The 72,089-nt window shown below is 35.8% G+C and overlaps 2 protein-coding genes and 1 pseudogene across 3 annotated transcripts; 1 reads left to right on the plus strand and 2 right to left on the minus strand.

The window, feature by feature from the left end:
* Positions 1-8,468: 8,468 nt before the first annotated feature.
* Positions 8,469-57,422, minus strand: LOC120081864 (DEAD/DEAH box RNA helicase family protein). Of its 2 annotated transcripts, none has more exons than XM_039037040.2 (15): positions 57,121-57,422; positions 53,879-54,424; positions 53,649-53,761; positions 50,234-50,465; positions 48,906-49,069; positions 36,593-36,674; positions 35,584-35,673; positions 25,609-25,842; positions 24,487-24,558; positions 24,174-24,326; positions 23,949-24,092; positions 22,935-23,093; positions 10,626-10,709; positions 9,604-10,176; positions 8,469-8,721 (listed from the first exon to the last, which is right to left on the minus strand). In XM_039037040.2, the coding sequence occupies exons 1-15, from the start codon at positions 57,361-57,363 to the stop codon at positions 8,629-8,631; spliced, it is 2,982 nt and encodes a 993-aa protein (XP_038892968.1). In that variant the 5' UTR covers positions 57,364-57,422; the 3' UTR covers positions 8,469-8,628. The 2 variants fall into 2 exon arrangements, with proteins under 2 accessions (XP_038892968.1, XP_038892967.1); XM_039037039.2 differs by having other exon boundaries at positions 35,584-35,676.
* On the plus strand, positions 33,200-34,350 carry LOC150035041 (uncharacterized; annotated as a pseudogene).
* An 8,778-nt stretch (positions 57,423-66,200) lies between the features above and the next one.
* Positions 66,201-68,496, minus strand: LOC120081865 (MLP-like protein 31). The gene is made up of 2 exons (XM_039037041.2): positions 68,227-68,496; positions 66,201-66,667 (listed from the first exon to the last, which is right to left on the minus strand). Exons 1-2 carry the CDS (start codon positions 68,411-68,413, stop codon positions 66,396-66,398), a joined length of 459 nt encoding a protein of 152 aa, XP_038892969.1. The 5' UTR covers positions 68,414-68,496; the 3' UTR covers positions 66,201-66,395.
* Positions 68,497-72,089: the final 3,593 nt, after the last annotated feature.

Below are 72,089 nucleotides of genomic sequence, written 5' to 3' on the forward strand. Positions count from 1 at the left end.
GGCTGCCTTCTTCTCTTTCAGATACCGAGGACAGTTCCTCTTCCAGTGTCCATCTTGGTTGCAATTAAAAAATTTTCCTTTAGCAACTTATGGACGCCTCCTTAGGGCGACAGGCGGTGGGTTAGCAGGTGCCTTCTCTTTACCCTTACCACCCTTCTTCTTCTTCCCCTTTACAGAGTTAGAAGTAGAAGGTGCAGGCTTCGTTCCTGAGGTCAAACCTCTATGGAACGTCCTGGAGGAAGAAACAACATTTGCCTCACTCTTCTTCTTCTCCTTACTTTTTCAGTAAAAATTCGTATGTCAACAACTCGTTATGGAGAGTTGTAAGGTTATACTTCTCTTTGTTAAGAATAACATTACTAACAAAGTGCAGGAAGCTCTTCGGTAAAGAATGCAGGATTATGCTAACCTGGCTGCCCTCATCGACAGTAGACCCATTCAACTCCGCCATATTGAAGTGGACCATCATGTTTAGCACATGTTCACGAACAGAGGTGCCTTCTTGCATTTTGGAGTTGAATATGTATTTAAAAGTCTCATGCATAAGCTGTTCACACGGTTGTCCAAACATCCCCCGCAGGGATTCCATGACCTCACGCGCTAAGACCATAGGCTCATGTTTCTTGGCCAAGACTTCAAAAAGACTTACCAAGATGTAGGCTCGGGCCTTCTCATTTGTCCTTGTCCATTTCTCGTATGCCTCCCGAAAATTTCGAGTGGCATTTGGAGCTGGAATAGAAGGACAAGCCTCCGTGAGAGCGAACATGAGATCTTCGTTGATTAGGATCGTCGTGATCATGTGTTTTCATGTTGAAAAATTATCGCTTGTGAGTTTTTCGGCACTTAACAACGATAACGTGGTTGTTGCCATTTGAAAATGTTGCTGAAAATTACAAACAAAACTTTATTAGATTTTTCTAAACCACTTTTAAACCAATCAGTTTTGCAAAACAGTTTCAAGTACCCTAAGTTATAGACTTCTATTTTGCAATGATGCCCCAGTGAAGCAAGACAAATGCCACCGGTGGGGTGATCAGTTGCCCCTTTCCTGGGATGAGAGATTCTCAACCATTAGGCAAAACCAACCCTTGGAACTGAACCTAACAACCACCACTTTTCGGTCCAGAATCGTTAACCTTTAACTATTTTGCATAAGTGTAACCTCTCACTTTTTGTGCCAGAGTCGCACCCCAATGCGCTTATCGTAAGGAAAAGACAGATTAAGACAAGAGACTAAGTTACCTTATCCTCTTAAAGGAGAACAAATAAAGAAATGCGCAATGCCATCCTTTAGAGGGACACTCCCAGGGTGTCTCGAGGCGATGCGCAGTAACTTTATTCAACCTAATGAGGGAGGCCGAGGGATATGTTGTCACACTTCCCACTCCCACTTACTATGAACATTCTCTCCATCCACCTTGATATTGACCTACCCAAACACCATCCGTTGGGGGGACACGCCAAAGGTGCCGCGAGGCCGAGGATAGATCTCACGGTGTGGACTATTTAGGAGAAAAGTGAAAGGTTTAAGTGAAGCATCTCATGTCCCAAGTACCTCCCACTGAATGTTCTACCTAGGGATTCATTAACCTAGACAATCCGGCTACTGATTTTAGTCTAAGCCATCTTTCTAAACTCTGCTCATAAACAACGTTTTTCTATGAAATATGTACAAGTTCAAGTAGTCGCATTTAAACACTTTAATGGACTGTCCTTAACTTGCATGCATGCATCAAATCTATCTAATTCACATTTCCAGGTAAGTTCCCAAGTAAGGGTGTTACGTTTTCGTTAACTTAAATACCCCAGCCTAGAAAGAACCCGCCTTAGACAAAAGATCCCTTATAGATAGATTTGCTATACTTTAACTTTTTATTAGCCAATTTAATCCTATTAAACTGATTAAAAGATTAAAGCCTTAGGGTTGCTAATCGTATTAGAACCGTGATCTTAGGTCTATTTGATCCAAGTTTTAAACATTTTAAAATCATGAATTAAACCTAAGTGAGTATGCATGTCTTTCTTATTTATTTTAGTTCTAATTTCTCTTTAACTTTTAAAAAGAAATAACTAAAACTATTGCGCACAACGAGGCGTTTATAACATTTATAAAATTAACCTATGTGTCATGCTTCATGCAATGTCCGGTCATTACTATATATAACTTTTATATAACGCGTAACAACCAAGAAAACATGCTATCATTCACCCTTATACTATAACAATTATAATATAAAGATGATGCATATCAATGCTTTTTATGCATGCATAAATATAACTATTATATTATATGATGCATGAGCATGCTCTTACATAATTAAATCATGCTTCTCTAAATTATAACAATTACAATAAAGAGATGATGCATGACCAATGCATAACCTAAGGTGGGATTACTATATGTGCATACAATATGACATATAATAAACATACATCGCATGTAATAAACAAAGGATTAATGGATCGGGATGAGCCTTTACAAAACCAGAATGAAAAAATCCTATCTATTACATTTTTCATCGAGGAAACCGGTTCACAGGTGAACCGGGTCTTGAATTGCCAGAAGGTCTTCATCGTGTAGCAAACTCCAGTAGGTAGACGATCGTTCAGTGCACACTAGACGATAGGAACATAAGTAAACGATTGTGTAGACGACGACGAGGCTGCAAAACCTGACTGCCCATGCGATCGTGTAGCGCAATGACAGGTAAACAATTTACCTTACGTTACTAAGCGATCGTTTAGTCAGTTACTAAGCGATGAAGCTTGCTGACCAAACGATCGTCTAGCGGGCGTGCTTTAAACGATACGTGAGCGTCTCATCGTCTAAACGATGCGTGCAACTAGGTAAACAATTTACCTTGCAATACTAAGCGATCTTTTAGTCAGTTACTAAGCAATGAAGCTTGCTGACCTAAACGCTCGTCTAGTGCACCCGCGAGAATCTCATCATCTACACAATGCGATACTCAACGATCACGTACTCGATCGTCAACCCGATACGATCAACTCTTGATCGCATACCGCATCGTTTAACCGATGCGTTCATCGGCGATCGCGTACTACTTCATATTTATGATGCGATCAACAGCAATCGCTTAGAACTTCTTCTGCACGATGCGATCAACCCTAGATCGCCTCCTTCCTCGAAGAGCTGCAATGCTTGCCCAGAACATCGACGAATGACTCAAAACTTCAAACAAACTTTAAATACAGACTCAATAACGATTATTAATGCCCAGAAATGTAGGGGCCTTTACAAATAACCGCAAATGTAAAAGGATCTAAATCAAACCGAGACTAATCATCCCGAAAACATCCATTAATCCGGCACATCCATAGCAGATTTAACAATTAAATAGCGTAGAAATGCACCCACCTTGAATGTAAAAGTCATTTCGTTGCAACAGATGAATTCGAAGTATCAGAACCTGGCTCTGATACCAATTGAAGGATCTCATACCGGGAGTTCCATGAGCGTGTTTGGATCGCTCCGATCTCACCGTGACTGAAATATAACAATATACATTCAACACATACAGTTATGCAAATAAACCTAATTATCGGCATGCTCAGAACAAGATAATTAATAGGGAAAGGGTTCCATACCAGTTGAAGACTATCTTTGAACTTCAGAACCTCAACGCAGCGGATCCCTCCAACAGATCTACCAACGCCCGTTGGGAACGTCAACTGCAGCAACACGATCAATTATAACACGAACGCCGCAACGGGGACGACACCACCACTAATGAGCCTTGGGTATTCTCGGAGTGAAAACCCAAAGGGTGGGCTTTGGTGAATTTAGTAGAGGACGGAGGAAGAACGAGTCGTGTAGGCGATAAATAAGTGGGAGAGACAACAGTGTTATCGTATAGCAGCAGAAGTTTTTATCGCATAAAGGAGCTACACGATCGTGTATGAAATGCTGAACGATCGTTTAGTTAAATCGCGAGGTGAACGATCATTTAGACGGAGAAGCAACTAACATATAGGTTCTCGAGCGATCGTTTCACAAAATCTTTTTGGGCAGAATAATGAATATCGATTGCAATATTCAAAATAAAAACTTTTTTCATTTTTAACCCATCGATTACCATAACCAACGCTGCCCACTACCCACGTCCAAACGTGGAAAAATGATTAATTATCATATAATTAATCAATTAATTAATAAATGAATATAATCATATTATATTTATACCCTATAGTTTGATATCACATATCTACTATAGTATTTTCTCCTCTACATGATATAAATCATATTTATATCTAATTTCCTCCAAAATAATGTATCTCATACATTTAGCCAATTATATCATATATAATTAACCAGTCCAATTATATCATGTATAATCGAACTTCCTCTTGTCAATTTGAACATTTCAAATTAACCCAAATACTGGTTGTCGACTTTTATCCAACCTGCCCAGGGAACCTAATGGACCTTTGGCTCGAAGCTCCAACGGTAAGTGATTAGCTAACTAAACTCTTTAGCCACGAGATCCACCATCCGTTAACTGTCAATGATTCTACTAAAGACCAACAGTTGAACACTTCTTACCATAGATATATTTCTATGTCCATCAGATATAACCAATCATGAATACGATGACCCTTCACAGATGCTCGTAAGTACAGCTGGGCCAATTTACCGTTTTACCCCTATAGTTACATCTCACTCTTTAAGTACCACCGATTCCTCTAATGAACAATACAACATAGTCCAACTATGTGTGAACACCTCTCGGGCCAAGAGAAGGTGTGGCGCACATTGTTCAAGTCCCGGAATCAGCCTTTAAGGTAGATATCTATCTACTTACCCCTACCTCGGGGAAGAAGTGAATTCCAAATTGTGTAGCTGAGTTCCTAGCTCCCAAAATTAGAAGAATCCCTAAAATGGTAGGTTTGAATTGGCGACCTGGCCACTCGCACCCATACAAATCAGAGGACTGCCCTCAATGGCAGGAGTTCCCAACTCACTCAGGATTGAGGTCATGTTACCTAGGGTCATCCTAGTGAAGTGAAGTCTCTGTCATGAACGATGTTATATAACGAGATGTTAACATGTCGTGGTCAGGTCTTATACAAACTCTCTGTATAGGACGCCCCTGCTCGCATGTCCCTAACACGAATGATCAGGATCAGACCATCCGTGCCAAGTCATAACACTTGTGACCATTCCACAAAGTGGGTCGTGTCCATACGTTACCAGGATAAGGTTTCCCTCCTATATCCATATACTACAGACCATTTTGGTTATCACTCAAGACATGATCCACTTATATGTCACCACATATATGCTTGAGTCACATACAGATAACTAGGGATTTTATGTTTATTGGTTTGTAGTAAAGAAAATAAAACAAGTAAATGAGTAATATACAGATGTGAAGTAAATATCATATATTAACAATACAAGCGTTCGTACATACTGTTTATAAACTACAAAACACGAGACTTTAGAGCATCAACCCCAAAAACTACATCATAGGAAAGGCAACAAGATATATTTTTCCTAAAGCTAAGCATATCTAAAAGGAAATTTTGGATTACATCCACTCTAATATTTAAGGACTCTCTCACACACCCTCCATTAATGATTCAAGATACTTTCTTTCATTCATAGATGACTTTTCAAGAAAAACTTAGGTCTACTTTCTACAAACAAAAGATATGGCTCTAGATAGGTTTAAGGAGTGGAAAGTAATGGTTAAAAAACAAACCAATAAACAAGTTAAATACCTTAGGACAGACAATGGATTGGAATTTTTTGGAGAGAGCTTTAATCAATTTTGTAGACAAGAAGGCATCATAAGACACAGGACCATTTGTTATACACCACAACAAAATAGAGGGGCAAAGAGGCTTAACTAAACTATTATTGAAATAGTCAAAGCCCAGATGTCTGGTGGACTTATCCCTGAGAGGTTTTACATAGAGGTTTTTTCATACACAATCTATACACTTAACAGATGCCCACATACCTCAATAAATTGCCTTACCTCATAAGAGAGATGGACAAAGCACCCTCTTAACTTAGACAAGGCAAACTAAAGCCAAAAGTTGTGAAGTTTATGTTCATCGGTTTCACTAAAGGTGTAAAAGGATATAGACTATGGCATCCGATTGAGAAGAGATGTGTTAACATCCGAGATGTGGTATTTAGAGAATTGGAAATGTATATTTTAATTGAGAAAGAATATACGGCTAGTTAGAATTCCAAGGAAACAAACATTGAGGTGGAGTTTCCTAAAGAGTTAGTGAGAATCCATCTTCCCCTAAGCCTAACATTAAAGAAACTGATGAAAATGTTAAAGCAGAATCAATGGAAGGTGAAAGCTCCCAACAAGCTACTAATCTCATAAATTATTCTTTGGCTCATGACAAGTAAAGGAGAACAATTGTTCCTCCAATAAGATTTGGTGAAGCAGATAGCATCGGTGTTGCTCTAAATGTAGTAGGTTGTTTGATCAAATCAAGAACCATCCACCTTCATGGAAGCAACAACTAGTCCTAATGCTGAAAAATGGATTGAAGCCATGAATGAAGAGATGGATTTTCTCACCAAAACATGAAACATGGAATCTAGTACCTTTATCAAAAAGAGCAAGAGTTATATCTTGCAAAAGGGTCTATGAACTCAAAGAAGGTATTCCAGGGGTACAAGATACAAGGTATAAGGCCAGACTTATGGCAAAAAGATTCACTCAAAGAGCAGGGATTGATTACATCGAAATTTTCTCCCCTACAGTGAAGCAAACCTCCATTTGGATGTTGTTATCAATGATAGTCCAAAATAATTTTGAGTTGGATCAGCTAGATGTGAAAACAGCCTTATTACATGGGCAACTAACAGAGACCATTTACATGGAACAACCATAAGGATATGAGGAAAAGGGAAAAGAATATCATGTATGTCTCCTCAAGAAGTCCTTATATGGACTCAAACAATCTCCTAGATGCTGGTGTCAAAAGTTTGATGAATATATGAAGAAGAATAGTTTTGAAAGGAGATCATATGACAGTTGTGTGTATGTGAATCCAAATAAATGCTCATCTACTATCTTCTTACTACTATATATGGATGGCATGCTCCAAGCCGGCAAGTCTAAAGCAAATTTTCAAAAGGTCAAAACTTTATTAAAGAAAAAGTTTGAAATGAAAGATCTTGCCAAGACAAAGAGAATCTTGGGCATTGAAATCACCAGACAAAGAACCAAAGGAGTTCTCAACATAAGCCAACTCTGTATTGAAGCAAAATCTTAATGAAATTTCAGATGGATAAAGCAAAATCTGTAACCACTCCTTTAGCACAACATTTTAAACTATCCTCTGAAAATTCACCACAACCTAATTCCTTATACTCAACCTTGACCTGATTTTCAAATTGCATCAAGATATATAAATAAAGCTCTCATTTGAAGTTTTCATAATTTCGACCATTGTGTACATTCGTTTTCTTTTTTCTTCTTCTATCCATGCATTTCAAACTGATTCACCCAGACATATCGAAGTAGCCTCGACTGTGGTGGGTATTTCGATTTCCCATTGTAATATTCATCAGATTTAAATGTTTGACAAAGATTACAATGAAAAATCAAAATATCCACCATAGTAGAGAGAGATCCACAGTCGAGGTTACTTCAAGATGCTTGGTGAATCGATCTAAAACACATTGGAAGAAAGAAGAAAGAAAACAAATATGTACAATAGTCTAAATTATGAAAACTTCGAATGGTAGTTTAATTTATATATTGTGATGCAATTTAAAAGTTGAGAAAAAGTTGAGTAAAAAGAATCGGACTGGAATTCACATCACTAACCTAATGGGTTAATGGGCATATGTTACATCATAATGGGTTTTAATAATCGAGCTAGGGCCGATGAAAAGGAATCAAGCTGGCATGCACATCCCTAATGCAAGTGGCGTTGGATGGAAAAAATGTGAAAAATGGAGTGTTGCAATGGCCAAAGTGATCGCATCAGGAGTTTGCAACCGTCAAATTGAACATGTCATCTCTACTATGATGGCAATAAAAACTACGCTATAACATAAGCATAAAGTTAGTAAACATAAGTTTCTAAGGGTTAAGTTAAAAAACATAAGCACTCCCAAGACCGGATGAGGTGTACAATAAAACTCCTTTGAAGCATTCTTAAAGTTTTTTAAGACATGGATATGCAATCACTATTTTGCAAGTTTAAAAAAGTATGCTTTCATCAGCCAAAAGCTCTTTTGAGACCAGTAAAACCATTTTCAAATGCCATCTACAATCTATTCTAATTTTAGTTTAAATCTCATTTTGGTCGTCTGTAAATTTGTAATTTATGACTTATTTAATTTTAATTCTTATACTTTTGGTATTCAATTTTAGTCTAGTGACTAATATTAAAAGTACAAGGGTCAAAATTGAACATTTGAGTCTAAAGACTAAAATTGAACTTCCAAACTATAGAGACCAAAATGGTATTTTAACTTAATATTTTATTCACATCATCAAAATGATTGGTCAAACAGTTCAAACTAGTAAATGCATAAATATATTTACCGATGCTTGGATACAAATTAACTGACTGATACACAAATCTGTACATATGCAAATATATGTTAGTTTTCAAAGAAACCTAATCACCAAGTAGACAAAGTGGCTGCCTCATGCCAAGCTCAATCTTCAGGGCAGGAAACTGCTCCAAATCAGGAGAGATGCTTAAAATTTTCTGCATGTGAGAGAAAATCAGTGTCTGAGTTATACTTCTGAACCAATGTAATTCCAATATCTATGCAAATTTTAAGTTGGTATAAAAAATTGGTTCCCAAACCTGTAAGATTAAGACTCTGCTTAATCCCTCTACTTGAAAAACTTTTTCATAAGTCTCCCAACTTTCAGAATTTGTATCTGATAGGTGCACATACTTCAAAAGGCTTCTAATAGGTTTTTGAATTTTTAATTTTGTGCTTAACATGTCCCTACCATTAACCCTACCAGTTGAATACTTATGTAGTATACTGATCACATTGTTTAAAGATTGTGTGGCAGACGAGTTGGGGTATGCTTTGACATTTAGTGGCATAAGTATTCCATCAATGAAGTTGACAAGAATTTTTCTTGCAGATAAAGTTGAAAGTATGATGACCTATTAGAAATTTCTTAAGATTAAGAATCAGCATGTCATGTACGTATTCAATTGACAAAATTAACCATGGAGACCTATTATACACAAAACTTAAAGTTTAGAAACTTGTCAAACACTTTTTGAAGTATAAGAACCAAATGGACATTACTCTAAAACTTCCGAGTCCTATCACAAACTTTATATAATATAAGAGGACTAACTAGGTAAACATAATCATGAAGAATGCAGGGACCATACTCATAATTTAACCAAATTTTTACTTCTAATATGTACATGTTTTTTTATATCCACAAGTGTCTAGGCCAACTTATGTGTAACTTGACTAATCTCACGGAACAATCCGTCTGACCCTACAACATTTGGTGTCAAGACCAATATTGTACATAATTCAAAGCTAGAAATAAAGTTTGTATTCTATGCTTGATCAATCATGCAAATAAAAATAGGAGCTAAATGAAAACTTACCAAAGCGGCAAGATGTGCATCTTCCAAAATATTACCATCTACCTCCAATCTTGCAATTGGAAATTCTGGAAGATGTCCCGACTGTTTTTTACCAAGCAAATCACCAGGTCCACGTAAAAGAAGATCAATTTCTGCCAAATGAAAACCATCTGACGAATTCTCCAACACCTTCAAGCGACTTAAGCTGCTAGCAGTAGACGCCACCAAAATGCATTTAGACTTCTTCATTCCACGTCCAACTCGTCCTCTTAGTTGATGGAGCTGAGCAATTCCAAACGTCTCAGCATTCATAACAACCATCATTGATGCATCAGGAACGTCTACTCCAATCTCAATCACTTGGGTAGAAAGTAGTATCTGTGTCTGTCCATTTCGAAATCTCCGTAAAGCTACCTCTTTCTCATCACTCTTCATTTTCCCGTGCAACAACCCACAGTTATAGTCCTGAAACCTGTAAGAAATGGATCGAAGACTTTCTGAAGCGGCACGAAGCTGAGGTAGCTGTTCGGAATGCTCAATCACTGGATACACGAGATACACCTTCCCTCCTTTTTCTAACTCATCCAGCATCATCTATCATATGTAAACCATTTTCATCAAACAAGAAGCTGAGTATCGAAAATAAATTAACGAAAGCCCCACCTTTTCAAGAATGAATTTATATTGAAAATACTTCCACATAACTTAGAAGCATCCAATTCACTAAATAAATATAAGATAATGATGTTTCTACAGATTTACACTCAAAGTACGTTTCAACTACCAATCTTGTTTCCATTTCTAACAAAATGAACAATTTATGAAAATTTTATAGGTTAAAGCATACATCGTTAAAAGGAAATCAGGGTTTATTACTAATTACTATTTTCCATTATTATTTTCCTTTTTGCGTCTTTTCCATTTATGTATTTCCCTTTAGTGGTTTATTGATGTCTATTTATTCAATAATATACAAAATTAACATACATGACCAAGTATTTTTATAAAATGTAATCATCTCAAATGTAAGGACAAGAATAGACCTCATAAACCTTCTCGAAGCCTTCATCGTCTCCCACAATTGAATATGTTTTGACTGGTACCCGTCCAGGAGGCAAATCAGTTATCTGTGTCAAGAATCAAAAAGTTCCTGATGATATCAATGGAACACTTCCGTAAATAATTGAAGGAACAGCCAATATACAAAGAAACAGCTGGGCCTGGGGGCTAGCAAAAAGAACAAAAACCACAAAATCAATGGAACATTATTTCTGGTCACGTTGCAACCCATCCATCTCACGAAACAAACTTCAAGTCTCTGTTAGCTGTGTCACAGTATCTGAAAGAGAGAGGTTTTTCTTCCTAGCTAATAGGCTACACCTTGAGAAGTTACCTATCTTTTCCGCTTTCTTCTTTTTCCTCCTTCCAGGAGCTGAGTGCTTTTGTTTCAAGATTTTACTTCCTTAGTTTATGTCCTTAATATTTTGTAATTGTGTCTAGAATATGTTTGTAGTCGTTATTTATCAAGAAAATTATAACATACCTGCATAAGTAAGAATTTTGTCCTCTCTATAAATTAAAATGTTGAAACTGGTACTTTCTTAAGCTAACAATTGAAGCAAATTAGACTTCTTATATTAAAAGCCTGGAGAACATATTCTTCCAAACAGAATGAAGGTTGGAGATGATTTTAAACTACAGTGAACCATCCAGCATGCAGTAGCACGACCATGAAAGCAAAAGAAAAGAATTAACAGCTCTCTCGTGTTAATCAGTATTCGGATCACTGCTGATATGTTTTAGTGGAAGGTTTTTCTAAGGTGGCAATGCTTTCAAGTAATTTTACACAAGAAAGGGAAAATTTAAGGCTATGAAGAACATAAACCAATTGGTCTAGCTGGGTCGTGTAGGATATGTAGAGAACTTATAATGATGGTATGCTTGGTAGACTATATGGAACCAAACTTCCTTCTGTTCAATGCCATTGAAACTAGATAGACAGATGACAGATAGTTGGACCTGTTAAACTTAGCAGCTGGAGTGGAAGCAGAATGGTGCAGGCAAAAATAAAAGTAGAATAAGAGGTTGGCAGTATGGAAACAACGCAAACTAAAGAAGTAATGGGAAAGGAGAGAACCATGGTCCGCATCCACTGGTCATCTAAAAGCAGAAAGATGAAAAATATACAGCTTTTTCTTTTGAAAAATTCCATTACAATTCATGGATTGTGCACTTCTACTTCATGGCTATGTTTTCAATTGTTATTAAGAACTGACATTCTTCTTAAGTCCAGAGCTAAACTAAAAACTACTAATATGAAGATAATTGTAAAAGATAATCTAAGAAAGTTTTCTGCATTAAACACAAAATTTCCTCTCAAGTTGAGAACAATTATTTAACACAATTCAGAAACATTATTGATCGTAGTTTTTTTCTTTTCCACTATTAGAGAAAAATTGCATCCCTAAAGTTCCGTTTGATAATCATTTAGACCCCATGTAGTATAATACCTCAGGCCCAAGATTCGGAATCCGAATTCAGCACCTGGACATGAGGCGTTACAGATGGTATTAGAGCGGAACCTCTCCCAATAGATTCGGAATCCGAATTCAACACCTGGACCTGGGGCGTTACAGATGGTATTAGAGCAAAACCTCTCCCAATAGAATATGATTCAAGGACGAACCAAGCAAAAGCTGGTGGACATGTAATGTCCCGGGTTTGGGAGGGGGGACAAGGATGAACCGAGATCATATCCGAATGAGAGGGATCTTGAGCATACAAAATTATGGTTAAGAAAAGCTTAAAAGAATTGAAAATTACTACTTATACTTACAAGGTCCCTTTCCTTTTTGGTGGCTCAATCATAGTAACTTAAGGCAATTGTACAACAGTTGTCCCGCCCTTGAACAAGTCAACCAATTCAAATCCGAATAGTTAATGGCACAATGGGCGTTTCTCGCAACCTCTACCCACATTCTTGAGAAAATGTTTTAGAAAACAGGTTTAGAGAAAAAGGTTTTCACAAGCGTTTGAAAGCTGAGCAAGAAAATTAGTCGTACAACTAGAAAGCAATGCAAGGGACAACAACAATAGTTAATAGCATACAACTCTCGGATGTGAAGATAGGACAACTAGTCATACCCCCACATAGTACATTCTGAACAAAAAGACATCCGCCACCCTTGCACAAGAAAAAGTACATGGAAAGTAAATTAATTAACAAAATGGAATACATAGGATGAAAGCATGGTAAAAAGAGGTGGAGATGGAGGCGGACATGCGGCCATGGGTAACACGCCCTAGACAAGCATGACTATGATATCCTCCCCCACTCAATTGGTTGACGTCCTCATCAACTAACTTTGATCGAACTCAGTAATTTGTTGGGTAGTTGCCTTGAGGTCTTTTGTGTGCTCCTAAGTAATTTCTCTGTTTTAAAGGCTTTTCCACCACTCCAAGAACTCTTCTAGGCCTTGTCCTGGTCTTCTAACTCTGTCGCTTCTTCCAGCAAGTCTCTCATCAACTTCTTCCTCTATCATTCTCTTCGTCATGGCAAGCGGATATGTCACAACACTACATTGCCCATCAACATGGTCGGGGTGATAGGGCTTCAAATTACTTACGTGGATGACAGGATGGATCTCCATCCACGACGGTAATTGCACCCAATAAGAGGCTTTTCCAACCTTATCGATGACCTCCACTAGTCCTTTATAGCTCCTCACGAGGCGCCATTCTCTTTGGTCTTGCAATTGAAAATGTTCTGGGCACAATCTTACCCGCACTTCGTCCCCTGGTAGAAACTCTCAACATCTGTGCTCTCTTTTCCTCCACCTATTTGTGTGCTTTGATTCGTTCCCTGCGTAAGCATGAGCAATGTCGGAAGACTGTATATGGTGTGTGACACGAATGTACCACGTATAATCTCTTAATCAATCCTCCTTTGTGGAGGCAGGGACTTGTGTAAGCTGTCTGGCTCGACATTGCGACACTTTTCCAAGACACAGAATATCTTGACGGGTTTTCTCTTCCATGGTTTCAACTGATTCATGGGTAAGGTCCCTCTTCAACTGAAGGGTTGTGTAAGATTCTCTCACAAACTCGTTCGTTCTTCTCACCTGCAAAGCTTGATAAACAGAACACCAAAAACAGAGCAACAAAGAAGAAAGAAAAAAGCAAAAAGAAGAAGACAGATGGATGAATATTCTGCCCTTTCCTTGCTATTATTTATATAAAGTTTCTTCCATACAAACATTCCCTCTTCATCTCTGACACTCCCCCAAAAATAGAGCAACCCCCCCTCGAAATACTCTCCCCTGCCTTGCCAAAAGAAGAAAACTATAACAAGGAAAATTTCCCAACACTTTTAGAACCAAAAATAGAGCTAGCTTTCTCTCATCCTAAAAGTTCACTCACTTTTAGATAATTCTTCTCCTATTTCTTCCATCTGATCCCTTGCCCCTTTTGTAACCAATTCATGGTCCCCTCTTTCTTCTCTCGCATCCCAGCTCGTGGTCCCCTCCACCTTTTCTCCCACTTTCTTTCCTTGCTCTCCATTGGCTGCTTTGACATTTCCCTTTTTATCCCTTCTTTTGTAGGTGTAAATTATTTAAGGTCTTACAATACTCCCCTTCTCGAAATGAACCTTGTCCTCAAGGTTGAAATGAGGAAACTGTTGATTGAGTACACTCACATCTTCCCAGGTTGCTTCATTCTCAAACATCCCCTTCCATTTTACTAACCATTCATATGTTGCCATGATTCCATTCCATCTGACCCCAGGACAGTCTCAGGTTCAGTTTGTAATTCGAACTCTCCAGTTAGCCTTGGAGGGTGTTGTTGGACCTACTGATCTTGTCCCAGCTTCTTGAGTTGAGAGATATGAAAAACATTATGTATTTCAGCCTCTGATGGCAAACTCAATCTATAAGCTACTTCTCCTATTCGGTCAATTATCTTATATGGCCCCTAAAACCTTGGAGCTAGCTTTTCGCTTCTTTTCTTAGCCAATGTCTTCTGTCGGTAAGGTATTAGCTTCAAATACACCTCTTCTCCTACCTCAAATTTCAGTTCTCTCCGATGTTTATCTACTTGCTTTTTCATTCTATTCTGGGCTGTGGCTAAATTCTCCTTCAAAGCATCGAGTGCTAGATCCCTCCCTTGTAGTTGTTGTTCCACAGTATTATTGAATGTTTTCCTATCTCCATAGCTGACTAAGGGTGGTGGTGGTCTCCCGTAGACTGCCTAGAAGGGGGTGGTTTTAATGGAGATATGAAAGGTGGTATTGTACCACAATTCTGCCCAAGCCATCTATTTATTCCACTCCTTGGTTGCTCATTGCAGAAACAACGCAAATAGATCTCCAAACATCGGTTCACCCTCTCTGTTTGTCCATCAATTTATGGATGGAATGTTGTACTTCTTTTAAGTTTCATCCCCATTGTTGAAAACATCTCCTTCCAAAAGTTGCTCACAAAGATTTTGTCTCGATCAGTTGAAATGGATAGAGGTACTCCATGGTGTTTTACAACTTCCTTAATGAATATATCAGCAACTTGCTTTGCTGAAAAAGGGTGTTTGAGAGGGGTGAAGTGAGCATACTTACTCAATCGGTCTACCACCACCATTATCGCATCATATCCTTCAGCTTTTGGTAACCCTTCCACGAAGTCCATGCTCCAATCTTCCAATATCATGTTAGGGATCGGGAGAGGTTAAAGTAAGCCTGCTAGTGTGAGTGTCTCAAACTTGTTCCTTTGACAAATTTCGCAACCTTCCACGTAGTTCTTTACATCTGTCTTCATTCCCGGCAGTATAGTTCACCACTCATCCTTTTATACGTTCTCAAGAACCCCGAATGTCCTCCTAACACCGAATCATGAACAGTATGCAGCAGTGCAGGGATTAAACTAGATGTTTTAGATAGAACTAATCTGTCCTTGTAGGTTAGGCGATCGTGCTGCCACTTATACTTTGGCATTCTCTCCGGGTCTTCCTTCAAGGTGATGATGATTTTCTGTAATTCCTCATCCTCCTCGACTTCTTTCAAAACCACTTCAACATCGATAATAGTAGGTGCTGATAGAGTGCACAATTCCCCTTGTTCTCTCACTCTCGATAGGGCATCTGCAACTTTATTTTGCAACCCAGGTTGGTATAGAATCTCAAAATTGTAACCAAGCAGTTTGGTTAACCACCTTTGGAATTGAGGCTGTACTTCACGCTGTTCTATCAAAAATTTCAAGGCCTTCTGATCTGAAATCACAATAAACTTGCTTCCCAAGAGGTAGTGCCTCCATTTTTCTACTGCTAACACTATTGCCATCAGCTCTTTTTCGTAAATTGACTTCCCTTGGGCCCTTGTTGACAATTTTTGGCTGAAGTAGGCTATAGGCTTCGAATCTTGGGAGAGAACCGCCCCTAGGCCCGTCCCTGATGCATCCGTTTCAATCACAAAACTCTTGGAAAAATCAGGTAGAGCTAGTATAGGTGTCGTGACCATTGCTTGCTTCAGATTCTCAAAGGCTTGATTTGCTGCCTCACTCCATTCAAAGGCATTTTTCTGGAGGAGTTTGGTGAGAGGGGCTGCTATGTTCCCATATCCCTGTACAAAACGTCTGTAATACCCTGTAAGCCAGAAAAAACCTCTCAATTCAGACACATTTTGAGGTTGTGGCCATTCCCTCTGAACTTTCCCATTATCAACTTCTACTCCATTCAATGATATCCAATGGCCCAAATATTGGATTCTCGCCTGGCAGAAGGAACATTTTTTTTTTAGTTGCATACAGCTTGTGATCCCTAAGCACATTGAAGACCACTCCCAAGTGTGTTTCGTGTGTAGATAAATTAGGACTATATACCAATATGTCATCGAAGAAAACAAGTACAAATTTACATAGGAAAAGACAAAAAACCTGGTTCATCAATGATTGAAAAGTAGCTGGTGCGTTGGTGTCTCCAAATGGCATGACCAGAAATTCAAAGTGACCTTCATGCGTTCGGAAGGCTGTCTTCTCAATATCTTTCTCATTCATTCGGATTTGGTGGTACCCTGACCTCAGATCTAACATAGAATAGATTGTTGATCCATGTAGCTCATCCAACAGCTCCTCAATGACTGGTATAGGGAACTTGTCAGCCACTGTTGCTTGATTTAGTTTCCTATAGTCGACACAAAACCTCCATCCTCCATCTTTCTTCTTAACTAGTAGGACCGGGCTGGAATAAGGGTTGTGGCTTGGCCGGATGATCCCTGCTCTCAACATTTCCTCCACCAACTTCTCAATTTCTTCCTTCTGGCAGTGGCCATACTTATATGGTCTTACATTTATTGGTTTCTGATCCCTGCTTGTCAAGATGCGATGGTCAATAGCCCTTTTTGGAGGAAAAGCCTTTATCTCTACAAATATGTCTTGATTCTCTTCGATTAAGGCCCTGATCATAATTGGATGTTCCCCTGACTCTTCAAGTTCCTCTTCCCCTTCCTTCTTGTCTTCACTGTCATACTCATAGTTTTGAAATTCTACCAAGAAGCCTTGGTCATCTTCTTCCCATGATGTTGTGAGCGTCTTAATGGAGATCTCAGTCTTGGTTAGAGATGGATCAACTTTCAAAATGACCTGTGAATTCCCTGCCATAAAGGACATAGTTAACAATGCCCAATGTACTCCCATGAATTCAGTTGTACACAGCCAAGGCATCCCTAGGACCACATCCATCTGACCTAAATCAATTGCCAGAAAGTCAGTCTTCACACTAAGGTTGGGTAGTTCCAAGCTAATGGCCTTGCAGATTCCTCCCCCTTTTATCGCGTCTCCATTACCAATGACTACAAAGAAGTTCTTCTTGTTCATAGGTATTTGTAGTTCGTTCACTAACCTTTTATGCAGAAAGTTGTGCATGGCTCCACAATCAATCAGCACTAGGACCTCTTCTCCTTTCATCTTCCCTCTCAGTTTCATCGTCCCCCTGGCTGACAGCCCATAGATCGATCTCAAGGCAATTTCGACCGTTTCCTCTTTTTCTTCTCCCTCCGGTGGATCCCCCTTTTCCTCCTGTTCCAGATCAGTTTCTTCATTCTCATTGGTGATAAACAACATTAATTCCCAGTTCTCCTTCAGCTTGCATCAGTGGCCTGGGCTATACTTCTCATTACAACGAAAACGCAGTCCCTTATCTAGTCGTTCGCGAAACTCACTATCCGACAACCTCTTCATGGATGGTTCCTTCTTCACAAAGTTGTTCTTCATTGGTAGGGTAATTCTTTTGGTCTCTTGTGTCTCCATACTCTTCCTGCTCTTCAGTTCAGATCTTCCCTGCCTGGGCCTTCATTCTTGCACGGCCCAACGACTCCCAGGTCTGCTAGTGCTATCTTCAGTGATACATTGCGGTCACTTACTAGTTGGGCTTCATACATGCATTCTTCAAGTGTGGTTGGCTTTCTATTGATAACTTCGGCCCTCAAGGTTGGCTCCAGCCCATTAACAAAAGCGTCTCGAAGGACTTCTTCAGCTAGGTCGGGCAAAGGTGCTGAATATGTGACAAATTTCTTCACATATTCTGCATAAGTCCCTTCTTGCCTTATTCTCAACAATCTCGCGCCTAAACTTCCCACTCCGATAGGTCTATAGTACTCGAACATCCTCTTTTTTAATTCTTCCCAAGTTCGAATAGGTCTCCGGTTGTGGCTCCATCCAAACCAATCTACCTCCTCCGAAACTGATGACAACAACCTTGACTTTCTCTTGATCCGACAATTCATGTATCTCAAAGTAATGCTCTGCCCAGTACACCCATGATTCAGGGTTCTCACCAGCGAAAACAGGTATTTCCAGCCTCTTACTTTTATCAGATCCTCCTCCTCCCTAGTTGGTATTTGACTCGGATTCATCAGCTTTCCCTTTCATTTTCATCCTTCTTCCATTAGAAGCGCCTGATTCCTCAGCCTTTCGAGCTGCATTGCTCTCTCTCATCTCTTCTGTCAGCTTCTCTATGTTTTTGCACAAACCCAGCAACATTTCCTTCATTTCCGAAACCTCCTTCTCATTTTTTTCCAGCCTTTCTTCCACTTGTTTCTGAGCCATCACTCGTGTACGCCCCAGGATGAAGTGGGCTCTGATACCACTTGTAAGATTCTCTCACAAACTCGTTCGCTCTTCTCCCCTGCAAAGTTCAATAAACAAAACACCAAAAATAGATCAACAAAGAGGAAAGAAAAAAACAAAAAGAAAAAGAAGACAGATGGATGAATATTCTGCTCTTTCCTTGCTATTATTTATACAAAGTTTCTTCCATACAAACATTCCCTCTTCATCTCTGACCCTTCCCCAAAAATAGAGCAACCCCCCCCCCCCCTCTCAAAATACTCTCCCCTTACCAAAAGAAGAAAACTATAACAAGGAAAATTTCCCAGCACCTTCGAGAGAGTTGGCTTTCTCTCCTCCTAAAAGTTCACTCACTTTTAGATAATTCTTTTCCTACTTCGCTATCTGATCCCTTGCCCCTTTTGTAACCAATTCATGGTCCCCTCTTTCTTCTCTCGCATCCCAGCTCGTGGTCCCCTCCACCTTTTCTCCCACTTTCTTTCCTTGCTTTCCATTGGCTGCTTTGACATTTCCCTTTTTACCCCTTCTTTTGTAGGTGTAAATTATTTGAGGTCTTACAGGTTGAGATCATCTTTACTCTATTTGGCTGTTTGATCCCGATATGCACAACGGTGGGCGTAGACCCTGTGATCATTACGCATTCGATAAGGGGTATCGCTATTACTTTATGTTCGAGCAAGAATTTCATCCCCAACACTATGTCAAAGTCGTCCATTTTAACGATCACAAAATCAGCAAGGCTACTCCAATTTCTCAACTGTACGACTGTTCTCTTTACCATTCCAGTAATAGGCAAGGTCACAAAGTTCACTGCTTTCATTTTCCCTGCGCCTTCTTCCCAACGGAGATTCAACCATCTGCCTTATGTTTCACACATAAAGTTATGGGTGGCTCCAAAGTCGACCATGGTACTCATGGCCGATCTATGGTTGACCCAAGCATCTACATATATCAATCCGCCTTTTTGGGGTTTCTTTGTATCTCTCATATTCCTCTGGAGAACAGCTAAGAATCTTAAGGCCCCAACTCGTCGGGTTTCATCTTCCTCTGCTTGCATATTCTCGTCCTCTATATGAACAGCTTTGCCTTTCGAGCCTGAAGCTAATGAGGCTTAAAAGGCATTAAAGGTTGCCTGTTTCGAACATTCGCTTGTCTTGTGTTGCCCTTTGCATATATAACAGGATAGGGGGTGATTATAAAAATTCTGTTGATTGGGCCACCACACGTATTTCCAATCTTTTGTTGGAATGGTTTACCATCCCCACTAGTGTCGTCGTCTCCCCCACTATTTCTCAGTGGACTTGCAATTGCTCTTACTTCCTCTAGTTGGGGATCTCGAGTGTTGCCTCATCTCTCATGAGATTCGTCAATTAAATTAAATAAACATTCGGTCGCTGCGTATGCGGCTGGGAGATCCTGTATTCTCTGTTCATACAGTTTTGTTTTCACCCATGGTTTCAAGCTTTCAATAGAACAGAAAACTGCCTTTTTCAGACATATCCCGTATGTCCAACATTAGTCTGACAAATTGTATCACATAGTCTCTAATAGTGCCAGTATGTTTCAATTCTCGTGGCTTATGTCTTGCCAAAATTTCAACATTTTCCGGGAAGAACTGAGAACGCAATTCACGCTTCAGTCTCTCCCACGTGTCAACGGTGCAACCACCCTCTTGGATGTCCATGAAACAGGACCTCCACCATAACTTGGCATCCTCTGCCAGATGCATCGTCGCCAAAGTGATCTCTAACTCTTCAGTAGTTGTGTTCATAACTCTGAAGTATTGCTCCATATCAAATATAAAATCTTCTAGTGCTTTCGCGTCACAAGCTCCACAGAAGAGCTTAGACTCAGGTAATTTTAACCTGTTGAATTGGACTACACCGCTAGCTAGGGCTTGGTTTCCCACTGCTCTCATGGTGAGGTTAACTCTTGCACTAATGTCCACAATCTCTACCCGAACAACATCGAAAGCAGCTCGAAAGTCTCAGTAACTCACTCACCATTTGAATTATTGCTTTCTACGAGCTGTCTAGTTCTTCGACCCACTCTTTAGCTCATCGAGCCATCCCTACGCTCAAAGTTACTAGTTCTCATAACTTTTACTTCTAGGGTCTCAACCCTTGTTAACAATTCCTTGATGGGCATTCCATCCAAGCGGCCAGCCACCGCATCAATTCCATCGGCCTTGTCAGATACTTCTTGTAGTCGAGTTTTTAAGAACCGAATCTGATCAAGGACTTCTATTAGATAGAACATTTGCTCTTCCATCTCGACCAACTAGTCAACATAGGACTTGCCTAACCGTTTCGTCGTAGACATGATCACAACTTATCAACTTCACGAGCCGACTTGACTCAGCTCTTGTTCTCGCCTTGGAACAAATCAGCCAATCCGAATCTGAATAACTGATGGCACAATGGGTGTTTCTTGCAACTTCCACCCACATTCTTGAGAAAATGTTTTAGAAAACGGGTTTAGAGAAAAAAGTTTTCGTTAAATTGAAGCATGATTGAGCAATGAAAATTAGTCATACAGCTAGAAAGCAATGAAGGGGACAATAACGTTTTATAGCATACAACTCTCGGATGTGAAGATAGGACAACTAGTCATACCCCCACATAGTACATACTGAACAAAGAGACATCTGACACCCTTGCATATGGAAATGAGCAAGCGGCCATACACAAGGAAAAGTACAAAGAGAGTAAACTAACTAGCAAAATGAAATACATAACATGAAAGCATTATAAAAAGAGGTGGAGTCGGACACGCGGCCATGGGCAACACGTCCTAGACGAGCATGACTGTGATGCTTAGCATAGAGCAATTTATAGGAAGCATGACTGGACAAGCATGTCTATGTTGGGTGACCTCCTGGGAATTTTCTTAGGAAGCATGAGAGTGAGGAATGAGGATAAAACATGTTGAAAGAACCAGTGTTAGTTTGTGGGAATAGTCTTGATTCTTCGAAGCAACTTAAGACAAGTAAGAATGCCATTGTCAGGTCACAAGAGATGCAAAAGAATGTTGGGGCCATCAGATGCCGAATCCATATTCCAAATCCTAGACCGAATGCTAGGCCTCGTGCATCACATTCGATAACCATTTCATTTTTGTTTTTTGTTTTTGAAAATTAAGCATATTTTCTCTCAATTACCGCCCATGATTTGCATCTTACTTAAGTATAAGAGTTTAAATTCTTAACCAAATTCCAAAAACAAAAATATGTTTTTAAAAACAACTTTTTTTAGTTTTTGAACTTTGGCTTGATTTTTTAAATATTGGTAAAAAGTAAATATCAAAGCAAGAAATTTAGAAGTAGAATGAGTGTTTGTAGGCTTACTAAAAACCAAAAACAAAAAACCAAATTTTTACCAAATGAAACCTAAAATAGAATTTGAAGATAGGTGAAACTATGATAGAGAAATTGGAAGAGAAGAAGCATAAATTTTAGAAACAAAAACTAAAAACGAAATTGTTATCAGAAGTGTTATCGAAATGAGTCAAAGTTATAGTTTAGAAACCTACACAATCCAATAGAATATAACAGAAAATGGGGAAATCTGAATATAACAGAAAATGAGGACATATGAATATAACAACCGTGTAAATATCATACAAATAAATAAACTAAAATTTGCTAGTAAGGAGAAAAGAATGTACGCGTACAAGTGGTGAATCAGTATATTAAAGAAAGTATGTTCTCCCTAAATTCAGCCAATGTTGGAAATGTTTACATTGAGAAGAGAAGAAGGAAATGTTGAAAACAGAAAAGTTCTTCCTTTGTATTTTAGTTTTTTCCCTTATTCTGTAATCTCCTTTCTGGCATTTGTTTACATTCTCTCTTCCCTTTGTTACCGTTGGGTTATTACCTTATTTGGCTTTTCCCTTCTCTTATAATTTAGGGTCGTAACTTTGTACAGAATTCAATAATAAGAAGAAATATTTGATTAACAAAACGACAGGAAATACCAGTGTTCAATGGAAAATGAAGGGATAAAATCCAGTTCCAACCAAAATGAAAGGAGAATGAAAAAAAATGCGGAAGTTGATCAAATTATCTACCTAGTTATCGAAAGTACACATTTCATTGCGTAGGTGTTTTAAACTACACAAAGTAATACTATGTTCTTTAGGTCGTTGTCTATTGGCATTAGGATATGTGGAGAAATGCTTTTCATGTGAACTTTATACTTCAATAGCAGTTGTATGTAAATTAGGAGAAAAGTGTGAACTTACATGAGTCAGCGACACGTCTCCATACAATGCAAGAGCAAGCGTTCTTGGAATAGGAGTGGCTGACATGGCAAGAACATGAGGAGCCATATAGAAATCTCCACTTGAGGTTCCATCAGAGCACTCCACGGTAATTTTTGAACTTAAAGAGTTGTTGAATAACTACAGTCAAGAGTGATAACGTACCATGAGTTTGAGGATGGCAAGATTAAGACAAAATAAATAAAAGAAGGGCAAAATCATTTCCAGCAGAGGAAACATAAACAATTTACCCAACATAATCGACGTTTAGAAATAGATTTTTCCCTTTAATCAATTAGAAAAGTTATTTTGTTAATAATGAAAGACTAAAAAGAAAGAAGGGGAGGAAAGATTAAGTATGTCAACCCTAACAAACTCAAAGGAGATTACAAAAAACCCTCTCGGATTGGCAATAAGCATAGAGTGAGAGTAACTAAAATAAAATGAGTGACATCCGGTTGAAGGTATTAAATTAAATAAAGATCTCTCATTCCTCCAAATAAATAAAGAATTTTAGCTGTCTTCGTAAGAGTGGCCTGCAATTGAAGGGCAAAGTCTTTGACACACCCAGACGATATTGTCTCGGAACTGAAGCAATCCAATTGGTCTTATTTAGACAGAACAATAAGAAATTGTCTTTAACAGGAGAAATCAGAGAGAAGACAAATAATTTAAATAAAACAAAGAGAAAAAAAGTGAGAACAAAAAATGCAGGAAACTGCAAAACACAGAGACCAAGTTTCCCTTGGAAGATTTCTAACAAAAAAGTGACTCCTTGAACGTCCCGGAAATAGAGACTATTTCATCTGCACTTTGGAAGGTACTGTTGTAACAATGAAAGTACCAAAAACGGCCTTGACAGAAGTCAAATCAAAATTCTCCTATAGGTTAAATGAAATTGACCACTACTATTGCAATTTGACAAAAAGGCCACTATGATATGTTTGAATTTTTTCAGAAAATGAAGCACTATATTACTACAGATAAAGCAACCACCTTACTGCTAAACTTTCCTCTCTGAACTACACCAAAACGATGCTGCTCATCCACAACTGCAATGCGTAAAGCAGAGAACTCCACTTTTTCCGATATTAGACTCTGAGTTCCAATAACTAAAGAAGTCTCTCCTGTTTGGAGGCTCTGAAATTAAAATTAAATTCTCAATTTCAGTAGTGTAGCATGAATAAAGAAGTTACAAAACAATTAGGTAATAATGCAGACCTCGCGAATCATCCGTGATTGTTTTGATGAGGTAGAACCTGTTAGTAAAGCAACAGAAGGTTTATTCTCGATCCCTTCCATGCTCTCTAACAAACCAAGCAAATGTTCATAATGCTGAATAGCAAGTAACTCAGTCGGAACCATGAAAGCTGCCTACAGATTATTACAAGGAATCTCAGATTTTCACAGCATTTAAAGATTTAAACATTAGATTTACATACCTAATAACCTACTTTTAAATTATAAAGTAACCAGTATTTATTCGAGACATCAAACAATCTATTAAAATGTCTCAAATATCCAGAAGCTAAACCTGACATCCAGTGCCTATAACTTCCATGCATGCCAGAAAAGCAACCACTGTCTTCCCACATCCTACGTCACCCTGGAAAGGACCAAAATAAATATCAGATGTACATTACTTGGTGTAGACCAAAGAGAGAATTTTATTCAAATGTAGATTACCCTCAAACAATACAACACAGCCAGTATTTATAGGTCAGTCGAGAGTAATGGTTCTTTTACAGATGGTTCCTTTTCATAGAGCTTTGAATGCAACTTCTTTTTCATCGGTTCCTTGTTTGTCTTTTATCTACATGGGCGCTTCCGTTCTCAAAGTTGCCTTGGTGTTTATTTTCCGGCCTATTGTTCTGTCTCCAAAGGGATGGTTTCTTTACTTCAGTGATAGACCCCTGGTTATGAAAGTGTATGAACGTAAGTGTGTGAAGGGTAGTTATGGATTTAGGTGGGGCCCAGTAGTTTGTTAGTATAGTGGATTAGAGTGTAAGGAGCTGGGGAAAAGGAAATGGGGAAAAAGACATTCATTTTAGAAAAATGATAGAGATGGGGAAAAGGACAGGTATTAGAACCATCCCTAACTGAGCATTTATGAAAATAAAAGAAACAAGGGAGAATAGGAGAGATTAGTTTTAAGAAGCATTTACGCAATCCTCGGAAAGCTTTCCGTTCGATCCATGCAAAAGGATGATGATCACATTTACTAAAAGCAATATTTCTCCATAGAGCCTATATGTTGAATGACCATGTCCATTGGAATATGGCTTTCGCTGGTCAGGATTTATGGTTATTCATGTTTACCACACAACTAGGTATGGTAATATTTAAGATTTGGTAAGAACTTAACTTTTGAGTTTTGAGAAAGTCTGTAGGATTAGGCTATGAGATCTAGTCTAACCAACCATAAAGGCTGTGCATATGTAATTAATGACAGCACGAACAAAAGTTTGTGCAAAGTTATGAACAAGAGCTACAGAGATCCACTATGAAGCATAAATAGAAATGAGAGGTTTCTAGTATGACAGTGTAACAAAAAAAATATATGACCTTGTATTCTTTCATTTTTTTTTTCCTCAATAAAAGTTGTTTCCATAAAAGAAAATAACAATATTCAATAAAAAGGATGAAGGAGAGAAACCTGCAAGAGCCTATTCATAGGAATTGGTCGCTTCAAATCCCATATAATTTCTGTAACAGCTTTCATCTGACTCTCTGTAAGGGAGTATGGAAGGACTTTAAGGAACTCTTGAGTGAGAGGAGCCCATTCCTTCATATATGCAGCATTTAAATGAGGTTTACGATACTTGTCCAGCAAACGATCTTTCTCTATTCTTGTCCCGAGACCTTCAAGCATTTGGAACAAGCGTGCCAACTGTTAAATCATAATATGCGGTCATGTATTAAGTTCACAAGTGAACAATAAACTAAATCAAATTCTAAATAAACATAACCATTAAAATTATCTGAACTGTTGACAATTTGTTTTCCTCCTTTTTCTGTTTTTCTTTTTTTTCTCCAGATTGAAACCATAACAGGGGTCCCTTCAAGGATAAGGAATTTTACTATTTTAACTATTTTAACAACTTCAATAATAGTCAGAACCCTGTCATCTTTTTCATTCACTCTTCCACAAGCACACAGATGAAAGAAAAGTGCTAAAAAGTTCTTTTTTTTTTTTCTCTTGTTTCGCTTGGGAATAAAGGGTTTCTTAAATAGAAAAAACATACCATTACAAATAAGGGAAAAATAAAATACAGCAAATATATTACAATAAATACAATGGAGAATTTTACAAGAAAGGAAATAATCAACACTCCCCCTCAAGCTAGTTTGAAGGTATCATTCATGGCCAACTTGTCAATTAAATTGTTGAATCGTCACTTTGAAAGACCTTTAGTTGATACATCTACAATTTGCTCTGTTGTCAGAAGGTAGGGAATGCATATTATTCTTGCATCAATCTTCTCCTTTATGAAGTGTTTATCAACTTCAATATGTTTTGGTCCTATAATGAAGGACTGGATCGTGGGCAATGAAAATCCCTGACTTGTTATCCATTTGCCCTCAAAAAACCTTGGGCTAACACCCTAAATTCTACTTCAGCACTACTTCTTGCAACCACACTTTGTTTTTTACTTCACCAAGTAACTAGATTTCCTTCAATAAAAGAGCAATAACCTGAACTGAATCTTCTATCAGTCGTGTTGTCTACCCAATCAACATCAATGTAAACCTCAACATGCAGGTGGTCATGCTTCTTAAATAATATACCTTTTACTGAAGTACCTTTCAAACACTATAAAAACAACAACCTTGTCATTCCCAGTATGTTTATAAAACATAGTATGATCCACTTGACTTTGACTAAATCCACAGCTCGTGATTGCCTTTCCAAAATATTCAAACCATGCTCTAAGAGATTGATTAAGGTCGTATAATGATTTCTCTAACTTGCACACTTTGTTAACCCTAAGATCCACCTCGAAACCAGGTGGCAAGTCATGAATGCCTCTTCTTCAAGATCCACATTGAGAAAGGCATTCTTAACATCAAGTTGATATAGAGACCAATCAAAATTAACTGCAACAAACAATAGAACTCTATATAATTAAGTTTAGCAACTGAAACACATGTTTCTTGATAATCAATTCCATAGGTTTGAGCGAACCCCTTGGCAACCAATCTGGCCTTGTACCTTTCAATACTACCATCAGATCAATATTTTACAGTGAACACTCATTTGCATCTCACTGTTTTCTTACCTTTTGGTAGTTCAACTATGTCCCATGTGCAATTTTGTTTTAGCGCATTAATCTCTTCCATCACTGCTAATTTCCAATTCAAATCATTTAAGGCCTCTTGCATATTCCTTGGAACAAATAGATTGGTTATCTTAGATGTGAAGGTTTTATGAAAGTCAGAAAATCTATGATAAGAAAGATAGTTTGCAATGGAATATTTGGTACATTTACGAGTATCTTTCCTATGGGCAACTGGAAAATCAAAATCAGAGACATCAAGTAAATAAGGAGATGAAGAGCTAGGAGAAATAGGCATTGAGTGTCTAATGTCTGGATCTTCAGAATCATTCACCGGAGCATTAGATTGGTCCTATGATATGTTAACTGTTTGATCTCGATCTCTTTGAATCAATTCTTCTAGTATAAACTTGAAGTTCAGGCTTTCGACTTATTGAGTCAGTTTGTAGTGTTTCTCCCCCTAAAGAAGAACTTTCCACACTTGGCATCGAAGGGCTAGAACTCATACTTTCAAAATCAGTGATATTTGGGAGAGGTGAAGTGCCCCAAAAATTATCTTCACTGTTAGATTTGTCCCTTTGAAGAGAATTTTCCCTAAAAATGCTTGATTTTCCAAGAAAAGCATATCCATACTATCAAAATACTTGTTGGTCGAAAGATTAAAACATTTGTAAGCCTTTTTATGAGAGATATAACTTACAAAAATGCATTTAATTGCTCAGGATCAAGTTTAGTTGAAGAAAGGGTAGGAGTATGGACATAAACAGTACACCCAAATAATTTTATTGGTAAATCAGAAAACAATCAGACATTAAGAAAAGACTCTTTGAAGTGACTCAAAGGAGTTCTAAAATTCAAAACCTTAGACGACATTCAATTGATTAGGTATGCAGCTATAAGGATTGCATCACCCCACAAATATTTTGGAACCTTAAAAGAAAACATAACGGCACGAGCAACTTCAAGTGTCTATTTTTTCACTCAACAATGTCATTCTGCTAAGGAGTGCCTCGACACGTAGCTGATGAAAAATACCCTTATTTTGCAAAAAAATCGGTTAAATGGTCGTTGAAATATTAAGTGTCATTATCAGAGTGAAGAATGCAAATTTTAATTTGAAATTGAGTTTCAATCCTTTTTTAAAACCAGACAAATAGAGTCAAGTTGAACAGGTGTGATCATCTATAAATGTAACAAACCAGCACTTAAAACTATGAGCCAAAACTCTAGACGATCCATATGAATTAAGTAAAAAGGTGATGAAGCCTGGTAAGGTTTAAGCAAATAAGATCGGTGATGTTTGGCAAAAATGCAACTTTCACCTTGAAAAATAGAACAATCGATCTCTTTAAATAAATTTTGAAACAGTACTTTAAGTAGAAGAAATATGGATGCCCTAATCTACGATGCCAAAGCATTATAGTTTCTTGAACAGAAGAAGAACTGACACTACGTATGTTCTGAACTTTTTTATGACTAACTGAAACTTCATTATCAAAGTAATAGAAACCATCAATCATCCTAGCACATCCAATCGTTTCCCCCCGAGTCCTGATCCTGAAAGATACAATGAGTTTCACATAAGATAACATGACAATTAGCATCTTTAGAGATTTTATTGACAGATAACAAATTACAGGCTAATCTTGGAACATGAAGGACATAACGTAAAGTAAATTTGTGAGACAAAGGGATTGTTCCTTTTCCTGCAATAGAGGTGAAACTACCATCAACAACGCGAATCATCATTGCAATACACAGGAGAGAAGGATTCAAATAAACAAGAACAAGTCATACTTTTCTCTCTACCAGGCAAATTGAATCTTCCTCTCATTTTATAAAATTTGATCACTCGGCCTTCACCCTACCCAACCTTAAGGTGAAATTTTTTAGAGGAACCCCAAGTCCTTCCCTTTCCCTACTCTGAATAAGAAGGGTGTTGAAGAAGTTTGACTCTCCCTTTAGTGTCAGTAGTGAAGAAGCCCAACAGCATAAGATTGGGAAAGATCAAGTTGATATTGGACAAAAGTATTCCTTTGAGACAAATATTGTCAACCTATTCCAGACTGAGGAAGACTAGATTGCAAACGTAAAAACTGCTGTTAGCTTGGTACCAATTCTGCCTTTAGAAATCCCAACTCACCTACAAGCTATGGGTGCAAATTGTGGATTAACTTTGGGTTGAACATGCTCTTCTAGTAACTTTGGGAGTCTCCATATCATAATTGTGATGAAAATAGTGTTGTGGAATACATGTGGGTTAAAGGATGTAAATAAGAGGCTGATCTTAAAAGAATTCTTGAAAAAACATAATCCAGACCTTGTTTTGATCCAGGAATCAAAGAAAGAAGATTTTGATGCTACTTTTATTAAAATCATATGGAGCTCTAAGGATATTGGCTGAGAATTTGTGGAATCCTTTGGTAAATCAGGTGGCATCTTGACCTAAGAAGCACGGACACCGACACGCGACACAGCGACACGACGACACCGACACGGCGAAACGCCAATTTTCAAAAAAGTAGGACACGACACATCGGGGACACGTTATTTTTTTTATTAAAAAAATTAAATATATGTCGTAAAATAAACATATTGGGAAATATTCCATTTAAAAATATCATTAACAACCATACAACCATAGATAAGATGACTAACGGTCCAATGTTATAAGTCATAACAAGTTTTAGTAATTAGTTGAACACCACAAAAGTTACAAAACCACAAAATAGAATCAAAGAAGCCAAGCCATATTTTCTTCATTCTTGTCCAATGTCCTCTTAACCACTCGAAGCTTCATTCTGATCATCATCATCAGTAAAAACTATAACTTCCAATTCTGGTTCGTCCAAAGATAAACTAGCTACTTCAAGCATTCCCGCATCTTCAAATGAATCAAATAAATCTCCAGCAATGTCCCACATTTTTGTCTCTCCTTTGAAATATTCAGGAGTTCTTCTTGGGTGTGGCGAAGTTGTCGGTGAGTCTGGGCGTGGAGAAGTCGAACGAAGTTTAGGCGTGGAGAAGTTACTGCCAGCGTGTCGGGTTTGGAGAAGTCACCGGCGTGGAGGTTTGGGCGAGACATTTTGGGCGTGGAGGTGTGGCCGACCGTCGATCGAGTGGGCATGGAGGTGTGGCGTTTTAGGCATGGGGACTCGGGAGTTTTGATATTGTTATAGAAAGGGGTTCAGTTCGCATGGGTCTCCATCAGTCACAGGTTCTTCCGCCTAGCACCATGCCGCTAGTCGTCAACGAGTAACGCCACTCCGATCGGTCATAGGCAGGTCGTCGCCGCGGGTTTCTGTAGACAATCGAGCATGGGTGATGTATTTCTTCTTTCCTTCAAGTTTCTCTCGCTAGTCTTTGTTTCTCTCTCTAACTTAATGGGGTCTCCCTCATAGCCGCACACCACCTCCTCTGCCCACTATACCAAAGTGTTATTGTCGCCACCGCTGTGAATAGTTGTCTCTTTTGTCAGATTCTTGAATGTGGTAAGCGTTTTGTGCAATTTTGCAACTTCTTAGGTTCATCTTGTAAACCCACCATGTGTCATCTGTAGAGTCGAGTTTTGGAGGCCATTAGTGTAATGTGCAGCAAAGTTCAAGAGCATTTGGTGTGTTTTTGTTAAGAAGTAAGGTCTTGGAACCAAGTGGGCTAATGTTCCTTCCTGAAATTGGTTTTCTAACCCTTCGTATTTGGTATTGAATTTTTGCATAGGTTGGATTTATTGTTTGAAGCTTGGAAGTGACTTTGGGTCAAACTATAATAGTGTGATTCAAGAACCCTCAAAGCTAGAAAGGGAGATTGGTTTGTCTGGATAAATATTTGGACTTAATGTCGAGGTAAGCAATCTTACTACTGGAACCGCCTCTGAGCTAGGTAACATAGATAATTTGATAGTGTTTGGTTTTGAATGGATCATATTAAGAAGCATGATATGTTATGTTAATAAAGCAAATTTTAGAAGCATGATGTCACGAATATGTGTGGGACCCTGAGACATGTACCATGTTTTTATGTTGTGAATATTATTGATGCTATGATAAATGTCATATTATGAAAGTGTCGGTTGCTCTCCTAACACTATTATATTACAGCTCCGTGAACCAATGGGTTCACAACTACATTACAGCTTCATGAACTGATGAGTTCACAACTACATTACGACTTCATGAACTGACGAGTTCACAACTATGTACTACAACTCCATGGACCAATGGATTCACAATTGTATCACAGTTCCGTGGACCGACGGGTTCACAACCATGTTACAGCTCCGTGTTAGGGCAAGTTAAACCATTCACTAGACGACCATCTAAAGAGTGGTTAAAAAATTATGTGTCTCACCTACATGTTTGCATTTATTGGACACAATGATGTTGAGGCGACTTCGGGCGCGCGCCTGAGACGAGAGGCAAGGTGGCTGGAGGCCTATGCACCTCGTATGTAGCCAAGGCGTGCAGATTCAATGTTACAACTCTTGTGCTCGCCTTGCAGTGCCTTGTGCCTTGGCCAAGGCGTGCAATTTTAGAATTCCTTCTTTCTTTCTTTTTTTTTCAATTATACCAGTATAATTTTACAACCTAAGCCCACATAAAAAAGGCCCACCAAATCCATGCAACCTAATATTATAATACACAGCCGTCTATACCATGCAAAAGAAAAAATCGTTATAGGAAAACGTGTTGGTTTCTTCCTATTCTCCACGTTTGGGTTAGTTTCTTTTCTTCCAAGTTTGAATTTCTCCTTCTCGCAGGATTCTGAGGCTCTTCCAAAAAAAAACAAGGAAGAATTTTTCTTTAGTTTTCCCATTCAACCTCTTCAGCTACACTTTTAAGGGGTAGAAAACGCAATCAAAAAGGTTAGTTTTTTTTTTCCTCCCCATTATAGTTCTTCTCGGCAGATTCTGAGGTGGGTTTATTAAAAGAAACGTAAAGGCTTTTTAGTTCTTTTTTTTCATTGTACTTGTTCTCGGCAGATTCTACGTGGGTTTATATAAAAAGGAAGCATTTTTATTCCGTTTTCATTCAGCTTCTTTAGCATATCTTCATTGTTTTACAAAAAGATTGGTTTTTTTATTTTTGTTTTTCAGCATACTACTTGTTGTTTTTCATATTCAACTTGTTTTTGAAAAAGATTAGTTTTTTTTCGGTATACTTTTTCTTCAACCAAAAGGTTCGTCTTTTTTATTTTTGTTCACTATATTACTTGTTGCTTTTCATATTCAACTTGTTTTTGAAAAAGATTAGTTTTCTTTTTCAGTCTACTTTTTCTTTCAACCAAAAAGGTTGGTTTTTTTATTTTTGTTTTTCATATTCAAGTTGTTTTTGAAAAGGATTGGTTTTTCTACAGTATATTTTTTTTTCAACCAAAAAGGTTGGATTTTTTATTTTTGTTTTTCAGTATACCTACTTGTTGTTTTTCATATTCCAACTTGTTTTTGAAAAAGATTAGTTTCTGAAAAAGATTAGTTTTTTCTTTCCATATACTTGTTTTTCAATTCTAAGTGGAAACATTTCTAAAATAGGCTTTTTTATTTTTTGGTTTATTTTCATTGTTTTATAATAGGATGGGGAGAAGCAGAACAAAAACGGAAACATCCCGGTTGGCAATAGCATGGTGGAAAAGATATGAGAAGAGAATATTGTCCAAGTAGTGACTAATAAAACCTCAAACTATGTCCTAACTGCCAAATATTTCGAAGCAAAGCGGCCACATTTATATTGGACACCATTTGCTGCCCACTGTTTAGATTTGATATTAGAGAACATTGGAAAGATTGATCCGATCAAAAGATGTCTTAAAAGGGTTATAGAACTAAGTGGTTTTATTTATAATCACTTGTACATACTTAACATGATGAGAGAATTTACCAATCAACATGAATTGGTAAGACCAACGATTACATGTTTTGCAACATTGTTTTTTTACCCTAGCAAGTATCCACAGGAATAAAGCAAACTTGAGAAGATGTTTATTTCTTAGAAATGGAGGACTTCCAAATGGGAAAAAGATCCAAAGGGAAAGAGAGCAACCGACAACATTTTGATGCCATCCTTTTGGAACTCAGTGGTTTACACTTAAAAGGCATCCAAACCCTTAGTTCAAGTACTTAGACTTGTCGATGGTGATAAACCTGCAATAGGATATATCTATGAAGCCATGGATAGGGCAAAAGAGACTATTAAGAGTGGATTTAATGATAATGAGATGAAGTACAAGCCAATTTAGGAGATCATTGATAGATGGGATTGTCAACTTCATCGACCATTACATGTTGTTGGATATTATTTGAATATAATCACTTTTCTATGACTACAAGAATAGAATTACTCGAGATGTTGAAGTCATGAGTGATCTTCTTAAAGTTGTGCAAGATTGATACCATCTACTAGTGATCAAAATCAATGCACAGTAGAATTAGAGTTATATTCTGAAGCTAAAGGCATATTCGACATTCACTTAGCAATCAACACAAGGAAAGTTAAGACGTCAGGTAAGGACATTCCCTACTACATTGATAGTGTATATAAGTATGTTATTTCTAAATCATGTCAAATGCGTGAACATCATGGGAGGCTCTTTATGGTGGTAGTACTCAGTTTTGCAAAAGTTAGCCATGAGAGTCCTTAATCTGATGTGTTGCAGCGCTTCTGGGTGTGAGTGCAATTGGAGTGTTTTCGAAGAACATGTAAGTGATCATTTTGTTTTCTACATTATGAATTTAAGATTTAAAATAAACTTCTAACTCCATATTGGTTAATAATTTATAGATTCATACGAAAAAAAGGAACAGGTTGGAACAGAAGCGCTTAAATGATCTTGTTTATATAAAGTATAATCAAGCACTTAAAGAGCTCTTTGATTTAAAGGATCAACTTGATCCAATCTCCTTAGATCATATAGACGAAAGTAATGAATGGTTGGTCGAAACATTGGATAAAGAAAATAATGAAACTGAAGTTGACAATGAGCTAGTTTTTTATGACGACGACCTCTTATGGGGAGATATAGCTCGTGCTAGTAGAGTTAGAGAACCCATCACATACACTAGATCAAAAGGAAAGTCAACTGCCTCTGCCTCCACTTCTAGAGTTCAAAAGCAAACACCAACTATATAAGTGGTTAGTGATGAAGATGAGAACGATAAAGAGAAATTAGACATTGAGGACAATGGCCAAGGAGGAGCAATGGACGAAACCTTATATTTAGATGAGAACAACGATCATGTTTTTAAACTTTTACTTTTAGAGTTTTGTTAATTTTTATTGATTAGATTACTATTATTGATCTTTGAGGCGTTCACATTTGTATATAAACTTATGTTCTACTTCTACATTATTTATTTATTTATTTATTCATTGTGCCCAAGCGAACCTTTTTGTCGCCTCTCACCTTGAGGCGATCAAAGGACTTGTCGCCTTGAGGTGCGCCTTGTGCTTTGAAAACACTAATGGGACATAAATGCATAGGCTGACCGCAATAGTGGAGTTACTTACTGAGTATTTTTGTACTCATCCTTTATTATGATATGTTTTTCAGGTAAAGGCAAGGAACGAACCAGGTGCTTGGCGAGGAGATCTATTAAAGGTGCCATATGAGGAAAAGTGTTGATGCTTCTGCTCAATATCATGTTTTAGAGAAATTTCAACGGTTTAAATGAAAACGTTGAGTTTTGAGTTTTAAATTTAAATGTTTTATGACTTATTTATATATTTATCTTCAACATTTAGGGATCCCGAATCAAATACTGTTCTATTATTTAGAAAATTATTATTTTGCAATAAAATGGTTGACTAGTTTGTGTTTTAAAATTACATGCATGTAAGTAGTGACCCAATTAGAGATCTCGAAAAGTTGAGTCGTTACAGCGACAGTCCACTGTGCAGATACAATTTGCCAATGGACAGAAGTAAGAAAACCCAAAATCCGAACACCAAGCAAGCAAAACGACAGCCTGTGAACACCACTCGAGCAAAAATGTGGATCTCTTCTCTCGCATGCTACAAGAGGTCGGTTGTGCAAAAAAAAAAAAATGTAGGTTCCAATGGAGATGCAATATCCGCTGAGGCTCCAAAGGACTGGAGATGGCACAGAGCTAAGGTTTTTTAGGTTTTCAGGAAATTAGGGTTTTTAAGGTTTCAACGCATTTTTTGCTCCTAAGGAAAAAATATTCCTCTTATTTCTCTATCTTAGGAGGAAAGGATTTTTTAAATAGAAGAAACACCTCATTACAAATAAGGGAAAAATAACATACAGCAAATATAATATAATAAATACATTGGAGAATTTTACAAAAAAGGAAATAATCAACAAAATCTATTGTTGAAGTAGATTCAAGATGGTAACTTTACCTGAAGGTAAAAAAACTCGTCAAACATAAAACGTTTGCGAGCCAAATCAGCTTCCTTTATACTCTTTGGCTGATGAATCCCAATATATGCCTGCTTTATAAGATTCTCCCAAGTCAAAATGAGGGGGGAATGCCATTTAAAGATGAATAAACAGATGAAATTAAGAATGATAGCTTTTTTAAGCAATGCTGATGCAAAAATATTATACATTTGAAAATATTCTTCAGGGCACACAAATGTTCCCAGATCCTACTAAGTGGTAGCTGTATCAAATATTTTAGACTTATCCAAATTACTTATCATATCGATCCACCATCGTTTTGATTCAAATAGATAAAAAGGTGTATTCTTATTCTAACGTATCAATACCCTGCAAATTAAAGAACAAGAGCCAACCACCAATTCCTTTTTCCGTTGTGATGGGTGAGAGTAGACTATTGCTTCATACAATAGATCTAAAGAAACTAAAAAGAAAGCAATAGCAACAATTCAAAGATCGAATTATATATCGACAAAACAAAGCATTCCAATTAAGACACAAAATTCCAAATTGAGTAAGCAGCGAATTTCATTGTTGGTATGAAATTAAAAAACAGGGGAGCCCCCAATATGACAAATTACAAAAAGCCTCACCAATTGGAGAGTAGGGAGGAATAGCTATTGTGATGGATGACAGGGAAACATTCACAAAGACACAATCACGTTATCTATAGCATCAAAAAGAATTCTCCTCATCTAGGAAGATTTACAAAAGATCATTAAGACTAATTGTAAAAGAAGAGTAAAAACATTTAAACCAACTGTGAGTCTTTACAAAAATAGATTACAAGAAGTTTGAAGGAGAAATTTGTCCATGAAGATTCTGTCGTTCCTTTTATTCTTCTTTTATTCGAATTTAGTTGCTAGTTTATGGTTGATACATCTATATGACTTAGGTGAACGAAATATTGAGTATTTTCTCTCAAACCATCCCCATTTTCCACTGAACTAAATTCAAAAGGGCACTTACATCATAAAGACGTAACAGCCCAAAGTCCTGAGTTATGTCTTCTGGAATGGGATCTACATTGTTAGGCAATGCATCTATGCCTCTGCATGAAATATGAAACAAATTTGCGTATGAAAAAAGAAGTCAAAAACAATTAATCAGTAGTAAATCTTCAAGACCATTAAATAGGCTTAATAAATAGACTTCATTATGAAATAATGACCAACCAAACAACCGGATTCAAATACTTTAGAAGGTTTCTAGCATTTTTGTCCCTGAGAGATAGAAGAGTATGGAAATGAATCTACAATAGGGAAGGTAACAAATTCTAAACTAATAACCTATTGAGAAAATACGCAGAAGGGCAATTTGTTTGAAAGCAGGCATTTTTCTATACGAACAGCAATAATTTTCTAATAGCTACAAAACAAGAACAAATAACAGTTTAACATGATATTAGGAATTTTTTTCTAATAGAAATCAGAACTTCAATCAAAGAATATGAGTCTCACTCACCCAAAAACGGATTAGAAGAGACTTATCAACCATGTTCCTTTTTTCTTCCATTATTATTTCATTCTCATTGCAGATTTCCTTCTTGTATACAATTCACTTTATCAAGAAGAAAAAGAAGAAACCAGAGGTTTTGTGGTCGTTGTTGGTATGTAGACTTGAAGGTTCGAGGCAGAATTATGGCTTTGAATATTAGTTTCATCCTATATATATATATATATATTATTTTTCATACGAGAAACAATTTCGTTGATGTATGAAAATTAGAAAAAAAATGTATATGGTTACAAATGGCAGAGGAAGATCTGGAACATATCCTCTAGCGTTGTGAGTTTGCAAGTTTTGTTTGAGACTTATTCTTTTAGACGTTTGGTATTTTGTAGGCTCGCCACAAGGACACTAGAGTTATTATCAAGTACTTCCTCAATCCACCTCGTGGGGAGCAAGGTCACTTTTATGGCTTACTGGGTGTGTGTGATCTATGGGCTTTGTGGGATTAGTAGAATGGTGGAGTTTTTAGAGGGGTGGAAAAGGACCCTAGTGAGGTCCAGCCTCTCGTTTGCTTTGATATTTCTTTGTGGGCTTTCATTTCAACTATTCTATAAGCATTATTTTACGTAGCTGGAGTCCCTTTCTGTAGAGGGTGTTTCCTTTGTGGCCTTTTTTTTTATTTGCTTTTGCATATCCTCGTATTCTTTCATTTTTCAAAATGAAAGTCGTTTCCATTAAAAAAATATATATATGGTTACAAAAGGCTTTCCCAATTAGAAAGAAGGGAAACGTAGCTATATGAAGCAAAGATATTATACAATTTACACCAGGAAATAGCATAAAATAATGAGATCAAAGAACCGTCGAAATCAAGCTTTGGCATCTTCGAAGGGGTGGCCTGAGAATACATGAATAAGGATAGATTTCAAATCTCTATGGATGGTCATACGCCATCTAAGTATATAGAAAATTCTGTCCCAAAATTTGCATGCAAAGGGGCAATGAATGAAAATGGGTCAATGTGGGTGAAATGGCAATGTATGCCATGCGCTTTTGAAGGATATCAACAGTGTTAATAGCCTGGTGAGAAAGCTCCCAAAGAAAAATTTTGATCATTTTAGATAATTGGCTTTCCGTAGCCCTTTTGCAAGATACAAATCCATGAATTGTGTAGGGTTTAGAGACCTCTATAGCCAAAGATCTTTCCACATTGGAGGTGAGCAAATCAAACTGAGAAACCGAGCCAACCAACAAAAACTGACCGAACCAGCTTCAGTTGATTGGTTTTATGGAACTAGCGGTGGGAGGTAGGTTTTTCATTATAAAAAGACCGAGCATGGGTCGGTCGATAAACCCAAGAAGATTTCAAACCGTCCGAACAACTGAATTATGTATATATACATATTTGGAAAACAACTGAGCTAAAATTAAAGTTAAAACCCACACGCAACACTTTTTTCTGCCCTTTTAGAAAACCAAGGATGGCTTTTGGAATCCAATGGTGGTTTTGGCAAAAGATGGTGGTTTTTCAAAAAGTTTTTGTAGGTAACCATTCCCTATATAATAGGTACTGGTTACCTATTAATAATTTTTTTTTATTATTAAATATCCTTCAATCTCTTCTTCTCTCCAAGGTACGTGACTCTCCACCATTTTATCTTCTTTTTTCATTTTTTTTCCAAACTTCTTTTTAATTTTCTGTTCTTGCCGGAGTACCACCGACGCTGCCTTCTTTGATTTATTTTTTGCTGGAATCCCATCTATTAGCACTGTCACCACAACCCCACGAAACCATGTTTCTTTTTCCTTTTTCTTCATTTTTCCTTCTCTCTTCCTCCTATTATCTCCTCTTTTTGTTCTCTCTTCAAAATCTAGCGCCACCATGGGTAATCTATCTCCAAAATCAATACTGAAACCTCTTTTTTCTTTCATTCTCGTTGGGTTGTTCTTTCTCAAAATCTCATATCTGATACCTCCTTCACAACAAGAAGATACTGGCAAAGTTCCTCCAAAAACCGACAAAGCCAACCAACCATTCATGTACTTGGTTGATTGTTTCCATAACCCAAACCCGGAGTCGACCAACTGAAAGTCACCCCTATTCCACGTGGTTTCCCATTAATGATGACAGAATTTTTTGTAGAAGAAATGCACCCTTTAATCCATTTCCTCCATGGATGGTCAAATCTCTTAGCGTTGAGAATGAGGTCTAAGAATTCTCAATTAACCTTGTCGAATACTTTCTTTGATAACACCTCCTAGCTTTTTTCTACGTTGTTTATCATCAATAAGTTCGTTCCCGTAAGAGAGGCACCAATGATTTCTCTATTGGCCACCACAAATGCAGATTGATACTCTGATATAGTGGAAGACAACATTTTCTTAAGTCTTTCAAGCAGGATTGTCGCAATAATCTTGTAGAGATGAGTGGTAAGGTTAATGAGCCTAAAATCTCCCCAAAGATTGCATCGGTATTCTTGGGTACAAGGCAAATATATGTCTCGTTAACATATTTTTTTATAAAAATAACTACTTTCATTGAGAAATAATAAAAGAAACAAGGGCCAACAAAAGACACACCGCCCACAAAAGCAGCCCCCTATATGAAAGGAGTCCAACTATGCAAAATGACACCTATAGAATAATTACAAGAGGTCTTTGAAACCGAAACCACAAAGAAATATGAAAGCGAACAAGAGAACAAACTTCACTAAGGTCTTTATCCACTCCTCTAAAAGTCCTACAAGGCAAATATATGTCTCATTAACATTTTTTTTATAAAAATAACTACTTTCACTAAGAAATAATAAAAGAAACAAGGGCCAACAAAAAATACCCCGCCCACAAAAGCAGCCCCCTGCATGAAAGGAGTCCAACTATGCAAAATGACACCTATAGAATAATTATAAAAGGTCTTCGAAATCGAAGCACACAAAGAAATGTGAAAGCGAATAATAGACCAAACTTCACTAAGATCTTTATCCACTCCTCTAAAAGTCCTACTATTTCGCTCCATCCACAAAATCCACACATTTGCACACACTCCCGCAAACCACAAAAAACGACCCTTCTCCTCTAAGGGGAATTGAAGAGGAACTCCTCGATCATAGCAATAAATACTCCCCTCTACCGAGCAAACGAAAAGCCAAACTCCTAGAAAAAACACTCCCAAATAGAGCTAGCAAACTTGCAATTAAATTTCCTCATTCCTCTTGTCATTTTCCCCAAAGGAAATCATTCTTGAATTCTTCTAATAATGTTGAAGTCTCCACCAATACACCAAGACACTTCACAATAAACCGAGAGAGAATACAATTCTGGCCAAATATACTTCATTTCTCTATAATCTGTAAGTCTGTAAACATTAGTAATCCAACAGGACTTCTTACATATCGTTAACATTTAACAGATACGGAATCGCATCCTTTCAACAGTTCAATAACCGAGATTTTACTTTCATCCCAGATGCTTAGTAGTCCTTCATATTTTTCAAATGCTTCGATAAAAACCCAACCAATATCTTTCGAGATCCATAACTCCTTAATGAAATCTACATCAAATGAATTTCTCTTTGTTTCTTGTATTAAAACCAAGTTTGGATTTATTTTCTTTAAGCTTCTTCCCAATGCCAATCTCTTGGAAACATCTCCTAAACCTCTTGTATTCTACGAAAGAATATTCATACTATGACAAGGCGAGGTTGGAGCTCTTGATCTAAAATTACCCAAGGATCAGCTCACAGTCGTCGACCACTGAGATCAGATTTTGCAGTATATCTTTCTACTCTACTGTTTCAAAGAAGGAGGTACCATTTGTGTTTCTCCTGAGTGAAATAAAAGTTGCAAATCACTGTAATGACCATCAATATTCCTTTCCTCCTCTTCAAATTCCTCTACTGCTGACTTTTCAATTTCTTCACTACTCGCACTGACTATAGAATCTCCATCTAAATCATATAGGCTATTTTGAACATCTTGATGAGAATCTGAGGTACCTCACACGAAAGGCACACTTAAGCCAGCAATTTTGAAATCTGAATAAGAAAAAGAACTAGATTTAATAGGAGAATTAACGAACCTGACTGAGAAGATCCCAGGAATTTGTACTTCGATGCAACTATTTTCAAGCAAATCGTAATTTGTTATGGCTGTCCAGGAGTTGCAAAAGGAAGTGTTTCTCCGAGTGAAATGCTTTCTGAGAGGCTTGAATAAGTGAGGTTTTCTTATGTGAATCAAAGCATGAGCAGCTAAAGAGTTATCACCTTTCTGAGAGCTATTTATCGATGAGCTTATGTTCGATATCTTCTTTGTTCTCTCGACATTTGAAGTGTCATTCTAAGGGAGGCTAATAGTTGGCATTTTAATGTTATTATTAATGAGGGAGTTGGGGAGTTATTCAATAAGTAGCCACCTAACTTTTCAGTCTCATCGTTTGAATCTAATCCTTCTTCTCTATTAAATTGAAGAAACCTTTGGACATCTTTGAGTGATTTTTTACAAGAAAAAATTTTAAAATTAGGCTCATTTGGCGGGAAATTGAAACATTTTCTTAAAGGCGCCTCGGAATTCGAACGGCCAGCACCTCTTTTTGTCATTTTTTTCTCTTTCTTCTTTTCCTCAATCGTGTTCACATTGGTCTGTTCCTAAGGATTCATTCTTTGTATGCATTCTTCGGATTATGGAACAAAAGTAGTCTTCCGATTAGTCTTCGATTCAATCTGAGATGTGTACTCAAACTTCTTTTCAACATTGACGACTGGCCTTCTGGAATAGTTTGGCTTGCACCTTGATGGAAGGAGAAATTTGAACTTGGAATTTAATGGATCACATTCTATTTCCACATTCTTCATAACCTGGTTTAATCGAACAATGTCAATTGGATTTGTAAAATTAAACGTGAATAAAGCTCCTCTTACCTTGCTGGGTGGGTTAATTGATGAAATATCACCAAAGTTCAAGAAAATATTGCCCCTCTTTTCATCTGAAATCTCTAACGTTGCAAGGATGAATCCGTATAAATTTTCCTTAACTTAGATTTCGGCCTTTGAGACATTAAGAAGATTTAAAGTTTCAATATCAATACTTTCCAATCCACATGTAAAACTCTTAAGTTTGAGAAAAAATCAGAATGCTCTATTCATTCACCAAAGATATGAATATATACAAGAGTACAAAGCATAGAAAAGGAAAATATCACAAAATATTTACAAGAATGGAAAACCCTAATTATAGAATTATAACACTCCCCCTCAAGTTGGAGCATATATGTTAATCATGCCCAACTTGTTACATAGATAATCTATACATCTTCCATCCAATGCTTTCGTGAAGATATCTCCTAATTGTTCTCCAGTCTTCACATATCCTGTAGATACCAACCCTTGTTGAATTTTATCACGTACAAAATGGCAATCAACTTCAATATGTTTAGTCCTTTCATGAAAAACTAGATTAGAAGCAAAGTGAAGTGCTGCTTGATTATCACACTACAACTTTGTCGATGTGGTGATTTCAAATCCCAACTCAACAAGAAGTTCATATATCCATATCAATTCACACACAGATTGTGCCATTGCTCTATATTCTAATTCTGCACTTGAACGTGACACCACATTTTGCTTCTTACTCTTCCAAGAAATCAAATTACCACCGACAAAAACACAATACCCTGAGGTTGATCTTCTGTCTTCTTTAGATCCTGCCCAATCGGCGTCTGAGAAACATTCAATATTAGTATGACCATAATCCTTATATAATAAACCACGCCCGGGAGCAGCCTTCAAATAACAAAGAATCTATTCCAATGCAGCCCAATGATCAACTGTAGGGCATGACTTGTACTAACTCACAATACTTACTGAATAGGCTATGTCGGGTCGAGTCACTGTAAGGAATTAAGTTTTCCCACTAACCTCCTATATCTTTCAGGATCTTTTAGCAATTCTCCATCTTTTGTGAGCTGTAGGTTGGGCATCATTGGGGTACTACATGGCTTAGCCCCTAGCTTTCCTGTTTCAGTCAACAAGTCAAGTACATATTTTCTCTGTGATAATAGAATTCCTTTCTTGCTTCTTATTACCTCAATTCCTAAGAAGTATTTCAACATGCCCAAATCTTTTGTATGGAATTGACTATGAAGAAAGGTCTTTAGAGACTGGATACCTAAAACATCATCACCAGTAATCACAATATCATCTACATATACGACTAACAAGATGACACTACCCTCAAATCTCTTAAAAAAGATTGAATGATCTGACCTGCTCTTCCGCATTCCAAAGCTTTCAATCATCTGACTAAATTTACCAAACCAAGCTCGTGGGCTCTGCTTTAATCCATACAAGGATTTACGAAGGCGACACACCGTTCCATTCTCCCCCTGAGCAACAAACCCTGGTGGTTGCTCCATATACACCTCTTCTTGAAGATCACCATGAAGAAATGCATTTTTAATATCAAACTGATGTAAAGGCCAATGATTGATTGAAGCTAATGAAATAAACCACCTCACAGATGCCATTTTTGCTACAGGAGAAAAAGTATCAGCATAGTCAATGCCATAAGTTTGTGCGTAGCCTTTCGCTACGAGGCGTACTTTTAACCGAGCAACAAAACCATCAGGATTGACTTTAACTGCAAACACCCATTTGCAACCGATAGCCTTCTTTCCTGCAGGGAGAGAAACTAAATCCCAAGTACAATTATCATCTAAGGCAGTCATCTCCTCCACCATTGCGACACACCAACCAGGATGAGACAAAGCCTTATGAACAATTTTAGGGATGGATACAGACTCTAAGGATGCAATGAATGAACATGTGGAAGGTGACAAATGGTTATATGAAACAAAAGAGGAAATAGGATAAGTACATGTACGTTTACCTTTACGAAGAGCAATAGGGAGATCATCACTCATTTCTGGATCCACTGACGAAGAAGACTCTGGTACAGGGCATGGAATTGAAGGAGGTTGTCGTCGAGTGTAGACCTTAACGATGGGTGGAAGAGTAGAGGTAGCCACAGGTAGAGATGAATCAGGAAGAGGATCGGAGGGAGAAGTAACTGTGTAGACAAGGAAATCATCCTCTACTTCCTTATGCTCCCATTGACTCTTATTTGGAAAGAATGATGGTGATGAAAAAAATGGGGTATGTTAAAAAAATGTGATATCAGGAGAGAGGAATATTTATTTAGACTAGGACAATAACACCGATATCCCTTTTGGACATGGGAATAACCAAGGAAAACACATTTTAAGGACTTTGGATCCAGCTTGGTATGCTGAGGCCGAACATCCCGAACAAAGCAGGTACAACCAAATATTCTGGGTTGAATGGGAAACAAATGTTGCTTGGGGCATAAAGTACGAAAAGGTATCTCACCCTTAAGAATGGAAGAGGGCATGTGATTTATTAAGAAACAAGCTGTGGAAACAGCATCAGCCCAAAAGGATTTTGGAACATGCATTTGAAACATCAAAGCTCTAGTTGTCTCAAGGAGATGACGATTCTTTCGTTCTGCAACCCCATTTTGAGATGGAGTATCAACACAAGAAGATTGATGAAGAATGCCATGGGCATCTAAATAAGACTTGAGTGCATGAGAGAAATATTCCTTAGCATTATCACTCCGTAGGATTTTAAGAATACCACTAAACTGAGTTTGAATTTCGGCATGGAAGTTACGAAAATGAGAAAGTAACTCAGAACGACTTTTCATTAAATATAACCACGTAATACGAGAATAGTCATCGACAAATGTAACAAAATACCTAAACCCTCCTTTGGACTCAACAGGACAGGGACCCCAAACATCAAAATGGACTAATTCAAAAGGAGCACTAGCTCGTTTATTGACTCGAGGATACGAACTCAAACGATGAAATTTAGCAAACTGACATGACTCACAATCGAAAGAAGACAAATGTTAAAGTTGTGGACAAAGACTCTTTAACACAAAGATAAACGGATGACTCAAACGACAATGCTCTTCAAAGGGAGACGACATGCTAGAGCATGTGATGGCCATAGGTGTTTGTGGTTCAAAGATGTAAAGATCTCCAACTTCCCACCCTTTACCAATAGTCTGTTTCGTCATAAGATCCTGAAATAAGCAATAACCAGGAAAAAAAGGAGACACAACAATGAACATCACGAGTGAGTTTACTGACCGAAATCAAATTAAACGAGAAATTTGATAAATTTAAAACTGATGACAAAGAAATTGATTCAGTGAGATGGACGATTCCTGATCCTAAAACAGGAGTGGGGGTTCCATCAGCTATAGTGACATTAGGTGAAGAGGTAGATGTACAAAGGGTAGAGAATAAACTGGGGTTACCTGACATATGGTTTGTAGCGCCAGAGTCAATGACCCATTTTGATGTGGAGGAAAGAAGGCATTTAGAAATGTTACCTGTCTCTGCGATGGTCGTAATGGGAGTAGAAAATGATGCCCTCAATGACTCTTGATACTGCTGAAATTTAGCAAACTCCCTTGCAGAAATCGTAATTGACTTGTCAAGATTATCAGGAGTAGAGGCGACATGTGCAGAGGGTGATGGCATCCTCTGACCCTTATTCAACAATCTTCTGCATTCACGTTTCATATAGCCAGGTTTATGACAATAATAGCAAATACCACCTCCTGGATTTGATCTCCATGAATAGTAGTTGGATCCATTCAACTCGTGTTCAGTTACTTTTGACATCATAGGAACAATCTCAGACATTACTAGTTTTTTATCAGCCATTACCTCAAAAAGTAGACACCGGACAGCAAAGAATTAAACCCTAATTTACCGAAGAGATGTCTACACAAGCAATGAGTATATCTATATATCCCAAACAAACACACCACCAAGAAGAGCCAACAACACTGAGGAAACCCACTGAAGACGGACGAAAAACGGCGGCGCACGCACTACACACGCCGGCACGTGGACGGACAGCGAATTGGAACAATCGGCGCGTGAGCCTCACGCGCTGGTCAGATGGCAACCGGACTTTGGGGTTTTGTAGATCGACGGCTGGGCTTCTCGTTGGAATGGGCGGTGTCAAAAAAACAGCCTTTTTTTTTCCCGCGGCGGCGACTAACGACAGCGAACGAATCGAAGACGCGACTGTGAGCAAAAGTGTAAACTCACCTCTCCACAAAACCCTAAACGTATCACAAATGGGTTCTAAATTCTCAAACCCTAAGTTCACAAAAATCCTAAGTTTATTTAGAGAGCTCTGATACCATGTAAAACTCTTAGGTTTGAGAAAGAATCAGAATGCTCTATTCATTCACCAAAGATATGAATATATACAAGAGTACAAAGCATAGAAAAGAAAAATATCACAAAATATTTACAAGAATGGAAAACCCTAATTATAGAATTATAACACCACCAAAATAAGTGCCGATAGCTTCAAATGTTTGTTTGTTCCGGTAGTCAAGAGGGAGATTTTTAATTGATAACCACCCATTGTAGCCTTTTGAATACAATGGTCTACTATGAGTGAATTTATCCCATTTTTCAAATTTCAGGTGGAAGGAGCCAAACTCCTGCCAGGATTCTCGATTAGTTCATCCAATGGACCACAATCCATTTTAACCAGTGCGTTTTTTACAAATAATGAGTTGATTATGACATTTGATTGAAAGCATAGTTTAAGTGATTTACTAATTTCTAACCAATTATCAAACTCAGAGGCGTGAAACAACCCATAAATTATTAAAATCTTCTTGGAATACTTCTGAATTCTTAATAACCCATTGATGTTGCATACTCTGTTTATCGGGTAGAAGAACAGAGGTCTTGATACTCTGTTTATCAGGCGCTGAAGCACAGGGAGGGGCCAAGGATTCCTTGATACAGAAGCTAACCATGTCATTAAACTCTTGCCAACTGGACTTACCATCATCATAAGGAATATGAATGTTCTTCCTTCCTCCTGTTGAAGGCCAAACCGCACACTCCACAAACCAACATTTATTAACATGGAACTTTGAAAGGCGGATGACATTTTGATCAACTCTTTCCTTAAGTAAGAAGAATTCAAAAGTTGGACCATTCAATAACTTTCTCATGCTAGTATCTAGCCACTCCACCATATTCACTGAGAATAGTACTTTTTGCCCTCTTTTCATATCTTCTACAAAGAAACCGTTGCTCTCTTTCGACATACAAAAGAAATGATCACAAATATTACAGCTTTTCATCTCCATGAGTTTAGAATCTGAATGGGTGTAAAGAACGGGAATGGGGTAGTTGGAGCTAGTATGAAGGTGGTCAGATGGGAAAGGAAAGGTTAGAATGAAGGTTTGGAGATTAATCGATTGTGAAGGAAAATATTGGAAAAATGAAGAGAGAAAACGAATGAAAAAGAGCTAGTCGGAGAATGATCGAAGAAACGGAAGAGAGGAGGGGAGAGAAGAGAGCATTTTTTACAAAAGTTATAATTAAAAGTGGTTATTATCAATGTCAAGCTGATCATACTTCGTTTGTGAAATCTTCAAATGGCGCAGTTCTTATTGTATATGCAGATGATATTATCATTACAGGGGATAATCTAAAGGAGATATTGGATTTGAAAAAGATGCTTGCCATAGAATTTGAAATCAAAGATTTAGGTAGTTTGAAATATTTTCTAGGCATGGAAGTGGCAAGATCTAAGAGTAGCAAAGTCATTTCTCAACAGAAATACATTCTAGACTTACTAAAGAAGACAGGATATCTTGACCGGTCCAAATTTGAAGAAGAAGCCAAGATTACTTTGGATCAATGCAGTTAAAAAGCTTTGTTATCAGAACTTTGGTTCGAAAGGAATCAAAGAGTGTTTAAAGACAAAGCTTCTATTAACTCCTTTAAATTCGATATCGCTCTTATCAATGCCTCCTCTTGGTGCTCTTTCTCCAAAGTTTTTAAAGACTTTTCCATCCAAGACATCTGTCTCAATTGGAATGCCTTCATCTTCTCACTTTCTTGATCTTGTAACAGCCTAGTTGTGGATTTCAATTTTCAGATTATCTTTCTGTTGTAAGCCTTGATAATGGCAAGGTCTTCTTAGTATTGTACTCAGCAATGGAGGAGTCAACCTAGATGAGATGTCCTTGTGCATTTACTGATCCTTTTTGTTTTGTTTTGTTTAGTTTTGAATAGTTTTGCTCTTTATGGTTTGTTTCCTTTCATACACTTGTAACATCTTTCATTATCTTAATGAAATGGGTTGTTTCTTGTTAAAAAAAAAAAAAAAAGAGACAGGATATCTTGGGTGTAAGCCTATTGAAACCGATCCAAATTTAGTACAACACTAAATAGGAGAGATAGTTCCAGTTGACAAGGGCATGTATCAAAGACTTGTGGGAAAATTAATTTACCTGTCAAATACCATACCAGATATTGCATATTCAGTTAGTATTGTTAGCCAATATATGAATAGTCCAAACGAGCATCATCTAGAGACTGTAAATTGGATTTTAAGATACTTGAAAGGCACTCCAGGTCATGGATTATTGTTTAAAAGGTCATCAAGTAGAATGGTTGAAGTTACATCTAGTTATTGCTCTTATGTTTGGGGTAACTTAGTCACTTGGAGGAGCAAAAAGCAGACAGTCGTGGCAAGAAGCAGTACAGAAGTTGAATACCAAGCTCTAGCTTTGGGAATTTGTGAAGGAATATGGATCCAAAGACTTTTGAAAGAACTAAAACTAAACTAGAAACATTCGGCTCATTCAAATTATTGTGTGACAGTCAGGCAACAATAGCATAGCACGAAAGATCTACTTTACTTGACAACACACAAAAAGATAATAAGGAACAAAATGGAAGACAATGCAGTACAAACCTGGTGATAATATCTCTAAGAAATGTTGGTTTTAATCCCTTTTTAGAAGGGTATATAGGATATGGCCTCTCTTTGGCGTAAAATGACACATCCTTTTTGTCTTGAAGAACGTCAATGATATATTCTCTCATCTCATAGTGATCTTCAGATTGCATGGTCCTTACCTAAGTGGAAAACAAAATGTCAGGTTGTCATAAGAAGTGCTAAATAAAGTGTAAAAAAAAAAAAAACAAAACAAAAACAAAAATAAAGTTCTTAGAGAGCAACATGGTGCAGTAACTACCATCATCCGTCAAAAGGCAGTAGTTTCAACTTCTACATTTTTGGACCTGGCTAATTTTACAACAGTGGTAACTGGTATTTTGTCTAGCACAAAGGATACTACTAACTCATAAACTAAGAAGCATGAACACAAACATTGGATACAGATAGAACATAGTACTAACACGACGACACGTCAATTTCTTAAAATGTAGGATACAAGCACATTTGGAACAAACTTTTCATAGATTAATGAGAGGATACAAAAAAATATTCAAGGAAACAAGGGAGAAAATACAAAAAATAAATAAATAAATGTTGGTCACATGTCTAGACAGATCCGTGTCCAACACAAGCTCTCTGTCAAAAAGATTGTTCATGCTTCCTAGCTCCTTAACAAAATCACATGTTCAAGCCTTGTTCTATGTTTCAAAAAAAAAAACAACTTCAAACCATCCACAAAAAGAATGCTGCTAAAGACTGGTACGAATCACCTTCTATATGCATTTTACACTGCCGAAAAATCTATTGAAAATTTACTATTGTTGTTTACATTTTTTTAGAAATCACGCTTTCAGCAAGAAAAATGAAAGAATACATATGGTTGCTTCAATATTTGGAAATTGAGAGTACTGCTTTTGCAGCATGTTCTAGGTTTGAATGGAATAGAATATTTTGTATTCCAATGAAAAATGGTAAGATACATAGCCTTCTTATATAGGATAAAGGCTTAATACATAAAAGGAAAGAATAATAAGAAAAAAGATATGGTGATTTTACAGCTAATTAACTAATTTACAACCAACAAATGTCCACAAGAAAGATAGAATTGCTTTACAGAATTCGAAATTGAGAGTTACAATAATGAGGCAGCAAAAGTTTTTAAGTGCAAAAAGATATATATAATAAGCCGTAAAATATTCAATGATTAGAAAGAGGAACTAAAATCTGAAAAAGGTATGTTTCCAATTATTTTCTGATAGATTATCGGGCAATGAGAAGTTACATGCTTAAACCATAATGAAAATCAAACAAGAAAATCTATACTAGAGATACTAGAAATTTACCTTACCACTTACACAAACAATCTCTCCCTCTTTATGCTTCTCTCCAAGACTTCTTAGAAAAGGCTGGAAAGTAAACCGACTACCACGAAAGAATTTCTTCAAGTGCAAATAAATTATCTTCTTTCCACCAGTATTATCATTAGTCATACAACCAGAATTTGATTCTCTTTCAGCAATTTCACAGCCCACAACCACCTCAAGAAATGAAAAGGAGTAACTAGCTCTGATTCCCCTGCAAGAAATATATATTTCATGGATGCACCTTAAATCTTCCTCTGAATCCTTTGGGCAGTCAGGACTCCAAATAATTTAGGATTTGAGGAGTACTAGGTAAAGTTAAAACATACAGACTTCAAAAAAAAATAAAAAGGTTCGCAAGTCTCCCAATAAATTTAATTATGAAACAAAGGTATTCAGATTCAAATGAAACATCACCTACTTGTCAATGAAATACTACCAGCTTTTCCTGTCATCTTGTACAAAAATATGATATTACAAATTTAAAATAAGTTGTATGACGTTTATAATATATGGAATTCATCGAAACTTATTGGCCACCTTCCCCACCATGATCAATGGGTTAGCACGAGAAATTTAACCTAGGAGGAGAAGGAGAGTTGCCTGCGAAGAATTTTGGATTAGACTTATATTTTGAAATTTGATGAGGAACAATCTTTGTCCAACCCCACCTTAGTACCAAAGGGCAGAAGAAAACAGGGAAGCAGGCCAAGAAGCACTTAAGAGAAAAGGGAACTAAAAAGCTTGATTCTCTAGGGCCCTTAGACAAGGTATACTCTCTCTCCGTTTCTATTTGTCCAAATAACTCAAGAGAGGATTCAACATGTTGTTATCTTCATAAAAATGACACTACATTTTTTTATATATAAAACAGGAAACAAAATTTTGTTGTGTTAGGAAGTATCCTAACAAATTGATATCAGAGCAATTGAATATGGGAAATCGGGTATAATGAAAAAGAAAATCAAAGAGCAGGTGGATGCTCTGGATCGTGAGATTGAAGGAATCAAAGAGAGCGTGAGGAAGATACCTGAGATCGAAACTACATTGATCAGCTTGACCAAGAATGGAGAAGTTGTGCATCCTAACAGATCAGCAACAGAAGAGTGCGAAAGAGTTTCGGAAAATGTTAGCAATAATTTCAATCGAGTTGCCTCTTTCTCGGAGCATTAGCACGGTTTCAGGGGAACAAGAAGTAACGCTGCAATCTAAGGGTGATCGTGAGCGCGAAATGATGGAAGGAAGAGAAGTTCAATGGGAGCAATTGCAACAACCTCGAAGAGAAGAGCAAAACTAGGATGACAATGTTGAGTTTATGATCAAAATCGAGCCCAATCGTTGTTCAAAGATTGCTGATGTCTCGAGCTTGCAAAATTCTTTGGTGCAGGAAAGTGGAGGCAGTGGTGCTTCCATCGGAGGGGAAAACCGAATGAGGAAGGAGAAGTCGAAGAAGCAAGGGAGAAAGAGAAAAATATTGGGAGAAAAAAGATAGTGTGAGCAAAGAGGAAATCTACTGAGGGTGGAGATGCGATGAGGACGGCAGAAGAAAAACCCAAATGGGGGAAGACAAAATGCTGGCAAAAAGACGTGGTGATGGGCAGACAAAGAAACGGTGGCAGAATCATTTACCTTCCATCACTGACAAGTGGCTGATGAAGAAAAGGACAGAGGTGTTGAAAGTCACTGGCAGGCGAGTGACAAAAATACTATTGCTCAAAGTTGCAAAGGGTAGTTGGCCGCGATGGGGAGAGAAGACATCGATGGTTCGTTGGTTGGAATGGCAAAGAAACCGTTAGACTAAAACACTTTTGATTACATTGGAAAGAGATGACGAAAGGCTGATGAGGATAGGAACGTTGAATATGGCAAATGAAGCAAGGCGTTGGTGGTCAGAGATGAAAACAAGTAACAGGGGAGACCGTTGGCGGGAGGGAAAGGTCACGATGTTGTGCAACGAAGATGTCTGACGAGATGCACAAACAGTTATTGGAGAATGATAGACGGGTTAGAGAGGTTGCAGATTACATTACTTTTTTTTTAGTACAATAATGGTGGGGGAGGGGGATCGAATCTCCCACCTCTAGGATGGAAGGTCATGCCAATTACTACTGAGCTATGATCAATTTAATTGCAGATGACGTTACTTGAAATGGCAGAGAAAGGCGTGCAACTAGAGATGAATAAGAGACGACAATGGTTGAAGGTTGCGATAAGTTGCGTGATCAAAAAGAATTAATGGCGTGTCAAGTGCGGGTAGGGTGGAAAGAATCAAGGGCAAACAACAACTGCCCTAATTACATGAACTATAGACTTGAGGATGGGCTTATTTTAAACCAAGTTATGAAGGCCCATTATTTTGTTATGATGCCAACTAAGGAAGAAGGATGTAACTTGAGAAAAGGGAAGGGAAGAATAACGAGTGTGGGGCCATGGAAGAGAAAAGGTGGCAGCATGATTTTGGGCTTGATAATGGGTTGGACTTACTTGAAGAACCTCATTATTTTTTTAGGGAAGAAGGTATATGGACCCAACAGTTGGATTGGGGTTATAAATAACATGCTGGTTATAGGCCTGGCCCAAAAATATTGGGCGAGAAGACAAAAGAGGAAGATTCAAGAATGTCGGATGGCTTAATAGGCTGAATCTCCAATTATTTTTTAAGGTTGAAGAGAAGGCTGCTGATTTTGTGTTTTGATTATGTTAAAAAAAAAATTTAAAAATTTAAATAAAAAATAGTTTCCAACTTTGTGATCATGTTTGTTGTAAGTACACCTTGAGGACAAGGTCTCTTTGAAGAGCAGGGTAATGTTAGGTACCGAGATAATTAGTATACGTTTAGGAGTATAAGGGTAATTAGATAGAAAGTTAGTTTCTGCATCTTGTTATAAATAGAGGGATGGTGGGTGACTGAAAGGAGGTTATTTTCTGTGGAATGATCTAGAGCTTGGGTGAGTACACTCAAGAGCGTGGTTTCAAGTTCCTTTATACTTGGGTATATCTTGTATTTCTTCATAGTTATATTTCAATATATTCAGATCTTGTTCTTGTTAGGAAGTATCCTAACATTGATAGATGAAAAATACCAACTAACCAAAAAAGCCCAAAACAGAAGCCAACTGGAAAGGCTAACACCTTAAAGAACACAACAAAACAAAAACTAACAAAAAGGAATAAAAAACACAACCAAGAAACAAAGAACCAAAGAGAACTAACAAAATAATGAAACCAAAACAAAGGGACCATCAACGAACAACTCCCGAGCATCCGAAGCCAACCAAACAAAACCAACAATCCACCAACTCCAAAAGCTTTTAGTAAGAAATTAAATGCATTTTTTGATGAAGGGGAAAATAATAAAAGAAAAAGGTTAGAAGAGAGGGGAGAAAGTGACTGACACCTTGATGACAAGACTTTCCCTATAAATATCAAGTATTGTCCATCGTCAATTTTAACCTGTGGATTCCGTAAATCGGCATAGGTCCGAGGAAAATGATGAAGTAATTTCCCTAACTGGAAAATAGAAGGAAAAAAAATTAATGCTACACAAATTAAATGATTATATATCGATATTTGAGGCTTCAGCTGTTCTTCAAATAAGATAAAAAGAATAGAAACAACAAAACTCACTGTGTGAAAGCCACTATCATCAAGTTGGCGCTGGTGCCTCTTACTTAATCCAGAAATGCAACCAACTGGTTGGTCAAGAAATGACCTGCTAGATACTGCATTATTTTGAGATTTTAACTCCGTTTTTGACGAATCTCCTTCCACAACCGAATTACTCAATATGGTTCCAGTCTCAATATTCATAGGCAAAAGAGATGAACCAGCATTTAAATTATATTCTTCACTTACTGAAGAATTTCCTACATCTGGAAGGACAGAATACAGAGAAGACAGGGTTCCATCCAGACTATCTTGTACCAACTCTTCACAAGTTGAATTCAAAAGGAAGTTCTCACCGCTTTTAGCTGCTAAAAGACTTGCAATATCTGAATAGCATGAAGAGCCATCAAATAATTCAACAGGAGGAGAACTTCCCAAAATGATGGATGGAAATTTTTTACATGCTATAGAAACAATGCAATCATCGTCTTGATCTGATGGAATTGAATTTGATTGATTGTTGTATTCTCCATTCTCAATACAACCATCATGAGCCATAACTGAGATCTATAAAAAAAAACCAAATCTAAATATATCAAAGAAAAGTTAGATATCAACTCATAATTATCTATGAAACAGAGTTTTTTTTTTTTTCTGATCATCTATGAAACACGGTTGAAGAACCAAAAATTGCATAAAATTTAGTGCTGCTTCAATGCCTATACCCGAGGAATCCACCATGATTTCAAAAGGTTTAGAAAAGTCTAGGAGTGCTAAAACTGGGCTGGATGTAGGAGTCCTTCAAGAAGATTGAAGCTATATAGTTGATCCTCACCCCAAGTGAAACTACCCTTGTTTAAACAGTAAGTAAAAAGCAGCAATAGTACGAAGTTTTAAATAAATTCTCTGTTATAATAAGCTAATTCCAAGAAACATTGGATATCTTTTACATGCTGGGGTATTTGCCAAGTTTTAATAGCTTCAATTTTCTTAGGGTCAACTGAAATTCCTTCTTTACTAATTAAAAAACCCCAAGAAATTTGAGGTGTTAAAAACTGCATTTCTTAAGATCGATAATCAACTTGTTTTCATGTAAATAATCAACTTTGTTGTAGTTGTCCTGTGTTAGTTTCAAGCTCTTGTACCACTTTGATTTTGGCCATGTAATGGCTTTGTAACGGCTCTTATTTGTTCTTGGAACCTCGGTTTTGGTTTGTCTTGATTGTATTGGAAATGATGAGAGTGTTAAGGGGATGTCAACCTAGTTGAGATGTCCTGGTACACTCGCTGATCCTAAAGCTTTAGTTTTGTCTCTTCATTATATTTGTACTTTCAAATTATATTGTCTCATTTCATTGTCTTTAATGAAGAAGCTCGTTTCCTTTTCCTAAAAAAAAGAAAAAAGAAAAAAGAGTAGAAGTGTGAGACGCTCATCATGAGAATGACTGTTAATAAGAATTTCATCCAAGTAAGCAACTAGAAATTTATTTAAACAAGGTTACAAGACTTGGTTTATAAGGCGCATAAAGGTACTACTTACTAGGTGCATCACACAACCCGAAAGGCATGACAATCCATTCAAAAAGTCTTTCAATAGTTTTAAAAGTAGTTGACCATTCACCCCCTGGTTTAATACAAATATGATGATAACCGCTTTTTAAGTCAATTCTGGAAAATATGGAAGCTCCTCCTAATTGGTCTAAGGGATCACTTAGTCTAAGCATAGAGAAATGGTATTTTATGGTGATCTTGTTTATTTTGCGACTATCAACACAACCTAAATGATCCATCTTTTTTAGGAGCTAAAAAGGCAGGAATAGCACAGGGACTAAGACTTGGCTGGATACGTTTGGTCAGTAGTTCTTGAATTTGTTCATGTAGGATTGCATATTGTTTTGAACTCATTTTCTAGTGTGCTAAATGAGGGAGGGTGCCACCTGCAATGTGGTCAATTCAATACTGGATATTTCGGAGTGGAGGGAGCTCAGTCAGTTCTTAGTTGAGGTAGGAAATTTAGCCAACAGTGTTGAAATTTCAGGGGTAGATTTGTTGGTACTTCAAGAAAACATTTTTTTTTTTTTTTACAACAAATGCTACTAACGGCTGTTTATGTTTGAGAAATTCTGTTTTATGAGTGAATAAATAACTGGGAATGGCACTCTAATACCACTTGATGCACACATGTGAAAGAAACCTCTAGTATTATTAAATCGTCCTGAAAAGTACAATATGCTGCCATAATTATTGAAATGGCAGTAGCTAACTTGGTAGAACTAGGATAAAAGCAGCTGTAAAGGTAGCTAGTTAGTAAATTAAAACTTTTTTTTTTTAATAAAAACAAGGCTTTTATTGAGAAAAAGGAAAGAATAGACGGGCATATAAAAAATCCAGCCCACAAGAACTCCTTCTACAGGAAGGGACTCCAACTATGCAAAATAATACCTATAGAATAGTTACAAAAGGTCTTTGAAATGGAAGCCTACAAAGAAACATGAAAGCGAATAAGGGAATAAGGGAATAAACTTCACTAGGGTCCTTGTTTACCCTTCTAAAAATCCTGTTATTCTACTCACCCCACAAAACCCAAAAGACACACAAACCCCAGCAAACCACAAAAAACGACCCTTCTCCCACGTGGTGGATTGAGGAGGAACTCCCCGATCATAGCACTAGCATCCCTCTAGCAAGCAAACGAAAAGCTGAATGTTTGAATAAAACGCTCCCAAATAGAACTAACAAACTTGCAGCACCAAAGATTATGATCCACCAAAGAACTTAAAAGAAACAAAGCTACTCAATAAAGACTTTAAAAGAAAGAAAGAATGTAATAATACAAGAAAAGACAAGAAAGGCCAAGAACATCAACTCTAGGGATTTTTTTTTTTTTTTTAATGGAGCGGTTACCTCTCAGTATTTTCTACAACTTTCTAACAAAAATTCTAGAGTTGATTCTTTGGAGATTTCTCCTTTAGTCACGTACGCTACACCAAATTGCATTCCGGAAGAGGAAAAAAACAGAGAATCCTTCAAATAGCGATAAATTATTTTCTCAAATATCTGAAGGCCAAAGAAGTTAAATCTTTCGCCAAAAGCTCATAATGATGTACTAGACAATGCAAAAAAATTTGCGGCCAAGCAACCATCTATCGAAGAAAACATAATGTTCACACCAACTAGCTAGTTTGATGAAGTAACAATTAAAACTGCCAACTGGAAATATAACAAAAGAACAACTTCGTCTTCAACAGACATCGATTGCGTACCTTATGAAGCAACCTGGGTCGATTCGAGATGCTTGCAGTGACGTATTTACCTACCTCAAACAGATTACCTGCAAACTTGTGCGTTGTTCTTAAGCACGATTTTGGTAGCATGGAGAGAAGATAATGGGACCTGAGACAGAATAGGTGATGCGCTAATCTACCAGTCTGAATTTGGTATTTCGCCATAGTTTCAAGCAGTTCATAATGAGATATCGTAATGCCCCATGCTTTCACCCACACCATTCTGGTAGCCGTTCTCGATATGCAAAGATACACTTCCAGTCCACCCCTCTCAAGGTTAAAGGGCAAATTCGTAACTTTACGTTTTGGGAAAATTTCAGCTGTAATCTTACATTCATCTTTTTAAAACATCATGATTATTTTGTGTGCACGTTGTCTTTCTTATTGATTTTAGTTTTAATTTCATTAATTATAACACTTATAAAAAATGAAATAACTAAAAACATGCATTGCTAAGCTGATTAGGTGTTTATAATTTTTATAAATTAACCTAAATGGCTTGTAATGTTCATTCATTACTTTTATATAACTCTTATATAGCTTGTAATGAACCAAACATATATGTTTTCATACACCCTTATACTATAATACTTATAATACAAAGGTGATGCATGAATATGCTTAATGCATACATATATTATAACAATGGCACGTTTGTAATGAGTCTCAATACAAAGTTAATGATGATAAGGCTAAAAAAAATCTCACATAAGGTATTACATTATTTCCCATTGATACCGAAATTAAAATGATTGTTTGCATAGAAAGAAGACACTTCTGACATGAGATGACATAAAGATAAGCAAGTTGAAACGAAGGAAGTGTTAAGACATCTAACTGATGGAGAGGGGTGGAAATATTTTGATCACAAATTTTCTCATTTTGCTTTAGATACCCAAAATGTTCATTTAGGATTAGCTTCAGATAAATTTAATCCATTTGGGAATATGAGTACTTCATATAGTATATGGCCTGTGGTGATAATCCCTTATAATTTTTCACCTTGAAAATGCATGAAGGAGACAAACTTCTTCATGTCTTTGCTTATACCTGATCCAAAATCTCCTGGAAAGAAAATTGATGTTTACTTGCAGTCGTTGATTGAAGATATGAAAGAATTATGGACTATTGGTGTACGAACTTATGATTATGTTACCACTAAGTTTTTTCAACTATATGCGACCTTATTGTTTACTATTTTTACGAAATAAATTGTATGTAATATATATTGAAAAAAATATATATGCGACAACTTGGTAGGCACATTGTTAAATATTGAAAAAAAAACAAAGGATACAACAAATGCTCGGTTAGATCTATAAGATTTGAAAATAAGAAAGGATTTACACTTGATACAAGTTGATAACAGATTCGTAAAAGCCACATGCAGCATACACATTAACTAATAGTACAAATTGCGTTTTGTAAGTTTTTTAAATCAGTGAAATTTTCTGATGGATTCACGTTGAATATATCACGACGTGTGAATGATAAAGATGGAAAAATATCGGGGCTGAAAATACACAATTGCCATATTTTGCTTTATAGACTTCTCCCTATTGGTATTCGAAGATACCTACCAAAGAACGTGACCACTGCTATTGTTGAATTGTGTGCATTCTTTCATGACTTATGTGAAAAAACAATATGTGTAAGTGATTTGAACTGGCTACAAGCAGACATCATAGTCATACTTTGTAAATTGGAGAAAATATTCTCATCTGTCTTCTTCAATGTAATGGTACACCTTGCTGTTCATCTACCATATGAAATCGAAGTGGTGGGTCTAGTTAGCTACAGTTGGATGTATCCTATTGGAAAAAGTTTATGAACATTAAAACAATTTGTATAGAACAAAGCACGTCCTAAGGGGTCTATAGCGGAAGCAAATGTAATGAATGAAGCTTTTGTTTGTGATATCTAAGTGGGATTGAGATGAGATTCAATAGAGATGAACGAAATGATGATAACAGTTTCGATTGTGAGATATTTGGTGAATTTGAATTGTTTGGACAGAGGGTATGACCATTAGGTGTGTCAACTTTACAGAAAATACCAGGGGAGGAAAAGCATATTAAACAATGGTACATTCTTCACAATTGTAAAGAAATAACAGATTATCACAAGTACGTTACAAATTTTATAATTTTCTAACTTCTAAGATAAATTCTTTGATATAACTTTCTATGATAAATTCTAGGTAAACTTGAGGTTAATTCATTGTGAAGCTCAAAGTGCCTCTGACTTATATATAAGACATTAGCACAAATTTCCTATTTGGTTTAGAGCTTAAGTATACATAGCATTGGAAGTTGAGAGGTGATTCAATATTTATGGTCATTTTTAACGTATAATGAATTATCAGGTTCTACAATTGCATGAGAGAGAAGATCTATCTGATGATTTCTTTTCACTTGTAATGGGACCTTCGTCTGAGGTGTGCTCTTACAATGGATGCATTGTTAATGAGGTACGATTTCACACTATAGAGCGTGATAATGGTCGAGTTACACAAAATAGTGGAGTCCTTGTGGCCGAGGAAATAAGTGGTAATGGAAGTTTTGACAACAATTTCAACGTTGTCTTAAATGATGTCCTAGATTTCTAATATGCTAATAGAAGACATGTTTTTATGTTCAAGTATAAATTGTTAGAAATAAATAACAATAAAAGTAATAGGATGTTGGGTCAAAAGTCCTAAAACTCGCCGTTTGTAAACTTTAAACATATTTCCATTTACAATAAAGATGTTATTGAGATTGTTTCAATAAAGTTGTTATTGAACATATAAATTGCATTTATAGATTCCTAAATCTAATAAACTAACAAATCCATGGCTATAAAATGAATACTTAAACTTTATATAGAGACATAAAAGAGGATCAAATTTGAGAATATAGCCAAAATGGTCTATAAGTATATGGATAGGGTTGGGTACCTTATCCTAGGGACACTATGAATGTAGCCTGCTTTGTATATTGATACAAACGATGTGATCCCAAAGTCGTTTATGTGGAGACATGTGAGTGGGGGCATCCAATGCAAAAGATGTTTGCATAAGACCGGACCATGAAATAGTCACTTTTCTTTTTAACGACCATTTACTGTTAAAACTGAGTATTTCAATTCGATGACCTAAGATAACTATCTCATGTGTTTTCCATGATACGTTTACATCACTTATAGTTCTAGTTATTCCAACTTCGAGAAAATAATAACTTGTATTTCTACAAGTTATCAATTAGGATAAGGTTAATTAATTTATTTTAAATGGTTTAAAACTTGTTTAATTAATCTTCAAATTTGATTTCTAATGAAATTAGATTTATAATAAATCTTTTATTTTTCTTTTAATTCTTTTAATAGGATTAAAATGAAGAAATAAAATATTAAATTTATAAAACATTTTCCTATTAGGGACCTTTATATAAGGAACGCTCAGTCTAAGACTGAGATATTTAAGCTAACGGAAACGGAACATTCCTACCTAGGAATCGACCTCGAAGATGAATTAGTCAAATGTTTTATAAGCATGTAATAGATGATTAGAATTTATTAAAGTATTTATAAATGATAATCATATATTGTTAAACTATCCAATATAAGAGTTATATCGGGCAAATTTAACAAGACTTAGATAAAATTTTTAGCCTAATTTACTTAAATAATAAACTCTCAATTAAAACACTTAGTGGAAGGAAAAAAAAATGATATGTCATTTGGTATCAAAGAAATGAGGTTTGTCATGGAGCCATAAAAAAATCTCTAGAAGAAAGTGACGAACGAGAAGTGACTCAAAAAATAGAGAAAAGTGAGGAGCGAAAAGTGACTAAGAAAGTAGAGAAAATGAAGAAAAATAAAGAAGTTGGAAAAGAAAAGAGTAAAATTGAGAAAAATATTTACGTGAGAAAAATCAAATGGTAAGGAAATAAATGACTTAGGAGTTGGAGCATTTAATGTTTACTTATAAGTAGTGAAGAATTGCAACTATTCATGCATCAAAAGACACTTTTTTCATTGTGAATCTTAAAATTCAGATTCATCCACATGTTTAATGAATTATGAACCGATTTAATCTCATGTTTTTATATTTATGAGGTAGTTGAAAGGGTGTTAGATGAATTTAATCAATTAGATGAAAAGTTGTGATCTTTCTTAGTGTCTTTTCAATTATTATAAATACTGTTGTACTTTGTCATTTTTTGTAAGAAGACTTTGAATTTGAATGAAATTTTCTTAGAGTTTAATCTCTCAAACTTTATGTTTTCTTTGTATTTTTGTGTTTAGAATGCATGTTTTGGACTTTCAACCTACTTTGATCAATTAGATTGTGGAGAGCTCGAAATCTTGAAGTTAGGAACAAGTTCTTCTTTCTTCTTGATCATCAATCAATCTTCTAAGTCATATTTGTTTAGCTTTGTTGGGGTTGCTTATCAATTAATTAATTGGGATTATTCTTATTACTGTTGTGAGAGTTCACCTAATCTAAAGGGAGTTCCCAAATGTGATTGAGGTAGAGAAAAATAAGGAAAGAAAAGAGACAATGATAGGAGCTGGAGCAAAGTTTACTTCAAAGTTAAGATTCATACCCATGATGAAGAATTGCAACTATTCATGCATAGAAAAATACTTTTTTCATTATGATCTTAAAATCTAAATTCATCCACATGTTTAATGAATTATGAACCATTTATTTTCATGTATTTTATATTTCTGAGGTAGTTGAAAGAGTGTTAGATGAATTTAGTCGATTAGATAAAAAGTTATGACCTTTCTTAGTACCGTTTTAATTAGTATAAATACTGTTATACTTTGTTATATTGAAAGAAGACTATGAATTTGAATAAAATTTTCTTAGAATTTAATTCTCAAGTTTTATGCTTTCTTTGTATTCTTTCTTTTTCTTTCTTTTTTTTTTTTTTTTTTTTGTAGAGTTCATCACTTAGTAGAATTGGAGGTTGGCAATGTTGCACAGTCATAAGCAATAAAACATAGAATTAAAATAAGTAAGTAGGAACTATGAACTTATTCTTTATAGTCAATATAGCCAAGTACTAGTAAGTGATAGAATGAAATACCTTATCTACATCTTCAACTTCATTTTATTTTCCTATAGGGAATAATAAAAGCAATGGAGCAAGTAAGTCTCCATTTACCCAGCGGGACTAGCAACATTTACCGCACCAACGACTATACTACCTTAGTTTCTTCCTTACTCTAGAACTTGGCTTGTGTTCCACGTGAATAGGATATCCTGCTTTTAGCATTCATATTTTAGGACTTTCAGTCTAGTTTGATCAAATGGATTATGGAGAGTTCGAAATCTTGAAGTTAGGAACAAGTTCTCATTTCTTCTTGATATTTGATCAGTCTTCCAAACCAAAATTGTTTTAACTTTCTTGGGGTTGTTATTAATTAGTTTATTGGGGGTTATTCTTATTAACGTTGTGGGGGTTCATCTAGAGTAAGGGGTGTTCTCAAACGTGATTGAGGTAGTTTTCTTTATCATTTGGTATTAGAGCTTTGGCCTATAAATAGAATATACAATTACTCGTTTTCCTTTCAATGTCATCTTCCTTTCTTTAAATCATTTCGTCATTTTCATATTTCTTATGACCCTTCACTTCTCATTTTTTTATTTTATTCGTTATTGTGCTTGCTAAAAAAAAGAAGTGGAAAAAACAAAAAAAAAAAAGCGACTTTTCGTTTTCTTGTGATTTTTCATCATCTTTCTTTTTTTTTTCATATTTTTCAGTGTACTTGTTGGAAAATTTTTCTTTAAAAAAGAAAAAATTATCTTTTGCTTTTTTGTTTTCTAAACTTTGGGAATTTGTGACTATTCACATTCTAAGTTGTATTGAAAATTCTTGCATGATTTCCATAAGAATCCTAAGACTTGCTGAAGTTTGAGATATTCAAAGTCTTATGATATGTTTCACAAAAGAAGAAATCACGGTACGACCGATAATAGTGATGATAGTTTTTGAAAGAATATTTGAGAAATTTTGTCTAAGTTACGTAATTCGATAAATTATATCTCAATTGAATGAAGAGTTGAAATTGCAAGAGCAAATAAGGAAGAATCAAGTCACACAATCTATTACAAGTCAAGTAGATTGTCAAATACTTGAAGATGACCAATCAAATCAAGATGAGAGAAATGACCCACCAATCAAAAAGGAAGGTTTCAATGATGACGTTGTTGAGATGAATGATTCTGATCATCAAAGTTTGGGAGAGAAATCAAAAGGTATAATAGTTATAGAGAATGATGATATATTTGAAGTATATAAGGTCATTACAAACTCCATAGAGCGAAGTGAAGATTGTTCCAAGACAAATAAAATGGAAAAAAGTGAGACATGGGTGACAAAAACAAAAGAAGATCGTGCGATTAAGAGGAGAAGTAAAAAAAGAAGACTAATGAGAAAAATCATAATAGTGAGATTATTGTTCCAACTAATGTTCTTTCCTATTATTTTTCCCGTGTTTTTTATGATTCATTAACAACAAAGTAGAGCATCAAGTTTGAAAAAATTGATCCACAACGAATGGTGAGGAGTGCTCTACAAAGAAAATACACATTTGTTGTTGGAGGAGATGAACCTTTCAAGCTTCTTTCAAAAGCTCGTGATGGTGACTACAAAGTTGCATTACTAGGGGATCCTTAAGACTCAAGGACGAATCTTCTCAAAGAAGAGACTAGAAGAAAGTGAAGAAAGAGAAGTGAGGAACAAGAAGTGACTAAGAAAATAGAGAAAATGAAGAAAAATGAAGAAGTTCAAAAAGAAAAGAGTGAAATTGAGAAAAAGTATTTAAGTGAGGAAAATCAAATGATAAAGAAACTACGTCAGTCATGTTTGAGAACTCCCCTTAGGTGAACCCTCACAACAATAATAAAAATAACCCCGATTAACTAATTGGTAAGCAACCCCAAGAAAGCTAAAATAGATTTGACTTGGAAGAATTGGACAAAGATTAAGAAGAAAGGAAATCTTGTTCCTAACTTCAAGATTTTGAATTCTACACAGTCTAATCGATCAAACTAGATTGAAAGTTCTAAAACATGCATTCTAAACATAAGAATACAAAGAAAGCATAAAACTTGAGAGATTAAATTATAAAAAAATTTCATTCAAATTGAAAGTGTTCTTACAAAATGACAAAGTACACAATATTTTTACTAAGTGAAAAGACACTAAGAAATGTCACAACCTTTTATCTAATTGACTAAATTAACTAACAACCTTTCAACTACCTCATAATATAAATACATGAAATTAAATCGGTTCATAACTCATTAAACATGTGAATAAATCTAGATTTTAAGATTCATAATGAAACAAGTGTCTTTTGATGCATGAATAGTTGTAATTCTTCACCATGAGTAAGAATCTTATCTTGGATAGTAAACATTAAATGTTGCAGCTCCTATCAATGTCATTTATTTTCTTATCATTCTTCCCTTCTTTGAGAAGATTCATCCTCGAATCTTAAAGATTTCCTTGTATTGCAATTTTGTCGTAATCATCATGAGCTTTTGAGAGAAGCTTGAAAGGTTCGTCTCCTCCAACAACAAATGTGTATTTTCTTTGTAGAGCACTCCTCACCATCCGTTGTTGATTGAATCTTTCAAACTTGATGTTCTACTTTATTTTTGACAAATCATAAAAAACATAGGGATATAATAGGAAAAAAACATAGGGAAATAATAGGAAAGAACAGTAGTTGGAACAATAATCTCACTCTCATGATTTTTCTCACTTAAATTTTTTTCCACTTCCCCTTTTATTCACACTATCTTCTTTTGTTTGTCACCAATATCTCACTTTTTTTCCATTTTATTTGTCTCGAAACTGTCTTCACCTTGCTCTACAGAGTTTGTCATGGCCTTACATCAATATTTCACCTGTCACCAAACTATTGTATCTTTTGATTCCTCTCCTAAACTTTGATGATCAGAATCATTCATCTCAACAACCCCATCACTGGAATCTTCCTTTTTGGCTTGTGGATCATTTCTCGCATCTTGATTTGGTTGGTATCTTCAAGCATTGGACAATCTATTTGACTTGTAATAGATTGTGTGACATGATTCGGACTTGCTCTTGCAACTTCAAATCTTCATCCAATTGAGATATGTGATCCATCCAATTACATAATTTAGACAAAATTTTCACCATGGATTTCAATTGGGGTGAGTCTTGGGCTTGATCGGCTTAATCTACTCAAGCCCAACCCAATTTTCAATTTTATGCTAAATTGAACTATTGGCCAAATCATCAACCGTGCTTTAGGCTTAGGGTGCATTTGGAATATATTTTCAAGTGCGTAATTTAAAAACTAAATCATTTTGGAAGAAATTTGAGTATTTGACAATCACTCAAAATAATTTTTTGAAGTGTATTTTATCCCTTTTTTTATCAAAAGTGTTTAAATAAAAATGAAATTTTTAAAAAATAATTTTTTCTTAAACCAATCCAAATAGATCCTTATTTATCAATTCGATCCGATTAAACCCATCGTTTTGATAGACAACCATAAAGGAGCTATGTGGCATATGCTTGAGCTTATGATTTGCTTGTCTCAGCTCAATTCAATGGCGCGCACACACTTATAGGAAAATTTATTAATGGTGCAAATTAATTCTTAATTAACCTTCAATTTAATAAATTGGAATACCGTGACGTTGTCATGACTTGACAAAATTTAATTGACAAAAATTTCTCCAACATCAAATAGGGAATAAATTGAGAACTTGGAAAGTTTATAAAGGCACGTTAGACAGACTGCTTCGTTTGCCTAATCCTTGAGTTAGTCCTCTTCACTTCAAACAATGAAATTGATTTACATCATTATGACATGCATCAACTAAAAACATTCTCGAATGTTACGTGTTGATGCTAAAACCAATTTAAGTCAACTGACATGTAAGTGTGTTAATAATCACGAGATTTGTGGTTCAAATTCTCCTACCTCAATTGTGATTAAAAAAAGAACGTTACATGTTTTTTTCCCTAAAGAGAACAAAAATATATGAACCAATTTCAATCCTAAAGTAATGATAATATCATAACGTTAGTACTTTTATTCCCAAACCATAATTTATGAGTACATAGGTTACATTTAGTATATTTGACCACCATTATTAATATTGTCCAGTGCATGAAGAGAACATATGCTTATTACAAGCAATTATTTTATAAAAACATAGAGTATAGTACTTAATTTATACATATCATAGTATAAAATCCTTAATTGCCTTCCATAAGATGAGCATCAAGATCTTTGCAGACTTCTTCACATAACTTCAGCATTGAATGTGAATCAGGAATCTTTCCATGCAACTTCTCATATTCTAAAGTACAGTGAGCTACACTTCCCTTTCCCTTTGGAGTAATTTGAATTATAAACCTGAAGTTTTTGTAATGCTTTAGAAGGTCTGCTTCAAGCACTTTGAAAATAATCATGTTCTTCTCCTCATCAACTGCTTCAACTAAATGCTTTGCCACCTTTGCTTCTCCATCTATATTCAAAAATATTATTTATACACTACAGATTAGTATAATATCATAAGGTTTTAAATTTCTGTTTGATTGATATTTTCTTATTCGTATTTTCATATATTCAAGAGTTCAATATTGATACAATAGTATAAATCACTATTTTCATTATATTATACCAGGAAAAAAATTTCACAACAAAACTATCAATAAATTAAATATCATTAACGTGGTCAGCGGACTTAATATACTAATAAGAAATTTAAATTTATTTAAAATTAGGTTAAATTAAAAATTTGGTCTCATACTTAGTTTAGAGAAATATAAAATTTAAAATTAGGCCGGGTTTACCATAGTGAAAAGGTAATAAATCAACAGTAATGTGAAAAGTGAACCCCATTTGATTGCTTTTGATACTTGTGTTCTGCATTCGTAATGACACATGGGGCCCACTTCCAAATTTGTAATAAAAAAGATAAAATGATTGACAAGCGAAGCGTGCTCAATCTAATCATTTTTAGAAATTACGCGTATCATTATGGTTACCATTATTGTTGTTGTTCTAGAGAAAAAATTATGAATTTTGACACATTTATTGTTATTGTTACTGTTATCGTTATCGTTACCATTACGGTTTGGGCCTCAGGGGTAATAGTAATGGTAACAGTAAATGTGATTAAATTCGTAATTTATAGTATAAACATGGTCGAAAGCAATCCAATTACATTTGCGATTTAGGCTCAGTACAATTGATCTATAAATAAAATTCCATTACGATTACACCAATTTTCATTACATTTTGATAAACGTGGCCTTAGTTTACACCCCAAAGGCAAACAATTATAATTCATAGACTATAATAATCAATTCAGTGCCTGAAACAACCTCTTAACCTCAAAAGTTACAATTTAATCTTTATGGTTTTATAAACCTTATAAATAATCCCTATATAGTTTATTAAAATATTCATAGATAGTCCCCAATAATAGAACTACTTATGAAAGTTTTATCAAACCATAAATATCACTAAATTATAATTATAAACCAAATGAACTAAATCCTAACTTTTCCAAATCATAAAGACCAAATTTACAATGTAAAATTTTCTAAATAAACATGGGTTTAATCTAAAATTGCTCATTAATAATAGAAGAAACTCATGTACCTATAAATATTGTATAAGTGACCCACACAATCTTATAAGGTTTGCAAGAGCTAGTCTCTTCATCTCATACACCCCTCAAGATTTATGGTATCTTTTTGGGTTCACAATTCTTCAGTCAGATCCCAATTTTAGACTAAATAATTATTTGGATACCGTGTGCTTTGATATAGCATATTAGAAAAATATAAGGTTTCATCTCTAAACCAATTAACAATAATGAGATGAGTAACCCATATATTCTATAGTGATTATAAATTCTCTTCATCTTTTCGATATCGTTTCCTAAAAAATATTGAACTTGTTATTTTAAACATTTTTTATAATTTCACTGAAAATGCAATCGACTCATGAAATTGAGATCTCGACATTGAATATCAGGATTGAAAGCAATGGAAAAAATAGTTGAAGGAAACAAACCATGAAAGTAGTTCCAATAGATGATAGAACCAACTTGTCCCCAATCACCCTGGTGTAACCGACAACCTTGTATTTTGTCTCCAGAAACATTGGAAATATGGTGTGGTCGTTTCGTGATGATTTCATGAAGCTTTGAAGCTGGAGCCTTCATTTCAACATGAGCCTCCACTTTCCCAGCTAGAGACATTGTGTGTTGATTTAATTGATAATGTAATCTTCTACTTTAATTTAACTCAAGAAAGTTGATTAATGATTGTTCTACCAAAATCACATGAATTTTGACATTTATTTATACATGCAGTGGCTTGTATCCTTTTAGATCAAGATTTAACATTATTTTTCCGGATTATTAGGAATAATTCTATAAGCTTATAATTAAAGACATTATTTATTGAGTATGGTGTAACAAATCAAATTGGATCTTAATTTTGGTTTCTTCCCTACTAGAATTATTGGGGATTATTATATAGGTAGTATATTATAAATGAGCATAATATATCCTCAACACTCTGAATAATTAAGCTCATTTGTTTTATTTCTTTTACATATAAGGAAGGTTTGAACTATTCTAGAGAAGGGTATAAGTATTTGAATTATACATCGAACTTTACTCAAGTTATGTATTGATGTATGAATATAAATCTCTCTCTATATTGAATGTCACGCCTTTTGGTCCCTGTTTTTTTTTTTTATTGAATATTAGTGAAGGATTGTGGGAGACGATGGGTACTATGAGAGTGTGTCAACCTAGTTGAGATATTTTAGTATAGCTATTGACCCACGTATGAATCATATCTTCTTCTTCTTAAAAGAAAAAAAATCTCTCTCTATATAACTAGTTAACAATGAATTATTAAATTTGTTAGAATGTTTTTAATTTGTTTCTTGACGCTTCGAATAACCAAATATGGGGTTCTTGTTGCTTGACGAGTGAAGCGGAGTCCAGGGGCAGTGCACCTGGTGGGGTTCGGGGGCAACAACCCCAAAACCTATTTAGAATTCGTATTTAACATATTTATTTATTTGTAATTATTTACGATTATGACCCTAGGGTTTAGAGTAGTGCGCTATATAAACTCTCTAACCCTAAAGATGTCGTTTTGTGTATTCAGAAAACATTATCTCTAATAATATTGTTCTCCCTCTGTTCTGTGGACATAACTAATACATCGTTAGTGAACAACGTGTGTCGATTTTTTTCGCTCTTTTATATTGATTAGTTGTCATTTTCATAACAATATTGATTTGTTTTCAAATAATAAAATTGTAGGTAAAAATACTCGATTTAATTTGTATTAAAAATACTCGATAAAAAAGGAACCTTTTCAAGCGACTCCCAGATGTTATGTGATGGATAGACACACGTAACATGTGTTCACAAAAATATGAGTTGCTAGTGTTTGCACGAGGTTTTTAGAGAAACTTGTTTTGTGGAGTTGAACTTGAGTTGATGTTGATTTGGTGCAGATGAGATTCGATCTCTAATACTTTGAAAATCTGATCTGATTCTCTCTTAGTTGGATGCGTACACTTGACTTGGAGAAATGGAACATGTGATGTTTATAAAGTTGAAGTCTTGGAAGAGTCTTTAGATCTTCAGAACTTGAGTTTTAAGGAATAGTTCAGTCTTTAAGAGTTTCTGATTGTAGAGAATTCTCTAGGCTCTGTGTTGAATTGCTGACCCCCACACATGAAAACAACTCCTCTATTTATAAAGTCATTTGGTGGATTTCGTGACTTGGGGTTGGTTGGTTCATGGACCTAGCATTTGGATCCAATTAATTGGATTTGGATCTTATTTGGCATTTGGATTAAATTAAGCCAATTTGTTTTTGCTAAATTGGACTTTAGTGCAAATAATAATGTCAAAATGAACCAAATTAATTTTATTCAATCCAACGGTCCTGACGAAAACACATGACATCATCGAAATTTGCCAATTTATGTTTTCAATTTCAATATGGGACACACATCACCCTTTGATTGGTCCCAAATTCAATCATTTATAGCTATGTCATTAATTTAAAAATTGACGTGACGATTTGTGATTGATTCAAAATTTCTTAATCAATTGCTAGTATAAGAAATTACGTTTTTGGCAAGAAAAATGACGAAGATTATCTTATTTTCGAAAAGTTATGATGGAGTTTTTATTGTCATGCTCGAATTAATGGTCATTAAGTATAAATAATCTAGACTGAATTATAGTAATTATCCCGTGAATTTTATATCTTGTTTAAAAAATATGTTTTAAATTTTTAAAAGTTTCATTAATAATAAATAAAGTTCAAAATATCCTTATCGTTAATTTTTAATAAAAATGATAAAATTTTTATTTAAAAATATCCTTGAATTTTCAAAATTTGCTCAACACTCTTATAATCAAGAAAAAAAATTACAAGTACTTGTACTTATATACGTGGCTTTAGAAGTTACATTAATATTCTTAACTTAAAAAATATATATATATATATTAAAACTACTGTTACAGTCAGCATATAGATGAAAACTATTTATCTACAATCCATTTCACCTCTATCTTTCATGTCCTCTCTCTCTTCTGCTTTAGTTCTATTGTCTAACACTTCTTTATTTTCATTTTCTTCTTCAATATTCTCTTACGTGTAGAAATAAAGACTTTCATACTAGTTCATTTAAATGAACATTTAAGTGGAGATTTTGATGACGAGATTTTATAGAATTTTGCGAGATTTTATGCTTTAACTTTTGGTTGGTGAATAAATTAGTGTAAGAATTGAATAAATGGAAGAAAGATGTATGAACAAAATTGAGAGAATGTATTGGAGTTATTTTCAAATTGTTTTTCGCCCTATTCGAGATAACTTCGAAAAAGTTGATTATATTAATAGCTAACCATAAGAGCATTTCTTAATCCTTTTTTCTAAGGTTAAAGGTATTAATGTAAATTGCAATGGAAAGTTTAGGAAGTATTAAAAATGTACTAACAATTTTCGCTAATTTTATGTTTAAACTTTTTTTTTTTAATAAAAATTTTACAAGTATTTTAAAAACAAAGTAATAATGATTTTCATCTCTTATCATTGAAGTATTTTTGAAAATATTTATGAAAATTTAAGAATGTTATTGAAACTTTTGAGAGTTTTAAGAATATCTTTAAATAAAATATAAAGTTTGGAGGTATTTTTTTATAATTTAATCATATAATTTAATTTTCTTTATAAACCAAAAAAAGTTCATGCATGCTTATTTTTCTTCACTTGTCATTAATGAATTTACAGTGACTATTTTACGGATGCCAATAATTTCTTGTCATCGACGACTCGAATGAAAGTCTGTTTAATTTTAGGGTACAATTGGTAGCATTTTTAGGAATAATAATCAAGTGTATAACATTATTTTAAAAAAATTGCAAATATAGATAAGTCTATTAGCGATAGACTTCTATCGTTAATAGACTTTCTATCGTTGATAGACTCTTACCAGTGATATGGTCTATTACTGATAGACTCCTACCAATAATATGGTCTATCACTGATAAATTATTTAAATTTGATTATATTTACAATTTTTTTACATTATGTTATATCTGTTAATATTTTGGGTTTAATGTCTATATTTGCAACTATCCCTTAATTTTATTAGTTTTGAATTCAACCAAAATTTAAAAATTAATTCAATCAATTTTATAAAGAAAGATTAAAATCGATAAGTAATAAAGAACAGAATTACTGAATTGACAATTTTATAAAGAAAGATTAAAATCGATAAGTAATAAAGAATAGAATTAATGAATTGATTTTTATTTTATTCCATTTATTATCAATTTGATTCTAGATTTTTTATATTTTTCTTTTTTTTTTCTAATTTTTTATTTTTATTTC

This window comes from Benincasa hispida, chromosome 7 (assembly GCF_027475165.1).
Source record: "Benincasa hispida cultivar pf3 chromosome 7, pf3_genome.v1.1, whole genome shotgun sequence".
In the NCBI taxonomy this organism is placed as follows: Eukaryota; Viridiplantae; Streptophyta; class Magnoliopsida; order Cucurbitales; family Cucurbitaceae; genus Benincasa; species Benincasa hispida.

Bases quoted from the DNA above. Each gene is read 5' to 3' on its own strand.
- LOC120081864 (XM_039037039.2), bottom strand. From the start codon at position 57,363: ATGGTGTGGGTGAAAGCATGGGGCATTACGATATCTCATTATGAACTG. The intron at 54,425-57,120 runs GTACGCAATCGA...TTTTTTTTATAG, and splicing joins GACCCAGGTTGCTTCATAAG to ATCTCAGTTATGGCTCATGA. The intron at 36,675-48,905 runs GTTTGTACTGCA...TATTTCATGCAG, and splicing joins CTTAGAGATATTATCACCAG to AGGCATAGATGCATTGCCTA.
- LOC120081865 (XM_039037041.2), bottom strand. From the start codon at position 68,413: ATGTCTCTAGCTGGGAAAGTGGAGGCTCATGTTGAAATGAAGGCTCCA. The intron at 66,668-68,226 runs GTTTGTTTCCTT...TTTTGAATATAG, and splicing joins CTATTGGAACTACTTTCATG to ATGGAGAAGCAAAGGTGGCA.